General features: G+C 41.2%; 3 protein-coding genes across 5 annotated transcripts in view; 1 reads left to right on the forward strand and 2 right to left on the reverse strand.

The window, feature by feature from the left end:
* Window positions 1-7,455, reverse strand: part of hhat (hedgehog acyltransferase) — a 157,234-nt gene extending 149,779 nt beyond the window's left edge. Inside the window, exons 1-3 of the mRNA XM_084321510.1 lie at window positions 7,322-7,455; window positions 3,675-3,822; window positions 1,761-1,828 (exon numbers count right to left, since the gene is read on the reverse strand). Coding sequence (XP_084177636.1) covers window positions 1,761-1,828; window positions 3,675-3,795 — 189 coding nt within the window. The 5' untranslated portion in view covers window positions 3,796-3,822; window positions 7,322-7,455. The remainder of the gene's footprint in view (window positions 1-1,760; window positions 1,829-3,674; window positions 3,823-7,321) is intronic.
* A 4,041-nt stretch (window positions 7,456-11,496) lies between these two features.
* Window positions 11,497-53,573, forward strand: psap (prosaposin). Of its 3 annotated transcripts, none has more exons than XM_084321131.1 (15): window positions 11,497-11,689; window positions 24,018-24,151; window positions 25,366-25,440; window positions 26,265-26,390; window positions 28,340-28,537; window positions 33,702-33,797; window positions 33,883-34,029; window positions 37,615-37,671; window positions 41,936-42,103; window positions 43,374-43,469; window positions 45,747-45,930; window positions 47,613-47,776; window positions 49,479-49,559; window positions 52,071-52,178; window positions 52,754-53,573. In XM_084321131.1, exons 1-15 carry the CDS (start codon window positions 11,653-11,655, stop codon window positions 52,787-52,789), a joined length of 1,707 nt encoding a protein of 568 aa, XP_084177257.1. In that variant the 5' UTR covers window positions 11,497-11,652; the 3' UTR covers window positions 52,790-53,573. The 3 variants fall into 3 exon arrangements, with proteins under 3 accessions (XP_084177257.1, XP_084177259.1, XP_084177258.1); XM_084321132.1 differs by having other exon boundaries at window positions 11,498-11,689; window positions 41,936-42,094; XM_084321133.1 differs by lacking the exon at window positions 33,702-33,797.
* Window positions 53,574-59,952: 6,379 nt separating this feature from the next.
* Window positions 59,953-66,729, reverse strand: LOC311234248 (SLC35A4 upstream microprotein-like). The gene is made up of 3 exons (XM_084321384.1): window positions 66,697-66,729; window positions 63,317-63,415; window positions 59,953-62,175 (listed from the first exon to the last, which is right to left on the reverse strand). The coding sequence occupies exons 1-3, from the start codon at window positions 66,709-66,711 to the stop codon at window positions 61,984-61,986; spliced, it is 306 nt and encodes a 101-aa protein (XP_084177510.1). The 5' UTR covers window positions 66,712-66,729; the 3' UTR covers window positions 59,953-61,983.
* Window positions 66,730-72,089: the final 5,360 nt, after the last annotated feature.

A 72,089-nucleotide genomic window follows, 5' to 3' on the forward strand; every position in this document is an offset into this window, starting at 1 on the left:
ATCATCATATATATAGTCATCAAATTCCAAATCATCTAAGATGACTGAAAGAAACATTTTACAGTCATTTTCCAAGTCCATATATATATCAACATATATCAACAACAACTAAATAATCTGAACTTTTATGGAAAAGCACAGTCCATGAAACTTGCTTTCAACCATCTCAAGCAATATAATGAACTGATAACAGATATCACTGCATCTTACTCAATGTGCTTAATGACATTTGACCTTTTCTGCCTCATCAACAAGGCTCTCCCACTGACACTGTCTCATCTCCTCTCCCCATATACACTATTATGTTACATAAGAGTCTGTCACTATGTTTTACATTAACACACTGGACTATTATATTTGCAGATATATTCAAAACTGTGAGCAACTGAAAAATGTTTTTATATGTTTTGCAAAATACTGCACAATTGCACAGCTCTGTTATATATTATATTCTATTGTATTTGTATTCTAATTTAGTTTATATGTTCAATTTTATTTTATTCTACTTACATTTTTTATTAATTTACTCCTACTTGCTTTGTAAGTGTTGATATTGTCTGTTAATGTTGACCAAGCCAAATTCCTTGTATGTGCAAGCTTACTTGGCAATAAAGACGTTTCTGATTCCAATTCTGATTCTTATGAAATCCCTGAGAGTTTCTACATACTGTCAAAATTATTGACATATAACCCATTGTCTACATTAGAGACAATGCAGCAAATCAAATGGCTCTTGGTATCCGATTTAGTATTGGGGAAATTCTCCCAATAGCGATCCACCATCTTAGCCTGGTATCGGCCCCAGGGTTTCCCATCAATGACCTAGACAGTGGCGGGCCGCCACAGTCTAATTAGTCCCGCGGCCCGCCACAGTTGTATACTGAACACACACAACAAAAAAACAAAAAAACAAAACTTATTTTTTTTTACTATTTTTTTTTAATATAAAGTTTGCCAATAGGGATGTATCAGTAGTATTGGCAGTGGTAGTAGTCGTAATAGTAATCCACTATATTTTTTTGTTTTCGAAAAAATAAAACCAGTTCAACACAGGTATGCTCTAGTCCAGTGGTTCCCAATCCTCTCCTCGAAGCACCCCAGCCGTTCCATGTATTTGTTAAATTCCACCACCAGCACACCTTGATTAAACTAATAAAGGGCTTGTTAAGTTGAATCAGGTGTGCTGGTGGTGGAATTTAACAAATACATTGAACGGCTGGCGTGCTTCGAGGAGAGGATTGGGAAGCACTAGTCTAAACCAATAAACTATTCAATCAATCAATCAATCAATCAATCAATCGATTTTGTGTTTTGAGCACAAAGTTCATCATAGAATCTAGCCTCTTTATTTTGCTCTCAAAGTGCACCAGATTGATGCATTTAACTTTAAAATGTACACAAAAAAATATATCCGGGGGGGCACGCCCCCGGACCCCCCTAGAGGGTCGGAGGTTCACCCCCCATAGTCTCTGAAAATCCTGTGGGAAACACTGGGCCTGATACCCCAATTCCAGTATCGATATCTGTGCTTCCCTAGTCGGTTACACAGAACCATCTGTCGTTCTTTGGAACGGACCGGCACTGGGCCAGCACTTTAAAAAAAAATGTATTAAATAAAAGCTGGCGAGTAGCTCCTCACAGGACCAAACCACTGTGATTTGGGCACAAGCTTATACTGTAGCTTGAAGCCTGACAAGATGGATTCTAAGCCAGCTGTCGTGCAAAGGTTATAATGATTTACCAAGGTGAAAAAATCTCACCTTTTTAAGCTCCTCCGTAAGAAACCCCTTTTCCAGTTGGAATTCTCTCTCCAGACCCGCTTCATGTTCTATGGAAAATAGAGTAAGAGTCCAATTCAACTGTAATATGATGTAATAATAATTGTGTTCCAATAACATGACATTCAGCTAGGTTACCCGACAGGCTGCGGAAAACAGATTAGGGAGGGTGTAACCTAAACATGTTCTGCCCTAATCATGGCCAGAGAATCACAGGGAACATGGGGGAGAGCAAGAGGGGACGACACACAAACACAGGACCCCAACCCAGGATGCTGTGGCCACATGGCCCCCTGCCTAAACAAACTTTCCTTCCAAGTATGGTATGCTGTATATATATATATATATATATATATATATATATTAGAGCTGGGCCGTTAACGTGCTGCGTTAACGCAATACTAGTATCGCGCGATAATATAATTGACGCAGTTAATCTTAAAAAAAAAAAAAAAATGCTCTTTTTCAGGAACGCCCTGCTTCACATTCACACAGTTCCATTCACACCTGGGAGCTGCCCAGTACAACCACAGTTGACACCATTGGCCACTGAGCAACTCCACTGGAGCAGTTGATTTGCATTGGCAGGGTTTGGCCCTGTCTGGCACCCAACGGGAAAAATATTATAGGCACTATAAGTAGACACCGCTACATAAAACAAGCTGGTCTGCCTGAGTGACTGGTGGAAGAAGGAGAAATAGAGATTGGACTGATTGAGTCAAGCCATGTCACATAGTTCAAGTTTGAAATGCTTCTTTCTGTTTTGCTCCTGAGAATGTGCTAGATACTGTACTGTACTGGTAATATTATTTATTTGTGTTAACTTCTGAATAAAACAACTTATTAAACACAAGTACATCTTATTGAACATTATTTTGATATTTCATTACCAATTATCATAGCAAAACAGCTTTTTCAAACAGTCTGTAATGCATTTTGGAAACGGGAGATGGGCTCATGGTGTAATGGGCCACCTGGCCTGAGAAACATAAGGAGGAAAGAAAAAGTAAGGACTTACTTCTGGTCATTATTTGGGTAGAACACACATATTTTGAATGCCTTCGGCAGATTTTTTTTTGAGCCATTTTAATAATCTAGATTAAATCCAGGATTGCAGATAGATTAATCTAGATTAAAAAATTGTATCTATGCCCACCTCTAATATATATATATATATATATATATAAAGATGTATTCTCACTGCATACATACCTATCCATTCCACACCTGTCTGTACTTACCTGCACATATATTTACTATATCTATATCTGTACCTATCCTACTCTTACTAGTTATGCTGCTGGCCAATGTGACTACTATCATACTGTCCTTATACCTGTATCACTGTACATATTATACTACAACTCTTGTACATACATCTGATTAGCACTACACTCCGTGGTACTCATTTGTATATTTTATACCCAGTTTAATCTCCTGTACATTGTATATTACTGTTGCACTTTACTGCTATACATGTACACTCTGGTTGGATGCCAAACTTATTTTCATTGTACTGTACCTGTGATGTTATGTATATAATGACAACAATACATTTTAATCTAATCTAATCAAAAGTTAAAAGGGATTGAAAAGATTCTTATATGAAGGGACACTTCCATACTACATGAAATATCCTACTACACACAAAGTAACATGTTAGATTTCTCTACTGAAGAAGAAAACATGTTAAATGACACCAAACTAATGAAGTCTATAATTCAGTCAAAGTAATATATCGGATCTATACTCTACTCTGTACCAGCAGATTTAATACTAAGTACCAGCAGCAGGCCTATATTAAAGAAATGATATTGGCAGTGGCACATCCCTGTTTGAACGAATTCACATTCAAGCACTATTTAATGAATCACTATTTCATTAGTAGTGTATTACCTTTGGAGAACCTGTGCAGTTGGTAGAAGGAGTACAGATGAGAGCCAACAGAGAGCAGCCAGTAGGTGAGGATCTCTGTCTGAGGTAGTGCTGCCAGCTGGACCTTTACCTTAGAGGCCATCAGGCCAGCGCCAAAGCTATCGCCCACCTACAATGGAAGGAAATGCACACGCGAGCATTAGGGATGGGTACCGAATTCTGTACTTTTGAGGTACCAAACCGAAACACGTCTGTACTACCGAGTATCGATTCAAGTGAGATACAGAAAAAAAAAATTTACTTTTTTTATTTTTTATTTCTTTTTTACCTTTTTTATTTTCATGTCAACATTCACACGCACAATATATGCTTACCTAGGATTTGACTTGATTCAACAACAAAGCAGTCGGAGCAATGGCAAGCCGAAAACGGTAGAAATTGTAGTTATTTGAAGTTTGGATTATTTTTTTCACGACTGAGGTAGGTAAATTAAATTTCTTGAGACTAAAGTACCGAAAAAAGGTACCGTTGGGTACCGGTATCGATTCACCGGTACCGGTACCGTATCGGTTCAAATGTGAAAGGTACCCATCCCTAGCGAGCATGCACACGCACACGCCCGCCCGCCCACACAGAGACAATTTTCACTGCCACTGAGATGACTTTGAGACTGACTTTCATCAACCTCCAATGCATGTTATTGACTGAAGCTCTAGTTGGATGTAATGACCTTCACATTTCTTTCTTGGACTAAATCAGTTTTTCCAATTAAGAGATGATTAGGCTACATAAACAAGATATATATACTTACAGGATTCTACTGTTTCATATATAAGAGAAGACAACATAGCCTAATTACATTACATAATTACATTAGGAACCAGCTCCCCTTCATAACTGAATGTTACCTACCTACTTATTTGTTGGCAGTGAAAACTTAAGGCCAGCTTAGAAACAGACGCATCATTGTCTAATACGTGATTACTCTGTCCTCTGTTCCACTGTGTGTGTGTGTGTGTGTGTGTGTGTGTGTGTGTGTGTGCGTGCGTGCGTGCGTGTGTGTGTGTTTTCATGTTCAACCTTAAACTATTGCGCAACCTTATATACACTGTACTTAAATAAATAACTTATTTGGATCTTGTCCCTGTGTTTGCTATTTTATTGAAATTATGGTTTTTAAGATGCAGGAAATTACAGCAAATTCATTATATATTTTTTTTTCATTCATTCATTTTATTGTTTCGTACATGGGGGTACAGTTCATCTTTGCACAATATCACCAACATCTTTATTTTTATTTTTTTAACATGATACACCCATGGCCGAAAAAGAGCAGGATGAAGAAAACTTATGTTTCCTGCCCCCCTCCAAACTTCATATTATTTTAACATAATGGCACCTTACAGCTTCATACCACATAATAATAATAATAATAATAATAATAATAATAATAATAATAAATAATAATAATAATAATAATAATAATAATAATAATAATAATAATAATAATAATAATAATAATAATAATAATAACTGAGGGGTACAATTCCCTGACTGTATTGATAAGTATGGTATCATTAAACCACTACCGCTTTATGTACTTTAATTACTGGCCATACAGTACACGATATATGAATATGATGAACACTTCCCACAATGAAATCGGTTCCAGTCAAAGGTATTAATCAAGTATTTAATGGAGCAAAAGGTACATAGGATACTTTACATTATTCTTTGAATGCACTTGTAAGGCAAAGGAGTATGCGTAGGCAAATCAATAACGAATGTCCATTCTCTGGTTACGCAGGAGGTAATTATACAACCTGAATCTTAGGGAATTATATCTATGGTACACTAGTAATAGCGGGAGATACTGGAAAGGGTTCCCACTGGTTGTAAGCCAGCAGGGGGGTAGAAGATCTGTCGGTAGTAGGACGTCTGGTCAACGATGACTAGGGAGACTTCAGGTACAGAAGCCGGTGCAGTAGTCTCTTGATCCACAGACGAATACAGCTTGGTTCTCTGGTAGACTGTAGCTCTACAGTGAAGAAAGCTAGGCGGCCTCAGGCTCTCTGAGCGCCGACTCGACTTGACTCCTCTCGGGGTAAATCCAACACGTGCAGGCGTCGGCGATTATCCGCTCCATAAATCATAGGACCAAAGCAAATATATTCCAGCCGCAAAGGCTATGTAGTCGTCGGGTAGATTAATCCAGCGTACATGTCCATACGGTTCTCGCCTAGGTCTCCTCGGGTGAAGGCGCCATGCGGTCGGCCCAGCCTGGATAAGAACTCTAGCTAATACGAGAAAGCGTTGGAGATGCTGGTCACTATAGAATTCTAACCGCACGATACACTATACACAAATAGACTATTAAAGACTCAATATGTCGCACTCGACGGTATAGTGCCAAACTCTGACAATTCAGTTATTAATTCGCACGCGGTCTCGATACTCTATTCTGAGGCCAAACAGGCCATACTTCACCGCACGTTGTATCGTGGGTGAGGCTTCAACTTATCGGTAACATGCTAAGTGCACGAAGGGTACGGAGGTAAGGGGCTAAGGGTCTTCTACATTCACCTGCGCCGTATTTATACGCACGGTGCACAAATAGTGCCACTCTCATTTCTGTCGCCGTATCCCTGGGCAGGGCCGGGGCAAGTACAGACATGTCGTGTCGGTGACTTTGAACTTGGCTCCGGGGGCCGGTCCCTGGCGCCGGTGGACCACTGTCCAATAGGAGAATGAAATATTATGGGCTGGACTAAAGGGATATTCCGTGTATATGTACAAGGAATATACAAGGGATATCAAACGATATACAAATACTATTCAATATATATCAATAAATAAATATATATATTCGGTTTAATCTGATCCTTCGTAACAATAATAATAATAATAATAATAAGAATAATAATAAGAATAATAATTACCATTTATAATAATAATAATATGACCATTAATAATAACAATAATAACGGTAGTAATAATAATAATATTACTAGATACCCAAATAAAAAATTGCTCTTTATTGCACATCTTTCGGACCACCCCGTACTTGAGACCCAGCTGACTTGAGACTTGAGAGAAAAAACTAAATTATGACGTTCCTCAAGTCCAACGCAGTGAAAACTACAAACGACAATCATCAAACAATATAAAAAAGGTTGGGTCATATGAAATCAATCAAATCAAATAGAATAGAGGACCCACTCACAAAGCAGCATGTTGTAAGGAAAATATATAAATAATAAATATATTTTAAAAATGTAATCCTCTGGTTTGCAAGGCAACACACGACTAAAAAGGGTGGAGTGCACTAACATGGGCAGCACCATTTCTGGGAGTGTGTAACATGTGCAACGCTGCCAGTGCTTAAATATTAGTCAGTGACAGTTTGTCAGACTTTGCTTACATTAAGTTTCCAGTCTGGTTTCAGGGTTAGGGGCAACACTGTAGACAAGTAGAGATCAGACTACTAGAAGGAGCGATGGAGGGACACACACACACACAGTCAGACAGTCAGACACACAGACAGACAGACAGACAGAACCACACACACACACACACACACACACACACACACACACACACACACACACACACACACACACACACACCAAGCTTAGCTAACCTTAGCCAATAAGTTACTTTGTTTTTACCTGAACTACTGATGTTCATGTCGGTCATGATGACGTGGTGGATGCTGTGCCTGTGCGAATCATGCACACTTTGTTGCACCACCACTGTCCCATTCGGCTGCTGGTGATGGATTCCCAGTTAAACTGAGGACGGCGGTAACAACAACACAATCAGAGAGACGCGTCTGCAGGCAGTGAACACCATCGGTGTGTCAAGCCAGCAGCAACCAGCTGTGTTCCCCTGGCAACACAAACAAGTCTTCCGGTCTGACTCTTTCCAAAATAAAAGCACGATTCTGCACAAGACTTCTTCTTCTTCTTCTTCTTCTTCTTCTTCTTCTTCTTCTTCTTCTTCTTCTTCTTCTTCTTCTTCTTCTTCTTCTTCTTCTTCTTCTTCTTCTTCTTCTTCTTCTTCTTCTTCTTCTTCTTCTTCTTCTTCTTCTTCTTCTTCTTCTTCTTCTTCTTCTTCTTCTTCTTCTTCTTCTTCTTCTTCTTCTTCTTCTTCTTCTTCTTCTTCTTCTTCTTCTTCTTCTTGCTTTCCTGCAGTCTAGACGCCCGTTGGCGTATTGCTGCCTCACACAGATTGTTTTAGGTACTACTGCATCTTCTATGGGTGAATGAATGAATGAAAACTTTATTTAACAGATTGCAGAATGGGTACAATACAGTACGGCTCAATACACACAATTGTTAAGGGGATGCAGACCAGAGAAAGACGTTTGTCTTGTTTACATCAGGGTCCCCCATTTTCAATTCATAGTGACATTTATGACATACACAACATACATGGCATTTATGGCACACTTCCGTCTGTGCTTGACTGGGCATGTGGGCACCTTGTCACACATTTCACATCCTTGAAATAAGAGTTAGAACTCTGGACTTATTGGTTTATCACAAGTAACCCCTTGTTCAGTTCGCTTTCTACTTCCTCCCATTTCAGACCCTTCATATCCAGATGTTGTACTGCTACTTTGACAATTATCTTGATCCTTTCAGTTTGACTCTTGACCATAGCTGTTGCATTTATCACTCCTGCTACAAAGGCCACCAAGTGCTTCTTCTCCTCCCACCCCTTCTCCTTCTCCTCCTGTACTATATTATTTACTGATGATTGCCCTTTATTTAGCCCCTGTTCCTTATCCTGTTTTTCCTGTCCTGTCATTTTAGCTGCCTCTGCATAGGAGATTCTGCCTTTAACTCTAATCTGTTGAACCGCCACCTCTCTTTTCATCACTTCACATCCACAATATGCAACACTATGCTCCTTTCCACAGCTACAGCACTTTGGTTCCACTCCCTCTCCACACTTTCCATACTCATGTTCCCCGCTATAGCACATCGCTTCCTCTTTTTACACATCTTGGCTAATATGCCCAAATTCTTGGCAGTTGAAACATCTCAATGGATTAGGTACAAACTCCCTAACTCCAAATATCCCAAGAACACCTCATTTGGAATACCCAGCTCAGTTCCAAACTGAATCAAAATGGTCTCTCTCTCTTTCTTCTCTGCTCCCCTTTTCATTCTTTCAGCGTTTTTAACACCCCTATTACGTTTGTCTCCCTTTAAATTTTCCACCAGCTTCTCCATAGTAACTATTATATTAGTAACTATATTTTTATGTCGCGTATGTCATAAATGTTATGATGAATAAAAATGGGGGACCCTGATGTAAACAAGACTAAAGTCTTTCTCTGGTCTGCATCCCCTTAACAATTGTGTGTATTGAGCCGTACTGTATTGTACCCATTCTGCAATCTGTTAATACAAATTTCAATCAATCAATCAGCTATTTTATGTCTCACTCCATTTGTCAGTAGACTCCCTTGTCGGCTTATTCTCCCAGAGCTGGTGACCGAAAGTAACTAGAGTTCCATGTGTAGGTTAATTTCCGTCTCTCTGGGCTCGGTTCCACATTCCACATATCCGAGGACTTGACATGGACCACACACACATAGACAGTGTTTGATTGATTGAATTGATTGATTGAAAACTTTATTAACAGATTGCAGAATGGGTACAATACAGTACGGCTCAATACAAACAATTGTTAAGGGGATGCAGACCAGAGAAAGACTTTCGTCTTCTTTACATGATCAGGGTCCCCCATTTTCAATTCATCATAATATCTATGACATATACGACATACAGTACTGTTACATCCGGACATTTATAACATACAAATATACAGTGTGTAACGTCTGGGCTTTCTCTCCCTATTCAGGATTGGAAGCTCTGCTGTCATCCTGGAATTCTCACTCTGTCTCTGTAATTATCTTGATTGTCGTCACCTGCTGTCTCTGTAATTACCCTGATTGTTGTCACCTGCCTGTGTTTGTATCACTGGTTCTGATTGGGTCTGCTGGCTGTATTGAGGCCTTTATATTAATACCTTGCCTCTCTCTGTCGGTTCTTCAGCAGTGTTACTGGGAACAGCCGTCCACGGGCAGAAGTCGGATATCTCGCCCGTTATCATGATTTAAAGTTATCTTTGCTCAAGGTCGAAAAGTCGGATCTCTCACCGCCCTTTTCTCTCTTTGCTTCTTTAAGTTGTTTATCTAAGTATATTTCCTTGTATTACTATTACCTGCTTTACCTTGTAAAGTAATGTTATCGCTCAAAGAGATTCTGATAATAAAAGAACACGTATTCGAGAAGAGCAGCACCCTCTCCGTCTCCATTATTTCGTGCCACACTTGGACTCAACATTCTTACCGGGATTCCTAACAATACAGTACTGTTTAAGAGACAAGAGATCATAAAACAACATATATATACATTCGAGGGGGAAGAAACTGTACATTGGAGGGGGTTTGGACATTTATCGGGGCCAGTTTCGTGTAGTGAAGAAGGCACGGCAGCGCCTCTACTTCCTTGGGCGTGTAAGGAAGTTCAAAGTGGGTCAGAAGGAGCTTCTATTCTCAGGCCATCAGGATCATAGATATCTATAGAACACTAGATAGCTTAAGGCGGAGTCACCAGCGTCACTGAACCGCCACCATCTTGCTCCAGTTAGCCTTGAATGAGAGTGAGTGAGCTGCACAGACAAAAATACTCATAACTCGCTGAAATATTGACGGATTTACAAACGGGTTGGTTTGCTATAAACATCAAATATGTAGTTATGATACTGCATACTTATAAAAAAAAAATTAACTATGTTTTTTTTTTTTTTTTTACAAACCGCTTGAATCATAGCCACGTTAATAATGCTTGTAATAAACCAAACCGTTTGTAAATCTGTCAATATTTCAGCGAGTTATGAGTATTTTTGTCTGTGCAGCTCACTCACTCTCACTCAAGGCTAACTGGAGCAAGATGGCGGCGGTTCAGTGACGTCGCTCTCCATTGGCCGGCAGCGCGGGCAAGCTATCTAGTGTTCTATATATATCTATGATCAGGATGCTCAATGACTATGCAACACTAACCTAACCCATCCACGTACATTCATTGCACACACATAAGTTAAACACTCACCTTAACATTCACTTTAAACACTTTCTAACATTACACCATATTTTATATATTATTACTATTCCCTACCTCATTTTGCATTCTTGCATTTTGGTTGCATTTTGTACAGTAGGCCTACTTCGTTTTGTACTTTAGTTTGTATATTTTGTACAGTGTTTGGTCTTTATTCGTTTAACTTTGTTTTACTGTATGAAGCACAATCTCAGGGGCAGGGCTCATACAGAACCACGCATTTCACTGTAATGTACATGTACCTTATGTGACAAATAAAACAAAACTTGAACTTCCTTTAGACACTTTATATTTATAATTTATTGGTAAAGAAATTTGCACTACAACTCAGTCATACCTCATTACACCTTACCCTAAATTGTACCTCATCCCATTTCTGCATTGTACTGTATATTGTATTGTAACTCAGTTACTTTTTCTACTCTGCATTGTATATTGTATAATATTGTATGTATATTGAACACTTTTTGTTTACGTACTTTTGACTTCTATTTTATACTTATTTTATACTTGTCTATTGTTATCTAGCACACTCTCAGGAGCAAAACAGAAAGAAGCATTTCATATAAAAGTATTCTGTAGTTTTGTATGACAACTATAATAAAGAAACTGGAACTTCCTCTCTTTCTCCGCGAACACAACAGCGCACGCGCAGACGGAGCCCGTCACGTGTCCAGCTCAGCAGCAGTCAGCTGACCTGGTGAGCCGACGACATATAACCGTCAACAAGGCCCTCGCTCTGCAGTGCGCTGCTCAAAGGAACACAGAGACCACAGGACGCCAACCAGAGACCGAGAGAGAGACAAGTGTAACGTTTTTATTAATACAGTCAGAGAGAGGAGCCAAAACAAAACAGCGGAGTCATGATGCTGCTTCTCGCCCTGCTTTTCGTAGCGTCAGGTAATAATAATACACGAAGGTTATGTTGTTGTTCACTCTTTTTATGTTGCTGCTGTGTATGTGGTTAACTTGGTAAACATAAACAACGCAGTCATCTCTGCTATAATGTTAACGTTGGCGTTACTCTGCTCTGGTGTGATAATAATAATAACAACAACCTCATAGCGTTTTATATTTCCTTGTGTTTCGCAAATGAGCAAACCACCGCCATTAACCATAATGTGTCACGGAAGTGTTGTTGACGTACTTTTGTTTTACTGCCACTGTTTGGTGTTATTGGCTATTATAGGCTAGCTAGCTTCTGCTTTCCTGTCAGCGTCAACATTTTAGGCAACCAACTTGCGTTCAGCGTTTCTCTGATTGGCCACGACGCCCATGTGACCGCGGCAGCGTCCTGTCAGCGGGTCGTGTTTGCTAACGCAAGCCTCGCTTGAATACGCAGTCACTGGCTCCCACGTTACTAGCCATGTTAATGTGCGCCTCAAGCACTGGTTAAAAGCGAGCTGTGGGTCTAAAATATATCGGATATAAGTGTCAAAGGTACCCACCGTTGCATTAGGGTTTCATACACGCACGCGGCGGGGTTTGAAAGCTCGGCGTTGCTAATAAACATTTTAAATAATTTTTATAAACTGGTCAACACTGCTAAAAAAAAAACGTCTGTTCTGTATTTCGCTGCCTGGTGCGCCTGCGCTGTGATTACAGCGCATGCGCATCATGCACCCAACGCCGGAAATAATGCAGTGTTGACCAGTTTATACAAATTATTTTAAATGTTTATTAGCAACGCCAAGCTTTCAAACCCCGCCGCGTGTGTGTGAACCCCTAATGCAACGGTGGGTAGCTTTGAATTTTATATCTGATATATTTTGGACCCACCGCTCGCTTTTAACCAGTGCTTGAGGCGCATTAACATGGGAACCAGTGACTGCATATTCAAGCGAGGCTTGCATCACAGTCACGAAAGGGGCTAGGCTAGTAGTTGACAAACGAAACGACAGCTTGAAATACATGTATATCCACAACGGCAGAGTTACTACTAATGTTATGTTAGTTAATGATATCGTAGCTGTCGTTAACCCGACCTTCCCCTCTCTCATGCTAGAACTAACGTTAGCCGGTAGCTATTTGACCTAATGTACATACTGTACCATATTAAGTACCTACCTACCTTAAGTCCTAATGTACATACCTACCGTATGGATATTTCTCTCCCACCCACCCACCCTAATGTACAGTCTCCTCCCCATCATATGTATATACTCTGTCAGGATCTAGGGGTAACAGTACTGTATATTTGAATACCGTTTATGTCACAAATGTATCAGTACTAAATACCTATATGTCCCTATGCCATAAATGTCATGTATGTTGTCTATGTCATAAATGTCTATATGAATTGAAAATGGGGGACCCTGATGGAAACAAGACAAACTTCTTTCTCAGGTCTGCATCCCCTTAACAATTGTATGTATTGAGCCGTACTGTATTGTACCCATTCTGCAATCTGTTGAATAAAGTTTTCATTCATTCATACCTTATTAAGTTCTTTGTACAGTACCTACCTTATTAAGTCCTAATGTACTTTATTTAATTAAAATGTTCACAACAACATGGATGCATGTACTCTGCCAGCATGTTTAATATCCATAATACTAAAGGTTTGACTAAGATTTCTATGAAACTTTATTCAAAAAAAAATATATATATATATACATATTGGGTCGCACCTAAATCGGCAGGGTCGGTCGGCAACCGGAAACAAACCATTATATCTATCGGTTAAATGTCCGGATCCAGAGAGGATGGCGTCTGGGTCCGGACATGGGTAGAGCCATATGAAATCCGTTTTATTATTTTCCAAATTCCATTTTATTTTTTCCCAAATTCCATTTTTTCCGTTTTAATATTTCAGAATTCTGTATTTTGCCTTTTATGCTCATTTTACCATCAGAAATAGTGTCTAATAAGTGGGAATGAATAAATGTCCACAATTGAATACGATATAACAGTCCATTTAATGTTTTTAAGTGCTGCAACTCAGAAATACAGTTCAATTTTACACAATATTTTTCAATTAATATTGTGACAAAATAAAAATACATATTTCAAGTGTAAACAATAGATACAGCTAGCTATTACTGACATTATCACAATGACAATGTCAGTAACCTAGCTATATCTATTATATTGTGATGAAATTTAGTAATGCATAATTTAGGCACCTTTAGTTTATTTCGTTTATAAAGGACAGTGTATAATGGCAATCGTTTGCATTAAACAACTGGAAGAAGCTATCATTTCCATCTATAGTCCTATGTACTGTAACGTTTCATAGCTATTTAAGTTTATTTAGATTATAAAGGGCAGTGTATAATGACAATCGTTTGCATTAAACAAATATGGGTGCACCAGATTTAGCTAGAACTTCTAGAAGCTATCATTTCCATAGATAGTCCTATAACGTTACATAGCTATTTTAGTGTATTTAGTTTATAAAGGGCAGTGTATAATGAAATGGATGGGTGCACTAGATTTAGCTAGACGCTAAACGTCCTAACGTTATCTATTTAATCACAATAGTGTCGCAAGTGTTTTTGCGGGTCCAGTCCACGGAATGTTGACAGAATTAGCAAAACACCTTATCACCGGAGGCATAAAAGTCATTAGGATACTGTTCTGCTCTGAATTGAGGGCTTATTGTGGAATTGTTTAGCTTCTTGACGATGTACTGAAGCAGCCAGACGCTTGAGCACCGCGGCTGTGTTGTGTGTAACACGTTGTAGAGTCCCCGCCTCCCCGGTCGCGTGTGCACCAAACGTTCCACCCAAAAACGAAATTTCAGTCCAGATTAGGCCAAATTCTGCAATATTCCACGTTTTGCAGTTTATTCCATTTTTATTGGTTAATTCCGCGATTCCGTCCGCGATTCCGTGAACGCGGATTTCATATGGCTCTAGACATGGGACAGCAGTCCACCTATTGTGTCGCCTACTTGTTGCTGTCGGCTCCACTTCAGCTCTGGTTTCATAAGGAACTTGCTCTGTAGACTCTTCACCACAGCAGGTTTCATTATTCAGCCGCTGTGTGATCAGCGAGATTCACATCCCTCACAACAATGCCACCCGTGAGCCGTGACCCACGTTTCACTTCCAGTAAAAGGGACTTTCGTTCTTGCTGTAAAACTGACTTAACAGTAGCAGGGTATTTATAACATTCTTAGGGTTAGGGTATGTGGTATCTGGAACACAGTTTCACTTCTCTTACCAAAGTGCAAGCAGAGATTTCATGCAGTACAACATGACTGTATCAGTTCCTGCATTTTGCAACATTTCAGATTTTTTAAATATAGGATTGCAAATTGTAAGCACGTTCCTTACTCTATCATTGATAATGATAACTTAATCGATTAATTGTAACTAAAAAGACTCAATTTACCAAACAATATAAAATTTCTCAATCAAAAGGTTTATTTCCACAGCAGCGACATATTGCATTCTTGCAACATTGCATGGCATTATGAAACATAGAAATGTAGAGGCCTTGACATAATAAAACTCATACCTTTTTCTGTACATTCTTTTTTAAAGCAGCCATTCATTTGTGTCGACTTTAAGCAGGCGAACTGCATATGTGGCAAAAGTCACTTGCCACTTAAAAAAACCAACGGCATGTATTTAACAATGTTCTAAACACTGTTTTATATTAACTTAATAAATATCTACTTATGTCCACATAATCCACGCTGCTTCCAGTCCCCTCAATTAATGCAATAGTATCAGGTTGCATGCCCCAGAAGTAAAATGTGGACCGGAGTTCTTTTTTCTGATGCAAGTCCCATCGACTCCAATGATGTGCAATACCATCCGGGAGACGATAGCGGTATTTGCCCTTTTCGAGCTCAGAGCCATTCCCAATGATGATGTCGGGCTGGATGGATGAAAAATGAATGGATATCGCTAATAAAATAAATGACTATTAAAAAACGAGAACTCGTTATTGGCACACAACGCATGGCGAGTTAGGACGAGACATCTCGTTGGTGGCAACCAATGAGGCTATTATTATTATTTTGCAACAAGATGGCCTACATGGAACATAAATAGCCCGTCTCAGACTGACTCGCATGCATGGTTATGATGGTTCCGATTCCAGCATATCGACTGGTCAGATGGGAGCGCATGCATCACAATCAGTCCAAAAACACTGGTATATAGAGGTACTGGCGTGCCAGCTTTGCCAGTCTAGGGAATCTCCCCGCATTGACTTTCTGTCGGTCTGATTTGTATCCAGGGATGGGGAATGGCTTCTTTTAACTGTTATGCGAGGTGGTCTGCCATATGCCGACCCAGCAAACTTCTAGTTAGCAACACAGCAGTGGTGACTCGCCAGTCCTCCTCAGTGATCATGATGTAGTAGAAAGTGACGGTAACATAGCTTTCGGTCGCCAAGGCAGTCCAACCGTCTGTCGTCATTGCAACCTTGCGAGTAATGGTAGCTGCGCGAGCAATGCCGAATTTTGTGCCTCAGGATGGGATTATGGTACGCGTGCTCAAGCAGGTGTATAATTTGCCAAAATCCTTCACCGTCAAGCATATCGATCATGTCGTTTGCAATAAATGCGCAGACTGGCTTGGGTTATTTTTTCAAAATCAACGCTTCTCCACTGCATACCTACTCAACTCTACTCTACTCTGCCTTTTCCATTGCCAAACATTTGCGGATGGTACCTGGTACCGGGTGCTTTTTTTAGTACCTGCTTTGACGAGGTTCCAACCGGGCGGAACGGCTACCAAAAAGTTACCTGAAACACTAGTCAGAAGAGCGAATCATAACTACGGCGTCCTGCACAAAAACACAAACCCGCCATCTTTAAATAGCCTCGCGAATACTAAACTTTAGTAGGGGTGGGAATCGCCAGTTTCATCACGATACCATATTGATTCTTTGGACAACGATGCAATATTTGCCGATATCACAGTCCGCCACTTCGATTCGGGTACCTGCGATCGATATGGGATGATATCGTATGCCCATTTAACATAATCGGTAACATTTAGATCAACTAAAAAAAGGCAATGAAAATATCATTTGACGTTTTAATTTGAGCTCTTCCAGACATTTAAATGAAATCAACCTAAACCACAACCTCAGTAAATACTATCAAACTCTTGACCTCATCTGGTATTTCCAAAGACTTTAGAATATTTCAGCTAAAAGTAAAATGTTTATCAACAACTATCCAGTTAATGTTTATAGTGCGACGTTTAACACTGATCTTGTTATTCCCAATACTTACTTTAGCCTACATAATATGCTCTCTGAACCCCAACCACCACCTGAAGCCTCGTCTTTGCAAACGATACACAAGACCTTAATCCATATTCACCAAACTTGGGCCACGGCGCAGCCTGCTTACATTGAGGCTCTTGTTGTTGAGCAATCAAAGGATGTCTGAATCATGGTTGTAGTCATGTGTGCTGCACTGTGGCATGTGATATTGATATTGAGTCATGACTTTCCGATGAGTTAGCAGATCTTCTCTTTAGAAGACGTGATGATATGAAGACGTGGTCCATATAACGAACCATATAGGTTTTGTCGTGACTTTTATTTTTAGCGGGTCATACTAGGTTAGAGACTCTGCCAACTTGATGATTTGATGAACTTTATCGACTTCTATATATAACGAGCCATATAGGTTTATATTCTTTTGTGCTGACTGTTCTGTTTAGCAGGTCATAGAAACTCTGCCAACTTGATGACTTTAAATTAGGGATGTCCGATATTATCGGCCTACCGATATTGGCATTAAAATGTGATATCGGAAAATATCGGTATCAGTTAAAATTATATATATATATATATATATTTTTTTTTTACATTTCTATGACCTTATTTACCCAGGCAAGTAAGAACAAATTTATTTATTGTCAAAAGTATGCATAATGTTGTGTTAATTCCACAACAAGAGATATGTAATGTTAATTATCTGAAATTATTCCATTTTTTGGGGGGGGGGTAACCCTGCATATATCGGTATCGGTTGATATCGGTATCGGAAATTAAGAGTTGGACAATATCGGTATATCTGTATCGGTAAAAAAGCCAATATCGAGCATCCCTACTTTAAATGTTTGGCTGTTTTGTGGTACTGTGGTGGAACCGGAGATGTTTATCATGCGCAGCGCATGGTTGATACAATAACATGGCTAATCAAATACAATTTAGGTTAGGAGTTCAGTAGAGGACTTGACTTTCTCTGGCCAAGAGAATGGGTCAAGCACCCCCCCCCCCCCCCCTTCATTCTGGGAGGAAAGTGGGCAGGGGAGGGATGACCAGGTGAGGCGTGAGGAAAGGAGGATACATGGTGGAGGTCTGAACAAAAGGCCTTAAAAGGAACTTCCACAGTACAAAGGCAACATAGATTCACACTGTTCTCTAATTTGGTCTGGCCAAAGTACAAGTCAGCAGTAAAATGAGGCTTGTGACTGACTTGTCCTTGTCATGGCAGGCACGTTATGTCATCTTGGAACGGTTTGTTATTGTGCTAGACTTATCATGTGATCCGCACAAAGACTGGCGGTTGCCTACTGTGTCTGTGTGGGAGGGAATGTTTGACTCATGGGAGGGGATTGTCAGTCAAGAACTGAGTGCCTGAGTCTGACTGGTAAACTGTCTGATCTCTCTGATTTCAGCCTGCTGACCCACTTGCTGGGGTCCTCTGTAGCAACGTTTTGCGTTTGGCATACTGATTCTACTGTTTGTGTACCAGAGAGCTTAAGCAATTTTATTTTATAAAGCCAAGCTACTGCCTTACATCAGTGTTGCTGGATTGTAACTTTGGACCCTATCTGACTCATTCAAGTGACTGGCTTGCTTGTGCTTAAAGGAACACGCCAACATGTTGGGTAATTAGCTTACCGCCTTCTCCAGAGAGAGACAAGAAGATGGATCTCTTGGCTTGGTTTTGTTCATAGTAGTAACGCTCATGTCATGATTAATCTGGTTGGGTCAAAACTACAGAAATATACATACAAAAATATATTATAATACAATAAATATGTATATCTGTAGCAGAAAGTTATCGATATCGTGGTCAAAAAAATCAATATCGTGCGGTGCACTACACAGGTAACTACTTTTGCTTCATTTCTTTGATGGCTCAAATGTATGCTTTAGTCCAGTCACCAGTGGTTATTTTTTTTGTTTTTGATCTACTTTTTCTCTTTCTGTATTTTTCTCCCATCCCAATTTAGTAGTCCGCTGCGCTACCCAGCCGCACTAGTCCAGTGGTTCTCAATCCTCTCCTCGAGGCACCCCAGCCATTCCATGTATTTGTTAAATTCCACCACCAGCACACCTTGATTCAACTAATAAAGGGCTAGTTAAGTGGTGGAATTTAACAAATACATTGAACGGCTGGGGTGCTTCGAGGAGAGGATTGGGAAGCACTGCTCTAGTCGATTTTGTGTTTTGAGCACAAAGTTCATCATAGATCTGGCCTCTTTATTTTGCTCTCAAAGTGCACCAGATTGATGCATTTAACTTTAAAATGTGCAAAAAAATATATATATTACGTGGGAGCATGCCCCCGGACGGACCCCCCCCTAGAGGGTCAGAGACTCAGAGGTGCACCCACCAGTCTCACAAAATCCTGTGGGAAACACTGGATCTACAAGCTCTAAACGGTTTGATGACAAGGATTATCTCGGGACAGTGTCTGAAGTAGACCAAGCCTTTATATCATAACCAGGTGGTTCTATAAGTCCTATTTTATATGATATGATGATCATACATACGTTTCATAACCCTCTTGTAACTTCCCTATACCAGGCAACCGCATGAGGTGTGGTCTTAAGCCTGGTTACGAGGTTCGAAACCAGGAAGTTGCACAGCCCTGTTTAGGCTTGGGCGGTATGACGGTATTAAGGTATACCAGGGTATTTAGAAATACCTACGGTATTGATTTTCAATACCGTCCGTCACCGTCAAAATCACAGATGCGCTTCAGTTTCTATAACAGTGAAACGGAGTTTTGAGTGTAGTGCACACACTGAGTGTAGTGCACACACGCGCCAGCAGAGGGCGAGACCGCTCTAGTGGAGCGAGTGGGTCACAGCGGTGTTCACGTTTTACGGTAATGTTACGACAGTGCTGTGAAAATACCGTAAAGCGTTGTGACGAGAGCAGTGTTGTTGTGGGGCAATCCGTCTCTTATTATAATTATGTGAACTAAAGAGTACAAGGTTTACACAACAGCCCCCACCCGCCTTTTTATTGTATTTGTACCGTCCTGTACTATCCGCTGTCAGCTGTTTATCTCTCTCTGTGAGCTACTGAGCTTGAATAACTAGCGTTGGCTCACGTTTAAGTAGCGTTAGCTCTGCGGCTAATCTTAGATTACCCTGAACTAAATCAATGACTAGGTTATAAAGCATTCGAGTAGTTTTCACTGCACATAGAAGTAGCCAAACAACGGGAGCATTTCGGGAGCATATCACCAAAACCCAGGCAATTTCTAGCCCTTAAGGAATCAAATAGTCTGCCATGGCTATAGGCTAGATGCTAACGCTAAAACGGTGCAGGCTTCTACCGGTGCGGGACGGGACTACCATTCTGAGAGCTGACGATGATTTGTTTACTTGGTAACACGTAAACCCCCCCCGCTGATGAAAATGAAAGTCATACCGTCAAATACCGTGCACCGGGGTATTATAACATAAAGGTTTGCCGGTTTGAAAATAAGGATACCGCCCAAGCCTAGCCCTGTTCATTATACAGAGTGACCTGAAATTCTAGGCCAACTGCTGCTGTTTATGTTGTTTAGTTGACGACTTGATGGACATTGAACCAGTTGGCTTATTGAACATTCTTCTCTCACAAATGTCTCTTGTGGTGGGAACTGGGAAGGCCTCTGAATTGACTCTTTTTAGCACTCCGTCCTTATCCCTTTTCTGAAGTCGATAGAAAACAAAATCCATTGAGGCAAGGTTGGAGCCTTTTGCCAGGGAGCACACAGCCAATTTGGCTATTGCTGTGGTCTACTGAATTCCATTTAGTCTACTTTTGACATATGCTTACTGCTTTACACTCCGCTGTCACACAGTGTAGCCTACTTCTGTTAGAGACTGCTTTACAGTACACTCACTCGGCTGTCGCACATAGGGATGGGTACCGAATTCGGTACTTTTGAAGTACCGAACCGAAACACGTCGGTACTACAGAGTATCAAATCAAGTGAGAAACCGAAAAAAATAATTCATTTTTTTTTTTTTTTTTTACTTTTTTCTTTTCATGTCAACGTTCACACGCACAATATATGCTTACCTAGGATTTGACTTGATTCAACAACAAAGCAGTCGGAGCAATGACAAGCCGAAAACTGTCGAAATTGTAGTTATTTGAAGTTTGGATTTTTTTTTTACGACTGAGGTAGGTAAATTAAATTTCTTGAGACTAAAGTACCGAAAAAAGGTACCGTTGGGTACCGGTATCGATTCACAGGTACCGGTTCAAATGTGAAAGGTACCCATCCCTAGTTGCACAGTGTATTTCTGTTGTACTACTTTTTACAGTGCACTCACTCGGCTGTGTCACATTGTATCTTTGTTAGATACTGCTTTACACAGAGCTGTCACACGGTGTCCTCCTGTTACAGACTGCTTTACACTCTGCAGTCGCAGTATATTTCTGTGTGGTACCTGATGGACAAGCTATGTGTTTTCACTTAGGGCTGGGCGATATGGCCAAAAACGTTATCGCGATAAAATTATAAAATTATTTTCATATAACTCTATATCGATAATTATCGTCGATATAATGTCTGTCAAGTTTAATTAACTTTTTATGCCCGGCGCCGATGGACGGGCTATTAATAGACTTGTTTTTCTGCTGTGAATGTCGTCATCAGTCCGCGCACGTTAGCAGTATATCCCTAAAATACTCTGTTCCGCCACAATACATTGCAACGACGTCCACCGTATACCACACACTACCGTGGCATCAGAATTCACGCCACATACATACTCGGCACGTAAATATATTAAATAGCGCCGTGCAAGCTAAGTATCCTAGCAGCCTTGAGTCCTGAGCTGTGGTGCGTAAGCACGTCATCACGTAACGTTGGTTGTTGTTAGTGAGTGTGCTGAGCCGAGGCTGAACGGAGCCAAACTTGGAAAATCGATATATCGAAACTTTGCGACCACGTTTCATGTTTATTTCGAGGAAGTAATTTATCGCGATATTTATCGTTTTATCGCCCAGTATTGTTAAAGTAGATTGTGAATGTGAGCGAATAGGATTTAGTTCGTTTTTCTTGAAGGTAGTTTTAAGTTGTTAAAAAAACGTCTACTTTTCCTGACACCTATTGCATCCATCTTGAAAGAATATGCTAAACGTTAAATTAACTTCTTGATCAGATCGTGTCTTTGTGGGGTAGATTAGATCTGATCTATCTCTGGTACAGGAAGTAGTGATGGCTTTAAAAATCTATTTCCCCTTGTTTTTACTGGCACCTACAGTGTATTGAGAGGGAAACTTATTAACTGTTACACCGCTGAATGGAATGCTGGCTGGGTACAGATAGCTAGCCAGGTAGCACATGGATGAAGAAAGAGACTGGAGATGTTACATTGTAGCAACGTTTTGTGCCTTTTCCATAAGTTCACACACTTGGTTAACACTGAGTACAGTGAAAAATAATGTTTTGTCTCTGTACTCCACAGCATATGGGATTTGAAAAGGAACAATGACTGAGGTTAAAGTCCAGATTTTCAGCTTTAATGCAGGGTGTTAACATCCATGTTTGCTCAACTGTGTAGGAATTGCAGCCGTTTCTATACCATAGCCCCTCCATTTTGGGGACCAGAAGTAATAGTAGGAATTAACATAAACTTCCATGATTTTGCATTTCATAGTTGGTTGCAAATAATCAGTTTCACAGGTAGCCTGATGTCTGTAACCCTTTCGCTACCACACTACAGAAGGTTAACCCTTTCACTACCACACCACATGCGGTTAATCCTGTGAAAGTGTTAACCCTTTGTAGTGTGGAAGTGAAAGGGTTAAGGTTAACTTTATGTAGTGTGGTAGTTAAAGGTCCCATTCTTTATTGAATTTTTTTTTATCCACCTTCTCCTTATTTTCTATTTTTCTCATCCCAATTTCGCCTCACCAATTCTCCCTTCAATTCTCCCCTCCCCTGTCTCGAACGTTGCTAGACTATGCCTCCCACTGGTCGGCTGCAGTGGGGACCAAACCTTGCATCACGTGTCCCCTCCGGTACACGAGGAGGCAGCTGTCTCATCTTTTCACCTGAACAGCGCAATCTCTCAGTGGCGAGGAGTAGCACGTGGGAGGCTCACGCTGCCCCCGATAATTCTTGATTCTGCTGTACAGGCGCACCAACCGACCTGTAGGAGTCGCTGTCCACAACGTCCAATCCCCACCCACCGGCTTTCCCACCCTCTAACACTGCCAATTGTGGTAGTATGAACGACCGGCCAAGCCGGTAGCAACGCCGAGAGCTGGGCTCGATACCAGCATCTCCTACGTTAGTGGCGAGTGCCTTGCCCACTGTGCCACTCGGCCGCCCCTGTTTATTTTTATTGTTTCATAATATCAATGTACATATGCTTTTCAAATAGCCAGAATTATATATATTCCATATTTGCATTATTCTAATCAGCCAGCCTATGATGAGACTTAAAAGCGGTGGATATTTTTACTCTTGTCTGCTTGGCCAATGTGATGGTAGATCTCTCCAGCCTTGGACATTGGGATGGATGGTAGATCTCTCCAGCCTTGCACACTGTGGTGGTAGATCTCTCCAGCCCTTGGACACTGTGGTGGTAGATCTCTCCAGCCTTGGACACTGATGTCCAGCCTGGGACAATAGTACTGTAGTTCTCATGCCCAAAAAGGTCACCCACCCCTGTGCGAGTATAGAGCCAGAATGACAAATGTTTCACTGTTCTCAAGACTTTGGTGGGTGACTCACTGCACTGTATGTGAAAAATGATGGGCATAATAAAGCTGCTTTCTTTTTTGGAGTGAAGTGTTCCTTTTTAAGAGACAGAAAAAAGCTTGTGCACTCCTTTATGAAGACTACAATGAGCCCTGTTAAAAATATATTTGGTCTTGCACAACCGGAAGAGGCAGTGACAAAACGATCAACATCTGTAATGTGTTTTTATTAATATGTTCAAAAATGTGAATGCTTTACTGTAAAATAATCCAAAATGCTTACTCTGCATTTACTTTTCGAAGTCTTACTAAGTAAGTATGAGGCTGTATCTCATCAGGTCTCTTGTGTTCTGTCTCCCAGCTGTTGCCACTCCTCTGCTGGGCACTGAGCAGTGTGCGCGTGGCCCCACCTACTGGTGTCAGAATGTCAAGACGGCGTCCCTGTGCGGAGCAGTGTCTCACTGCCGGCAGAACGTGTGGAATAAGCCCCAGATGGTGAGGCCCTGCTTTCATTACCCACATGTTACTGATGGATTAGAAATCTCACACAAGACTTCTATTGGATAGTTGGTTGTGTGAGTTTTTAGCTTCCACTCACTTGTATGGAAATGGATGGTGAAATATGTTAAAGTCTCATTTTGTCCAGATTTCAAATTTTTTTTAATTTCAAATGGTTATTTTCACTCTCTCACATTTCAATTGGGCCATCTGTGTAGTGGAGAATTCTAAGCACCTTGCCTACCACCGCAGAGACCCGGGTACAATTCGCGGCTGCGGTGCCTCCGGCGTGGTCACGAACAATTGTCAGGTGTTTGTGGGGGGGGGGAGCCAATGGGTGTATGAGTCCTGGTCTTTTCATTAGTGACTCCTACTGGTCGGTCAGGGAGGGGATCTGGGAGAGATGGCGTCAAACCTCTGCATTTAGAGCTGTGAATCTTCACTTGCCTCACGATCGATTTTGATTCAGCTGTCCACGATTAGATTCTACGATGCATCTCAATAATATATTACATCCTCAATTTTATATTCTTTTACTGCATATGGCTACTTTTTCATCAATTAATACAAGCAGTCAGATACATTTTTTTATCTCTTATTTAGAAAGTTCTTAAATCGGTGTCAAAATAAATGTCTTTACTAGTGTTGCACGATACACGGATACTAGAAAGGTATCTCGATACCCAGCTGTTAAAAACGATTCAATACTATAATACTTTATTAGTATCGATACTTTTAGAACAATAGCCTGATGTGTCACCTGAACACGCATTACATAGGGAAAGTCAGACTTTCCCGAATGTCTTATTTCATAATGCAAACTTTCTGAATGGACGTTTGGCTTGAACTTGTTGTATCCAGTGATTTCAGCATCTTCACGGTTGGTTGTGTAGCTAGCGTTGCATAATCAGCCAGGAACTAGCAAGGAGCTACTTTGACATTTAGTTAGCTGGCAGCTAGTGGTGCCCCTTGGTTTCAGTGTGTAAGGCTAACGATGTTAATAATCCATGACATTGATGCAAACATAAGGACTTGTGTCCACGGTGCGATTAGAAAAATAACAAAAGATTACCCAAATATCAAGGTCTGCCCTCCTGGAGTTTGCTCCTGCCCCATTTCTCTCCAGCACCTCTTGTATACTCTGATCAGAAATTAGGTGATTATGTAGCCCTGCCTGGGTTCAGGTCCTTGATTCTTCTGTCCCTTTTCAGAAATCTGTGCCATGTGACCTGTGTAAGGAGGTGTTGATTGTGGTGGAGCAGCTGCTGAAGGACAACTCCACAGAGGTGAGCCATGAACGCCACTGTCATCTTGTAAAGACTCAAGGATTACATTTATTTTAAGATTTGAAAATTTGCAGCTTTTTTTTTTCTTTCATTAAATATTGAATGCTAACGCCTCCATTTCTTGGCACACATGCGGTCGCTCGGTACTCATGTGTGAAATGTTCGGAGGTAGAACAAAGCCAATGCTATGTCTTCGGTGCCGGTGTGTTTACTGTCTGCCGGTCCTATCCTCAATCGCTGGCACATTTTGACCAAATACCCGGCTCGGTGACCGAGGTGGTCTTTACGGACCTGACTAGATGACGGAACGTAATCCTTCTCGTTGTCAATCCCCGGAAAATAAAAATATTGAATGCTAGGAAATCCAGTATTTTATTCTTTTCCAATTACATTTCTTTTCTCTAAATGAAACCTTACAAAAAGCTAGTATTTTTATTTTAAAACGTGACACTTTTTCTGAAGTGGGGATTTGTCTTGTTGTGGTCACTGCATGTAGACGTATCTCTCCGATGTTGGGGATTCCAGGCTAGAATAGGGAGTCTGTATTGGCCGCGTTTCCCCAATACACAATTCTGATTCCCAAGAGCCATGTAGAACATGTCAAATTTCTTATGCATTTTTTTCCAACAACAAAATAATCTTGGATCTATCATTAGATGGAGAAAAGTTCATTATATCACTATTTGTCCACTGACTCCAAAAAAGGGTAAAAATCCTATATTGTACAGTATGAGTAAAATGTTAATTACTAGAGTGGTTCTCCTCTTATCAATAGTGAAAATGGTATTGGTCTAATGTAGGATGTGCATGTTCTGTGCTTGCAGGCAGATATCCTTGGCTACCTGGAGAAGGCTTGCCAGCTGATCCCCGATGAGGGCCTGACCGCGGAGTGCAAGGAGATGGTGGACAGCTACTACCCCATCCTCATTGGAATCATCACCGGAGAACTGGTGGGTGGACATTTCAGCTACATGGACCTAGTATATTTAGCCCCTTTCACACACGCACTGGACTCCTGAACCTGACTGCATTAATGTGCATAATGCATACCCTCCCAGTCCTAAGTCTGCGTAATGATGACCAACTGAGCCCATGTGAGAATACAAGCGGATCATTGTCTGCGGAACACACGGCGAACGATTTGGCGTGTTGATTAACATGGACTAACTATGTTCCGTAGCACAGCGATGTTGCGTACAGTTGGCTCATCCGTTGGCTGGTGATTAAATGAATGCATGTATGCATATCTGTTATCTTTATTCTCTCTTAATTTCACTCCTGACCAAGGACAACAATACACATGAGGCATTTGTTTCATCAAGATTTGAGAGACTGCAGCAAAGTCTTTATATTAAATGTGCGCTTTTCACTGTTTTTGCCCTGTATGAAACTGATTAGGTGGTAATAATTTGTTGCCCGGCCCCTAATCCCTAAGACTCTAAAGCTCAGTCTGTCTGTGGTCAGATGGGGGTGTCGGACAGAAGTAACTGAAGAAGTGATGTGGGGGGGGGGGGGGGGGGGGCTGAATAGGAGCCATTGACTGGGAAGCCAATAAAAGACTAAAGGGGAACAGAGCAATGTTTGTGTGACCAGCTACACCCCCTGACTGATGATAACATGACGTATTCTCTCTTTGTTTGTTTGATTATCACCCGTTTAATCTATTTTCTTTTCTTAACCCGAAACCTCCCTGGCTTAATGAAGTAGTTTTTTTTAGCACTGCTTTATTTTAAGACGCTCCTGATTCGTAGGAAACATGTGAAAAATGCTGTGGTGGCCCCAGAGAGGCAGGCACACGTTTTTCGTTTTCTCCAATCCATCACAATCATCCCAAAGATATTTTCTATCATTATTATAAAATGGTTTTAGAGTTTTAAAGATCCCCTCCGGATGTTTTTTTTTAAATGCTTAAAATGTTCTATATTGAATTACAATTTGTATAAATGTTTTTTTTCCACCAAATTGTTCAATAAGCTACTGAAAATGTCTGCAGCATCTTAGCCCCTTTCGGGTCTGATGCACGCCAACGAGTGAATACAGTCCCTTATACCTTCATAGAAAAATCCCACAATTAACTCTGTCTCGCTTTCTCTATCAAAACGCTTGTCGTAAAAGTATCGCAGTGAAATTTCAAAGGTACTCACAGTTGCACAAGGGTTTCGGACAGACGAACGCTAGGGTTTGAAAGCTCGGCGTTGCCAATAAACTTTTAAAATAATTGTATAAACTGGTCAACCCGGCTCAAAGCGGCTTTATTTTCGGCTTTGGGTGCCTGATGCGCCTGTGCTGTGCTCTGGCGTGTTGACCAGTTTATAAAAAATATTTTAAATGTTTATTAGCAACGGCGAGCTTTCAAAACATAGCGTTTGTCTGTCCGTGCAACTGTGAGTACCTTTTGAAATGTCTCATCACAAACCCGAAAGGGGCTAGCAGCATCTTTACCCTCCATTGAGATACAAGGAGCCATGAATATGCAAATTAGCAACAAGCGCCAATATTAACCAGCTTATATTCATTCTTTCAAGACATTTCATACAAATAACAATCTGTATAGTCAAAGTCATGCCTCCAAGAGGTGTTAACCATAGAAAAACCGAGTGGAGCAGATCTTTAATGTCCACATACCAGGAGTGGAGCAGATCTTTAATGTCCACATACCAGGAGTGGAGCAGATCTTTAATGTCCACATACCAGGAGTGGAGCAGATCTTTAATGTCCACATACCAGGAGTGGAGCAGATCTTTAATGTCCACATACCAGGAGTGGAGCAGATCTTTAATGTCCACTTTGTCATGGAGACAATGACCAGCTACCGAGCACTGACTATTCTTTCCGTTTTTGAGATCAAAAGCCTCAACTCTTACAAATCATTGATGTGACTTGATGCCGTGTCTTCCAGGATGACCCCAGTGTGGTGTGTGGAGCCATGGGATTGTGTCGCTCCCAGCAGGTGGTCCTGGCCCAGTACCGGGAGGCGATCCAGTCCAACCTGATCCCTGAGGTGGACCTGTCCCAGTATGTCTCTCCCTTCCTGATCAATGTGCCACAGCTCCTCTACCCCCAGGAGGAGACCCCCAAACAGGACGCCCCAAAGCAGGTACACCCTGCACTTTAATTCCCCTTTCCGCAGGTGTGGCATCGTCCCTGGCACTTCTTAATTGTTAGGATACTTACATTTACATTTAGTCATTTAGCTGACGCTTTTATCCAAAGCGACTTACAAGTTCTGTGCGACAAGACAGCAAGAAGGGTATAACTCTATCAGCTGAGTAACAATGTTCATCAACGTGTTGCGTGTTACAGTGTAACAATTTCCACAACACAATTTAGTCACACACTTCAAAATGATGTACACAGTATTCAGTTAAAAGAGCCTACCCTCTCTGCTGTTGTCCTCCTGTACTTTGAAGGTTGATTTTGTACTTATTACTGTACTGTACGGTGGAGCCGCGACCATCAATTATGCACGTGGACAAATTTTCATGCTCAATATTTCAAACCTTTATTTAAACTGTGTATACAGAAATGAGCAACAAAAAAAGAGACTTATAACAAATCAATTAAAACACGTACAACTTTATTGACGAAGGTTGAAGATCAAGGTTTTAAACTCGAGATGGGAGAATGTTGAGCTTCACAGACGGTTGGAATTCATTCCATGAGCTAGGGGCGTCATAGCTGCTTCACCCTGTTCTGAGAAAACTCTGGGACCTTAACACTTTCAGCGCCAATCACGTAATATTACGTGTTTGCTCGCCAACCGTTGAGCGCCAAACACGTAATATTACGCTTTTAGATTGTGTTTTTCCGATTTTAATATCCTATACACTCTCACGGACCTTGGTGTTACCATTGGAACTCATTCTGAGACCTCGAGAGTGCAATGTCGGCCGAATCCTGCTAGGTGGCAGTATCGCCTACCATTTGAAACCTTTGAAACCTTATTTCACACTGTTACATTTTATATGATCCGGGCGGAGAATTTGGACACGGGCAAGTGAAACGGTTCATTCGAGCAACTTCAGGGCTCTACAGTGCGACCATATTGCTCGCATATGCCCCTAGAAATATGTGTGTGCGAGCCGGAAACATTACTCGCACAGTGTGAGAGTGAAGATTACAGCCTCAATCGTGCTTTTTTCTCTGCTGATAATCGTTCAAAAACTACAAGTCCCACATTGCACTCAAGCCAACGGTCCAATCACAGTAGAGTGACGTGACTGGTTAAAAAAAAAAGGAAATTACCATCGGAAGCTCATTTTATCTTTTACTTCCTGAAAGTCCACCATTGTGATATGCGAGCGTTTTCCGAGACACAAGTAACAAGTTAATGTAACTTATTCTAGTCTTACCAATACCAATAGCAATAGATTTTAGAACACCTAGATTTATCGATAGCAATAGTAATATAACGTTAATGCAACAAAACGAATGCCTTGCTTTATCATAACGTTGATGCAGTAGCGTATGTCGTTGTGTTGGCTGTAACTGACATGAGAATAGCAACACTGTACACATTAAAATTGCGATAATCGATTCTAACATTTTCAAATCGATGCAGTTGAATTTTCCCCTTAGGATCGATGCATTGCGTTTCATTGTTACACCCCTACACCAAAGTCACTGGCCCACTGTGTATGTGTGTACAGCTAACTTGGCTAGCGTTATCAACAGCAGAGGTGGGCTATAGGGTCCAGCTGCAGCGCCGGACGGCCGGAGTGCAAGCGGTGTGACGTAATTGGCAGATTCGACTGTCAATCAATAGTCTACCTGACACGCAAACTCATAAATGTTTCTGTACTGGAGGTGTACAGTATTTCAATAGGCAACCCTGAAAGGATTATTTTTCTAGAAGAGCAACACTAGCCAAAACATAGGCATTGTATGCATAAAAGGGGCAAAAGCTAAAGTTAAGTGACTGTTACTTTTGTAGCAGTAGTTTGATTTGATAGTTTATTTGATAGGGACAGCACATGTTGCTGGGTTGTAGCAAGAGCTAATTTACACCAGGAGACAGCAAAACTCCATCAATAAATAAATAGCCTCCTTAGGGTAAAAGCATGGTGACAATCAATGATAAAAACAAGAAATAAGTTGCATAAACTAAATCGGATTAAAAATGATCACAGTTCTGGTTTGCCTTAAGATGGGTTTTGAACATGGAGTATGTGGGGCACTCTCTAATCACAACTGGTAGGCTATTCCAGTAGTTACCACCTTTAACCCTTTCACTGCCACACGACAGAAGGTTACCCCTTTACTATCACACAACCATTAGCGGAGCTAATGATGGAGCATCGCCGTCGGTTGTGTGATAGTAAAGGGCTAACCTTCTGTATTGTCACAGTGAAAGGGTTAACCGGCTGTCGTGTGGCAGTGAAAAGGTTGACAGAGAACACAGTTTTAGCAAAGGTAGTATACCGAAAGGGCACCTTACAGTCCCCTCTACTGATGGCCCTGGTGGTAATGCCAGTGTCTCCTTTTTGTTCAATGTCACTGCCTTTCTTATTAGGCCTAGTTCAACTTTGCCATAGTAGGCATTAATCACTTAATAGGTCAAATGTCTGTGTCCCATTCCCGTTTGCACACGCAGATACACACGCACACAGTGGGCCAGTGACTTTGGTGGTATGTGCTATTGCACAGATGTGTGTCCCGTTCTCGTTTGCACATGCACGCACAGTTTTATTTTTGAAAAAGAAAATAAGCTCTGTTACTTGAAATATTTTCACTGTGCTCCTAAATATTTTTGGGTGCGCCTAAATTTCTTTGTGTGCTCCTAAATTTTTTCATTTAGGAGCACATGTGCTCCTTGGGAAAAAGGTTAGCGTAGAGCCCTGAACTTGGAACGCGTTTAGCACACTTGATGCATATTGGTGATCTGTTAATATAATGTTCAATCAATCTGATTTCAGCCTGTTGGTTTTGGTCAGTCATTATGACTTCAGTGGATAACCCCGATCACCTGCATTTAAGTGATATTTTAATTACAGATACCCCAGTAATAACATTACAATTTAATTAAATAAAATTAGTCCTGGGTCCGTGCGTTCCTCTCGGCCACCGGCAATCACTTATCAGCCAAATGCAACGATAAACCATGGTGCAGAAAGACCTATTCCAAATGCTATTTATAGGATTTGACAATAATTACACTAATGTCGCTATTTTACAATTAACTATAATGAATTACGGGTCATACAGAACACGTCAATGTTGAAACGAATGCATGAAACTGATCAAAGCTTATGTCCGTCTGCAGTCTTCATATTCTACCACTTGGTGACATGTACGCACGGTTTGAGCTGTGCGTAGATATACTCTCAAAAAGAGGTGATCGCTCTTTTAAGGCCGTGGGCCCCAAGCTATGGAACCAGCTACCCCTGGAGATCAGAACTGCCCCCTCGCTGGAGACATTGAAGTCCCGACTACAAACTCACTTTTACTCCCTAGCCTTCAATAAACCCTGATTTTCCCCACACCCTAACCTAACCCACACCCTAACCTAACCCACACACTCCCATGCAATTTTATCTTGCGCCTCCCCCGTTTATCTGTTCTTGTGTTCTTCTGTCCCCCTGTGTGCTATATTGTGCTATCTATACTTTGTGCTACTCTATCCGTGTGTTGTCCTACTGTTGTCCTATTCTCTGACTGTACCGTCTTGTCCTGCTGTGCCTTTTTGCATTATGAATTTTATGCTTTGACTGTACAGCACTTTGGTTGGCTCTTGAGTTTTTAAACATGCTTTATAAATAATTGACTTGACTTGACTTGCTTCAACAGATTTGAATTGCTGTTTTGGGCAGTAGATGGGATCTTTGAGCCAAGACACGATTAACATTTAACTAAAACGTTCTTTTCTTTGTGCTCGACAAAAGAGAAATGGTGAGAATATCCATGTGTAAAGACTCAGACTACTGGGCACCGCCATGACAGTCTAGACTAGAGTAAACGAAACGCGCCCACAACATCTCTCCGCATGTGAGTGACACAGGAGTCGGGACGCGTGAATATTTTAGGCAACCAACTTGTGTTTAGCGTTTCTCTGATTGGCCACTACGCCCATGTGACCGCGGCAGCGCGAGAGAGCTGCAGCGCGGAAATAGGCTGTCTATTGCCATTCTCTAAGACAAACTCTAACCTTAACCAGCTCCTTAACAGCGCCTAAACTTAACCCTTCTAACCTTAACCAACTCCGAAACAATGCCTAACCTTAACCTTAACCAACTCCGAAACAATGCCTAACCTTAACCAACTCCGAAACAATGCCTAACCTTAACCTTAACCAACTCCGAAAGAATATTGCCATTCTCTAAGACAAACTCTAACCATAACCAGCTCCTTAACAGCGCCTAAACTTAACCCTTCTAACCTTAACCAACTCCGAAACAATGCCTAACCTTAACCAACTCCGAAACAATGCTTAAAGTTAACATGCCTAAACTTAACCGGCGAAAGAATTCATGTTTAAAAAATTGAAGGGAATCGAACTTGTCACCAACGGACCGCAGGATCCACAGCAAGGCGGCGCTACCAGTTGAGCTAGTTGTCGATGTTAAAAGAGGGGGGATTACTGCTACATAATGCTGCCGCGACAGAGCTCCGCGGCGGAGCGGCGTCGCCGCAGGGGCGTGGCTAGACACAAGTTCGTTGCCTTTAATATTTAGGCAGTCGGGACTGCGCTCAAGCTCGCTACCAATCTACATAAAAATAACGGAGTTACTGAATTTAAAATGTTATGCGTTGGGGTACTAGTTACTGCCAAAAGTAACGGTGTTACTGTAACGCGTTAGTCCCAACACTGCTTACCAGTAAGGGCCTTAAAAATTAACAAATGCCAGTGTTTGTTGCACCTCCATCAGCGAGGACCAACTCTTATTTACCAATTATTAGGATGCACGCATGGATCAAAATGCATGTAAGAGGTCAAATGCGCTTTGCTAGGAGGAGTGTGCGGTCAGTGTGGCCTCCAGAAATCCACTGCAGGAGAGCTGCTTGTCTGGTCCTTTTGTGTGGGGTCGGGGCTCTAGGGCTCTTGGCCCTCCCAAAGGTGTGCGATTTAGGCTATTGTCTTGAACAGACAAATAGGATATTTTTTTTCTCCATTTCTTATTTGGCTGCTTGCTATGATGATGATGTGAATCTAAACGTTTGTCTCTTGCACTTTATTGTGAGTCTCTAAATAAAAACTTGCCAAATGCATAACATGTAAATTGTCGTTGTCGTTGACTAACATCTGTGTGTCTTTTTAATATAAGGCGGACCTGTCCCAGCACGTCTCTCCCTTCCTGCTCAATGTGCCACAGCTCCTCTACCCCCAGGAGGAGACCCCCAAACAGGATGCCCCAAAGCAGGTACACCCTGCACTTTAATTCCCTTTTCCACATACAACCTTCTCTATTTCTCACCTAATTGTATCATTCCTTTCCCTGTTTTTAGGGGAGTGGTGGTGATGTGTGCCAAGACTGCATCACGTTCCTGGCTGACGCTCAGGAGCAGGCCAAGGGCAACGAAACATTTGTGACTGAACTGATTGAGAAGATTGAGAGCCAGTGTGACCTCCTGGGGCCTGGCATGTCTGACCTGGTGAGAGCTTCTGGCTGGCTGGATGATGGATTGAATTATAATGGATCATCGTTTTTTCCTTTTGCTGCAATAATTATTTCACGTCATAAATAGATCAATACAGTCCGTATTAATTAATGTTGCGTTCCTTTTTCAAATGTAGCCAAGAGTATAAAGACCCTAACCCTATCGAAACTGAAGTCAATGTGTATATTTTCAGCACTACGGTTGTTTACCAATAATTTCAAGTGTTATTAGCTAAATATGAGTGTATAAAAGTCTCGGCACATTGCATCGGAAACCGGATTATTTAGACACAAAGGGATGACGTCATGAAATCATTGTAGTCCTAAGAAAGAGGAGACCCAGGGCTTTCGATGGACGTCGAAATTTCATAAAACTACACAACCCAGCTCACACCAGCCGCTGTCAAACTGGAGCCTTGATTATAGCTCACGGGTCGAACAAACCTGAATTGCCATAAAATACAACATATATTCTCTATTCTATCGACGTCTACAAAAAACGTGTCGCAATCTGGTGATGGACATTATACAAAAGTATCTGTACTTACAGTATATTTCATTCACATTTTTTGCTGCCTTGTAACTGGTGCCTGGTGGTACTAAATCCAGATTTAACTCTGCCCATTGGAAATAGTAGATTTGGCCCGATCCATAGATGTATGACTTGGCCATAATAAGGTAATTTATAGGCCTGATATTCTATATTCATATTTCAAATGGCAGGTGTCCGGATGGCAAAATGCTGTACTGTATCTACAAACCCCCTGTAAATCATCTGCCCTTTATTCATTTGCTTAGATTTTCTGTACACTTGATCTCAGGAAGGTGCTGAATGAGCTACATTTTTCACATCTGGTCAATGTTAGCATGGTGTTATTCAAAGATGAATAATAATTTGAGATTCTCCTTTTTGGTTCATTACAATTTACTCGGGCATATTAACTATTTCTGACACTGGGAATACATTCCCTGAGGTCCATAGATGTCCATAGATCATGCAAATTGACCTTGTAGAAGTGGAGAAATCTTCCATTTACTTGGGTATGTACTTTTAGGTGAATTGAAAATATGGCTAGGGCTTAACTCAATGGACGGCAACCACGTTTATATGTGTTTGGCGGATGACCGTTGATCGCCAACCACGCATATATGTTATTAGAGCGGTTTTTTGTTTAACAGTTTGAGTGCACTATTTATTGCTTGAGTGCCAGCGCTTAAGTCAATGAGAGAGCGAGCACATTTGCGAACGCATAAACTATATCTTAAATTATGGCTATGTGTCTAATACGCCTGTCGCTTATCAATGACTTGTTTGCAGTCAACATTGTCGAAATGGATTGTTTTTTAATCTGTTCATTTCTGTTTTATACCATTTTGAAAAACGCTTGTTTTTGGAAACGTCCAGATTTTTTTTTTTATTCCACATGAATCGTGCTTTACTGGAATACACAAAACACGTTGTCATTTTTCGGCCTATTTATGAATCGTTTTCAAATAAACGCTAGATTATCCATAGTATATGTGTACTTATGCACGCTATAGAAGCGGGCTGAAAAATCTATTATCTTATTTCCTGATCAGCACACACACACTCACAGCCACACACACACATATGGGACACGCTGATATATACCGTAATTCCTCTAATAGTAACCGGTATTCAATTAAAAACCGGGTCTCTATTAATGACCGGGTGCGCTGTTGAGCTAAGCAATTATAAGCCGGCCTCCTAATACAAGCCGGGTTTCATTTATATGCTGGCCTGGCTGTGCAGTAAATACCATATAATGGTATGGTGTTAATGTTTACCAAGAGAGTAAGCCTACCTCAGAATTGTATAAAACGAAGTTATTATTATTATACCAGTATTGTGATTGCACTATTTTACTTTATTAAACTTTTTTTGACCACCTGTAATTGCACCGTTTACTGTATTTCATACAGTACTTTGTTTCAATAAATGAACCGAGTACATTTTACTGGGTTCAAACTGACACAAAATAATGTTTTATTCATTATGATCCGTTTGAAAATTAGAAATATAGGCCTCTCTCTTATACATGCCTCCTCCTAATACAAGCCTGGTATCAGCTACAGTTGAAACAAATACAAGCCGGGGTTACTATTAGAGGAATTACGGTAGGTGAAAAGAGCTCTGATTATCCCAAGACTGGTAAAATAGATTCCTTACCTCAGATCAGATGTTCTCCAAAAAGATTATTCCAATTCCTGATCGCCATTCCAAATATCAATCGCGTTTATTGATCCAACGCTCGGGTGGTCGAAAGACATATTCACGCTGTTCTGATGGTGGGCAATGAATGGGATCGGCTCGGATTACATGCCTGATGAGTAAAATGTGGAATCCGGACTTTCTTTTCCCCATGCGTTTTCATTCAATCCAATCCAAAGGTTGCATTACCATCCGGGAGACGATAGGGGGCGCTATTTTCCCAATTCGAGCTCAGAGTCCCAGTGGTATCGTGAGGCTAGATTGATGAAATATGAATGGAAATCGCTAATAAAAAAAATAACTATTAAAAACGAGACTTCTCGTTGCTTGCCACTCAAAAGTGTTAATATCCTATTCAATGTCAGGGACCCGTATGTTGCCGGTAGAAGGCATACTGCGACGCAGAGGGTGCAGTACTGGCCAGATCCTCCCAGGTGGTGGTATCGAGCACCCTTTCAAACATTGTATCTTGGCTTGTGGGTCGATCTAATTGGTCCGGGTCGTTTAATTTTTTTGCTCAAGCTCAGCGTTTATAACTGTCGGATTGAGAAGAATCAAATACTCCCGATGCATGATGTGTAGTGGATTATGTTGGCGACACGATGGACATCAATACTTGGAATGGCGATCAGATAATTGGAATATTCTTTATTCTTTTTGGGGTACATCCTAGTAAGGGCTATGCAATATCAATCTTGCGTTGATCCAAGCAGGTCTTCAATGCGATCCCACCGTGTGTGTAATGTTAGTCCACAACGTATGCCGTTGGTGGCGATCAAAGCATCAAAACGACCCCCCCCCCCCCTTCATGCATTCATGATGAAACATAATACCGATAATATAGATGCGATTTCAAAATAGTAGCGTGTACAGGTGAGAAATGGCAACGGTTTTAGTGTAATACACGCATAAGGCTATTGTTAAGCATTTCGGGAATTACCCCAGACCAATCTAAAAATTATTTCTTTTTCACATATTGAACGATAGATACTTGATGTAAATGGGCCATAGTATTGTATCCATAGCTATAATAGTTATAGCTCTACAAACAAGGTGACTCAGTCCTATCTTTTAAAGCATGGCAATGCTAACACGGGGCCATGGCTAATCCCCAGCAGTCAATGAGTTAAGAGGTTAAATAACTAACTATTAAAAATAAATTTATTTTAAACGAGTATTACATTTAAAGGATATATAAAAATATGTATTGGTAATACTCTGTTCTTGTATAATAAATAAAAGTCCTTCTTTAGGCCCATATGGTTTTATATAGGTGTAAATAATAGCTGTGCTTAATGAGGATGCTGTAATTCCTGGATATTTACTTTGCTTTCCTCCCTGTTGCAGTGCAAGCAGTACGTCAGCCAGTACGCTCCTATTATTGTTGAGCAGCTCATGTCAATGGTAAGTCTCATCCTATTTATTTGATTTATTTTATATCTGCTAGCTAGTCCACAAGTAATGACACTAGTTTGCTGCTGGTTTAAAAACATCCACAATTGTGACTGTTTTTATCACCTGCTCTAGCTCAGGTTAAACCGATCGTAATGTCTCATAGCAACCCGTCACACTGGTCCCATGAATTTGTTTACATTTGAAAGTATTGTGATACTAACTTGAAATCTCCTTCAATGAACAGAGGGCCACGCCCCCCTGAACATACTGATAGTTGGCTGTGCTCCGAGAGTGTGCACAAACAGTTATGATAAATCAATTGCTACATCTGAATCTGAAAGAAATGCCACTTTTGACATTTAACATTGCACAATAAGCTGTTTGTGACTCGAGTTGGAAGCGTCACTCTTCTTCTTCAACTCATCACTCTGTTTTCTCATTCTGTAACTACCGTACTTTTCGGACTATAAGCCGCGGCTTTCCCCCCCATTTTTCGACCCTGCGGCTTATATAACGGTGCGGCTTATATGTGGACAAAATCGAAATATTTCTTTTTTTACTGCATTGAAATGTTATTTATCTGTTCCCTTATTTGCTAAACTTAATACAAATGAGTTAATTCTTGTTATTTGTCCGACAGTATTGTGTCCCAATGGGAGTCATTCTCTGTAGAGGTGGGAACTTAAAGCTCAATATAAGAACGGCCATGCACCACCACCCACAGAATCGAGAGAGCAATCGATCTGTCAATCCTTTCCGTGTTCGGGCCGGGTGAGGTTTCCCGTGTTGAGTCAAATTAAGCCGCAGGCTCCACTCCTTACATATGGTAATTAAACATTAAAACACATGCGGCTTATAGTCCAGTGCGGCTTATATATGTACACATCATTCAATTTAGCTGCTGCGTCTTATAGTCGGGTGCGGCTTATAGTGCGAAAAGTACGGTAGACTAAACTGAATTGACTTGGTTTATATGATTTCATACTCTGAAATTAACCTTGACTGAGCTGGGCTGAGTCGAACGAATGGCTCTGTTATATAATCTTACCTGCATATGTTGCGACATTGTTTAGCCCTGTACCCAGTTTTATAGCCCCACCTTGGCTGCTAATTTCAATAGACCTCTCTCTCATGGGTGAAATTTTTCTGGCCCGAGTGTCCGGTCTATGCTGCAGTTATAGGAAAATGAATGGACTAGTATTAATAGACCGCTCCTAGCTTCCTCTCATTCATGCAGCTGTGGTCCCGTAAACAAAGCCTTCTAATACCCTTCTCTCTCTTGATAAGGCAGGTGACTTAGATTTTTAAAGGTCCCCTATTGTTCACTATTTGGGCATTTGTACACAATTCCTGTCGGTATGGAACACATCTGTAAGTTTATTTTTTTCAATAAAATTCATTATTTTTAGGGATGCTCGATATTGGCTTTTTTACCGATACCGATTTTCCGATATTGTCCAACTCTTAATTTCGATACCGATACCGATATCAACCGATACCGATATATGCAGGGTTTCCCCCCAAAAAAACTGAATAATTTCAGGTAATTAATAATTTCACTGGATGCATTCAAAAGGCTTTCTAAATGTAAGCATTATCTGTGCAAAATATGATAATTAAAAAAGTAAAAATTACATTACATATCTCTTGTTGTTGAATTAAACCAACATGCATACTTTTGACAATAAATAAAATAAGAATTGGTTCTTACTTGCTTGCCTGGGTAAATAAAGGTTAAATAAATGTAAAAAAAAAAAACCCTGATACCGATATTTTCCGATATCACATTTTACTGCCGATATCGGCCGATAATATCGGTCGGCCGATAATATCGGACATCCCTAATTATTTTGTATTTTTAATAAAGTACTTTGGTGCACCACTTCTCCCCTTCCAAAGTCTGTGTGTACGTGATGTAAGTTGGGCGAGTGTGTGTCTGTGAGAGGAGAGAAGTGCTGCCGTTCGGCGAGTGTGTGTGTTAGGGCTGACCCCTATTAATCGATTAGTCGACTAACCGGTCGAAAGGAGCCGTAGTCGACTGCCAACCTCTTAGTCGAATATAATAAAAAAAATATTATAATCATTCTTTCCAAAAGAAAAGAGGCCTAGAAGCGTGGCTAACGCTAATGGCACGCATACCAGAGGCTAACTCTCTGCTGCTGCCCCCAGACTCTGGAACAGCCTCCCCCTCCACATAAGATCTGCCCAGAGCCTGGAGGTTTTTAAATCCTTGCTCAAAACACATCTCTTCTCCCTGGCCTTTGACCAGAGCTAGCCCAGCATCTATACATGACGTCAGCTGTCACACTGCATTTTTATCAAATTTTCTTGTCTCTTTTATTGCACTTTGCACTTTGCACTGTACTGTACTCTACCTCTTTTCTAGTGTATTTTATTGCATTGTATGTGTTTTTTATCATGTTGTGAAGCACTTTGGTTTGGCTGTTAGTCATTTGTAAACGTGCTATACAAATAAAACTGACTTGACTTGACTTGACTTGACTGACTGCCTAAGAAAACAGGCACAGAGGCACTGAAAGAGGATTTCACCCATCTGATGAACACACTAGACGAATATCAAGATGTATCCATCAGTGGACCAATTGCATGCTTTTGCAGAGGACAAGAAGCCTTCAGTCGACTCCTTCAGACATTAAGCACCCCCCACAGCCCAAATGAAATGATAAAAAAAAAGTTTTTAAAAATATATTTTTTGTCGACCAATAGTCGACTAACGGCAAATTTGGCCAATCCTAGTCGACCATCCAATTCCTTAGTCGGGGACATAATAGCCCTAGTGTGTCTGTGAGAGGGAGAGACGAGGGGACAGAGTCTCATTGCCCGGGCTGAGTCTCCTGAACAACAGCCTGTAGCCCAAAAACGGCCACTGCCCTCTGGCTCATTGCTTGTGGAGCACGATGTCATTAGGAAACGATTAGGAACACTGTCGAACACTTTTCAGGAAGTGCTGACAGTGGAACAGCTGAAGGTCGAAACCGGTTCCGCATTATTTCCACTTGCTGCTTGGTTTTGCTCATACTTTCAACGTTACGCTAACTCCTCCGATCACAGTTGATTGTGGGCAGGGGGTGGCAGATCAGAATTATTACACGTCATAGATCCGAGTAAATTCAGAATGGCTTGTTTCAGTGGGGGTGGGGGGGGGGGGCGTTCTTGTCTCGGCTGAACTGCAGAAACAACCCCACATTGCTTGAAAACAATGCAAAACACTGGAAAAGGCCATTTTTACAATAGGGGACCTTTTTAAGTGACCGTTTGAAAAAGGATATATTAAAAAAATTAAGAATCGCTTGCCAAAACTAGCTCTGCAACCGGCCAATCAGTGCAAACCTCCTATTAACCCATTAACCCCACATGCAGTAGCACAGACAAAATTACTGGTAAACGGGAAAGGAAGCGACTGCTCATTTCCACCATAGGTGGGGAAAAATGCACCAGGGTTCGTCATAACGATGTGAGAGGTCACTTTATTATTTTATTTTTCTCTTTCTTTTTATTCCTTATCCTTCTATTTCCCCCCCCTGTCATTAATTTGTCTTCCTGCTCTTTCTCTCCTGTTCTGGGGTTTCTCTGGTTGTGTGTGCTGGTCTCCAGGAAGAGGTAGGTTCTCTCCCTGTGTGTTCACCCTCTAGTCTCCTCACCCTCTAGCCGCTGTGTGCTGTACTGTCGACTATTAGTCTATGTCTGTCCGGTCTTTCTAATGCCAATACCGAAACTAACCACGACCGCCACCATGCTTGTTGAGTACCCGAAAGAGTCCAGTCTACACTACAATGTTTTTCATCTTGCTTTCTACTTCAACATTGACCCACACAGTACTTGCTACGTATTTAGTTTTCTTTGTTTGGACAAAGATTCATGGGGATCTCTTGGTGGCGGTTGTAAGAGTGCATCTATTGAAATGGTATGTAATAATCCCAACAGCAGCCAGGGACTGGGATTCCTCCAGGGTGGCGATGTGTAGTTGTGGGAAGGTTGTGTGTCGTTATTTTGGGTGCATGTTGCTTTGCTGCTGGTCGGAGACTGGTGTGTTCTGGATTTCTTTTAATTTGATTAATAGATACATATTAGTTACCCATATATCTGCATGAATGGCCCTTGTTACCTGGTGATATAATGGTGGCGTGTTCTGTAAGTTAGACATGCACAGTATAAGTATATCCTAACGGCACACAATGTGGCATGTTTGGTTCGCTGTGTGACCCTCTTAACATGGGGTTCGTTTTTTTTAACTGTACTGTATTGTCCTCAGCAACCCAAGGACCTCTGTGCCCACGCTGGCTTCTGTGCCGCTGCAAAGAAATCCTCTCCCATGATGACGCTGATCGCTGCCAAGACGGTGTCCGCAGCCAAGACCGCCCCCGCTCTCAAGATGGTCCCTGCCACCAAGGTGGAGTCTGTCCCTGCCAAGGTGAGCAAGGTGAGTGCTGGGGGTGCTGGGGGGTGACGACGGGGTGCTGGGGGACGGCAGGCAGCCATGCTTGGGGTCTAGATTTATCGGTGACCATATCTGTATCGATCCGATGAGCAAAACTGGGCTGATGTGTATATATGCAGACGTTATTGGCTGGTGAGTGATGGTGATTTTATTATTATTTTATTGATTGCATTGGTCTGATGAGCAAAACTGGGCTGATGTGAATAACTGATGCTTATTTCTGTGTAGCTGCTGTTGTGGGTCTTAAAAAAATATATATATATATATTTGATTGAGTAGTTTGTTTGGGGGTAACATTACTTGCATGAACATTACTTGCATGCGACAATGACCATGTTTGCATCAAACATTGTTTCGGTATGTACAAAAATAGAATCCATGTGCAAAATTGTATTATCATAGAAATTTGTTTTATTTCTTATACAGATCATATGGAACTGATATAGATTATTGAAAATGTTAATATATGTGCATCCCTTATTGGTTTCCGATAGAAACGGCGAGAGGAGGAAGCTCATAGGGCTGGGCGATATAACGATAACGATATCGATATCGATAACGATAAAAAAATATCGCAATATATTTTAATAATCGATATCGAATAAAAAAAAATTGAAAAATCGTTTTTTTGTTTTTTTTTTACCTGCAAGAGGGCAGTTTTAAAACCAGAGACAGTGCACATACTTGTCTTTCTTGCCTGCAACTTAAAGTAATGGCTTTGCTTGTCCAAATGACAATACTGACCAAATTGAGATTTATTTTTCTCTTGTCTATTTATTTTGTTTGCTTTCTAATTTAAAATACAGTTTGAAACGTCTGTACACAGTAGGCTATGTGTGCTAGCAGAGCTAGACTCCAGTCACGAGTCACGGTGCACATGTCCGGTGGTTTGTCCACCAAAAAAGCGCCAAAAGATCGAAAATAAACTAGCGGAGCCAGAACTGTTCAACTCCCCTGGAGCCACAGCCAGCAGAGAAGCCGGGTTACTTTAGCTTTTAAACCAGCTGCAGCCTGAGAACTGGAGTGTGATGGGATGTAACACTAAAGATGGCGGCAATGACAAAGAATTGCTGCAAAATAAACACCTGTTAAAAAAAGAAAAAAAAATATATACTTATAACAATTCGATAATTATCGAGAAATATGATAACATTATCATATCGTTATCGCGATGTGATTTTTTTTTTCCATATCGCCCAGCCCTAGAAGCTCATAATGCATTCTGTGCCGTTCCTCCTCTGTCTTGTCTCAGCCCACGCAGCAGCGAGCCCGCGACTCTCCCCAGTGTGCCATCTGTGAGTTTGTGATGAAGGAGGTGGAGGATACGCTCCAGGACCAGGCCACGGAGGTGGGTCGGAGCTAGCGCCGCAAATATCCACCCATCACGTATAGGGATGGGTACCGAATTCGGTACTTTTGAGGTACCGAACCGAAACACGTCGGTACTACCGAGTATCGAATCAAGTGAGAAACCGAAAAAAAAAAAAGTTTGTCTTTTTTTTACTCTTCATGTCAACGTTCACACGCACAATATATGCTTACCTAGGATTTGACTTGATTCAACAACAAAGCAGTCGGAGCAATGACAAGCCGAAAACTGTCGAAATTGTAGTTATTTGAAGTTTGGATTTTTTTTTTACGACTGAGGTAGGCAAATAAAATTTCTTGAGACTAAAGTACCGAAAAAAGGTACCGTTGGGTACCGGTATCGATTCACAGGTACCGGTATCGGTTCAAATGTGAAAGGTACCCATCCCTAATCACGTATCCATCAAGCCATGTCTCTGTGATGTGCTAAAGGGACTGCATTTTATATAGCGCTTTTATACAAAGTGCTTTACAACTTATGCTTCACATTCTCACACCGACTGCGGCTGAGGTATGAAACGGGTTCTCAATCGGGTCGAAACGGGGGGCGATGGTTGCATAAAGTTCAGGAACTTCATTCAGTTTGTAAATGAGCAAACGATTGTTAGGTGTGTGCAGTTCTCTGTGGAGTCCCAGGCACAGTTCTCTGTGGAGTCCCAGGCACAGTTCTCTGTGGAGTCCCAGGCACAGTTCTCTGTGGAGTCCCAGGCACAGTTCTCTGTGGAGTCCCAGGCACCACGGGGAATGGTTGAAATGAACCATTTCATTCACTAGAAGTTGACGACACGAGATGATGTACCGTACTTTTCGCACTATAAGCCGCACCTGAATATAAGCCGCACCTGAATATAAGCCGCAGCAGCTAAATTGAATGATGTGTACATATATAAGCCGCACTGGACTATAAGCCGCAGGTGTTTTAATGTTTAATTACCATATGTAATTAGCATTGGGACACAATACTGTCGGACAAATAACAAGAATTAACTCATTTACAAGTTGTATTAAGTTTAGCAAATAAGGGAACAGATGAATAACATTTCAATGCAGTCAAAAAAGCAATATTTAGATTTTTACATTTTCGGTTTTGGTCACGTCGAGTCACATATAAGCCGCACCGTTATATAAGCCGCAGGGTCGAAAAATGGGGGGAAAAGCCGCGGCTTATAGTCCGAAAAGTACGGTACATATAAGAATGATCAGTCTGATCACAAGGTTTGACCTCTCCCCACATCGGAGTACTTTTTAGTACAGTTAATGCTGCGCTAAATCACGTCTCGACAACAAAAACCTTCCTCAAATTGGACAGAACCTGCTCGGCGAGGAGACCTCAGCCTAATGTGTATCCATCTGGGGGGGGGGGTCATGGGATAGACCAAATAAAAGACATTAGCAACTTCAGAGGCCAGAGGGTGGGACAACACATTTACTATCCAATATAGCATTGTGAGGCTGAACAACGGGACCCATTGACTTTATAAATGAAAAATAAACATTTACAGACTTTTAAATGGCTAAAAAGCTATAAGTGATGTTGTAAATTTAGCAACCGAGGGCTGCACAGGGTCAAACCAACATGGCGATGTACCTCCGTTAAATTTGTCTCCTGGTTGTGAAAAATGCAGCCTCCTTGTCAAAGAACTCTATGCCACGCATTGGATTAGAACGATGCTCTGGTGAGTTCATGAACATAAGTGAGGACTTGCATGCGTTGAGAGAGCGAACGAGCGACCAATTTGGAGATTTTAAGTAGGTTTTTCTTCTATGTAATTCTATGGTTTATCATCATAACATCTGCAAAAAAAGGGAAACTAAGCAAAATAAATGAAAAGGAAGCTCTGCTCAGGAAGACTGTCAGGGGCCATGGATAATATGTGCTGATTTTAGTAAATGGGCTAAAACTCTTATTTTAGTCTGGTACAGGCCTTTTATATAACCGCTTTTATCCAAGCGCTTTACAAAATGTTTCCCCCTCAAACACATTCACATAGCGACGTGCGACCATGCAAGGTGCCAACCTGCTCGTCGGGAGCACTTGGGGGGTTTAAGTGTCTTGCTCAGCTCAAGGCACACTGCCGACGCATTGCCCGGCAGGAGTGTGGGAATCGAACCGGGAACCAGACGACTGCTAATACCTCCTGAGCCACTGTTGCCACTTTTTAAAAGAACAATCTCTGTCCTGCTCACCATCTGTTTGTTAATACTTGAGAATTCCTGTTACATCCTTTTTCATATGACCCGTGTGTGTGTGTGTCAGGAGGAGGTGCTCCATGCGGTGGAGAAGGTGTGCACCGTGCTGCCCGCCTCTCTGTCTGCCCAGTGTAAGGACCTGATCGAGGCCTACGGCCAGGCCATCATCGAGCTGCTCGTGCAGCAGGCCGACCCCAAGACCGTCTGCACCGTGCTGGGACTCTGCAAGGACCCCAGCCGCCTGTACCTCCGTAAGGCCTCCAGCCGCTTGGCAATACGTCTGAAAGTTCACCACCACACTGACTCGCTTGTACCCCTAGGGGGCGTTTTCACACCTATAGAGAGGTGGTGCGATTCTATTCTCTGGAAAATATGTAGGAATCCTGTGAAGGGGAAAAGTGTTATGATTCTATAATCGAGGTGTCATGTATTTTTTTTTCATCCCAATGTTAGTCGTTATGCCAATTCCCAATCCCCTTCCTGGTCGCTGCGCACTTACCCCCCACAGTCGGTCTGGGAGAGTGGAGGCTATCACGTGCTTCCTCCGACACACGTGTAGCCAATCAACCGCTTCTTTTCACCTGGCAGCGCGGACTCTCACTGAGAGCGTGTAGCGTGTGGAAGGATCACACTACCCCGCCTTAGATCCTTTCCTCGCTGAGCAGGCGCCCCGACCGAACTGTAGGAGTCGCTGTTTACAACGACCAGGACCCACCCACCGGCTTTCCCACCCCTAACACTGCCAATTGTGTTAGTATGAACGACCAGCCAAGCTGGTAGCAATGCCGAGAGCTGGGCTCGAACCCAGCGTCTCCTGCGTTGGTGGCGAGCGCCTTGCCCACTACACCACCTAGCCGCAGCGGTGTCATGTATTTTAATTCCGATCCTACAAATATAAAGCGGCAATATTCACTGTAAATGAGACTAAAGATATAAAAAGAAAAAAAAACATTTATTTGAATGTTCTTCCTCGTCCAGTAGGGCTGTCCCCGAAGCCTGTTTTTTGGGATTCGAACTTTGGCAGGGTTTTTCTAACAGACATTCGAACCATCGTTTTTTAATCATGCAAAGAAATGGGCTCCTAAATAATTTTTTCTGTACTGTCGAGTCTCGACTTTAGGCACATGGCGCATATTTACCGGTATGCATATAACGTAGAACATATGCACATATTGTTGCGGTTATTAAAAGTAGTAGTACTTACTTTACTGGTCACGGGTGGCTTCAATAACGTTTGGATGGTAATCCATTTAGAATTTTGTTGGCCGACGGCTCCTGCTATCTTTATTTTTTTTTCATATTTAAAGTTTACATTTTTCACAAGCAAGGCAATACAAACATGACGAGACAAACTAAGACACAAATAATAATAATGAAAAGGGGGTGAGGGGCGGGGGTTGCAGAGTGTTACAAAGGTTCAGTAGTACACAAACTTATTCAAGATGGTGATCTAATAAAGTTCCAGGGATCTTGAAGCAGCAGAGGTTCGAACCCATTCATTAAGATTCGAGTGCCAACGTAACAAACAAAGGTCCGAACTAGGGATGTCCGATATTATCGGCCGATATTGGCATTAAAATGTGATATCGGAAAATATCTATCTGTTTTCAAATTATTTTTATTTGGTTTTCAAATTATTTTATTCTTATTTTTTTTACATTTGTATAACCTTTATTTACCCAGGCAAGCAAGTAAGAACGAATTCTGATTTTATTTATTGTCAAATGTATGTTTATCGGTTGAAATCGGTATCGGAAATTAAGAGTTGGACTATATCGGTATCGGTAAAAAAGCCAATATCGAGCATCCCTAGTCCGAACGTTTGGGCTCAGCCCTATTGTCCAGCTGTAAAAAGGTATTTATTTCTTTAATGTTTCCTCCTCGTCCAGCTGTAAAAAGGTATTTATTTCTTTAATGTTTCCTCCTCGTCCAGCTGTAATGGACAAGGCTCGCTTCGAGGCCGGCGGCTTCTGTGACGTGTGCAAGATGGCCGTCCGCTACATCGACGGCATCCTGGAGCAGAACGCTACCGAGGCGCAGATCGAGGAGGCCGTGAGGAAAGTGTGCAGCTTCCTGCCCGACTCCTTAAAGAGCGAGGTGAGATGCTTTTAACCGTGCGCTGCTTCCGGCTTCCTCTACAGGGTTCCCATGGGTCATAGAATGTCTGCCATGTAAAATTATTCGGTATTGGGAGTTTTATTCCAGACAGGCGGAAGTCGGGGACTCGAATGCAACTAAAATGTTAAATTTTTAAGATGCGATATTCCTTTTCTAGATCCCCTTGGGGGAAATTCAGGAAAAGTAATAATACAAATATTTTGTAATAATTAGGGCTGTCAAAATTAATGCTTTGACTTTGGAGATTAATTTGAATTATTTAAAACATTAAAATAAATTAATCTATGGAGTGAAAAATCTTCAACGTTCTGAACTTTCAGCAGTAATATTTGCTTCTTTTTTTGCATCGACTCGTGCACCTTTTTGAAAATCATCTGACATGAAGATGGAACACATTTTTGTTGTTAATATGATTTATATGACTGGTAGTTCATACAAGACATTATCGTCCTCTAAGCCAATCTGCACTTTAACATATAATAGGCCTGGGTTGTTTTTATTTCTGTTTAGTGCCGCGGATATAAGAAAGGGGTCTAGCTGAGTCAATGTTGATGGTTTTGTTGAACATTTGTATTTCACATGAGAGAAACCATTCAAAGAAAGCTATTAAAATAGTAATTGAATCTAAATATACTTTCTTTGTGTTGATTTTACATTAATTCCGTGATTTTACTCTGTTACAAGTTTCGGTCTTAAGTAGAAAAATGCAATTTATCTAGATTAATTACAGAAAATTGTGAGATTAATTAGTTAATAATTTATCTATTGACGGCACTAATAATGCAACATGCTTTTGTAATAATGCAAATAAATGCCTATTTTACCACTTTTATCACCACTTAATATAATTAATGGTGATCTATACCCAGTTCATGCATGTTCTAAACACTGGTGTCTGGTAGGTCATTCCTGGGTACATTCATGTGTTTTACGTCACCAGCAGCACAGCAGTTTATTTGGAATTAACCGAAGACCAGCACAGTAGTTGGCATGAATTGTCGAGATGGAAAGCAAGTCAATACAGTGCAGAAATGCAACAGCATTCATCGCTTATCATCAATAAATGTTACCAAAACAAAGTAAATTACCACTGGAATATCAGGAACATGTATGTCTGGTCTGGACATCCTCCGCTCCAAGTCATGGAAACTAGGGATGTCCGATATTATCGGCCTACCGATATTATCGGCCGATATTGGCATTAAAATGTGATATCGGAAAGTATCGGTTAAAAGAGAAATTAGTTTTAAACTTTTTTTTTTTTTAAACATTTATACAAGATACAAGAGTTTTATTTGTCACGGCATACAGGTATACAGTGAAATGCGGGGGGTCTCGCCCGCAACGATGTGCATAATACAAGTAATAATATATTATTTACCCAGGCAAGCAAGCAAGAACAAATTATGATTTTATTTATTGTAAAGTATGCATAATGTAATGTTAATTACCTGAAATTATTCCCTTTTTTGGGGGGGGGAACCCTGCATGTATCAGAAATTAAGAGTTTGACAATATCGGTATATTGGTATCGGTAAAAAAGCCAATATCGAGCATCTCTAATGGAAACTCTTAGGATAGTCAGGGAAGTTGACCATGTGGTCCAACTCTGCCTGGAGGACCTGGTGTGTCCCCCATTCAGCACCAGTCTAACCAGTCTGTCCTCTCCGTCTGTCCCCAGTGTGACCAGCTGGTTGAGCAGTACGAGCCCATGCTGGTGCAGCTGCTTCTCCAGATGATGGACCCAGACTTTGTCTGCATGGTGAGTGAGACTGAAATGAGATTAATTCATAAACAGCCGTCATGATGAGGAAGACGTGGTTTGTCTTCAAAAGCAGGACGCTTTTCTTTTTTTAAGTGGGGTGTATTACGAAGTGGGATTTCTCTGTCTGCAAGATAAAAAACAGTTGTATGTATTTCCTGGTGGTTTATTTTTGCCTTTTTAAACTCTAAACACTTGACATTTTCAGCAGTCTGGTTGATGATGAAGATGAGACTGGCAAACGATCACCAAATTGGAAAAAAAATAAAAACTTTACTATTTTTATGACAAAATTTTAATGGAACTATAATTACATTTGTTTTAATTACTCTACTATATATCTAATATCTTTGATTATAAGCTCTCAAAGTAAGGACAATTAATCTCTATCACTAATAACTGGGTCAATTGTGTCAAGGAGTTTTCAGGAATTAGTTACAATCTTTAGTCATTTAGCTTTTAGCTGACTCGTTTATCCAAAGTGACTTAGAAAGAACAAGTCACCAGGATAGGTACATCTCAATCAAGGGTCGGTAGCATTGTTTGTCAAATAATGAGTGTTACACTGAGTGCATAGTAGTATAGACCTATTAGCAAGATGGGTAGTAGTATAAGAATAGTAGCATAGTATTGTGGTACATAATGGTAAAAAGGTTAGCATTTTGAACTTGTTTTTGTATAGAAAACTTAAATAACCCTCTAACACTTATGTAGAGTAATCTTTAGTTTAAAAAAAAATATATACAGTGTTTCCCACAGGATTTTCAGAGACTATGGGGGGTGAACCTCCGACCCTCTAGGGTGGTCCGGGGGCATGCCCCCCCGGAACTTCTTGTACATTTTAAAGTTAAATGCATCAATCTGGTGCACTTTGAGAGGAAAATAAAGACGCCAGATCTATGATGAACTTTGTGCTCAAAACACAAAATCGACTAGACTAGTGCTTCCCAATCCTAGAGCATACATTTGAGCCATCAAAGAAATGAAGCAAAAGTGGTTACCTGTGTTGAACTGGTTTATTTTTTAGAAAATAAAAGAATATAGTGTATTACTATTACTACTGATACATCCCTATTGGTAAACTTTATATATAAAAAAAATTGTAAAGAAATTAAAATTAAATAACTTTTTTTTATAATTCGTTTTGGTTCATTATACAACTGTGGCGGGACTAATTAGACTGGCGGGCCACCACAGTCTAGGTAATTAATGGGAAACCCTGAATATATATATATACCGGTGTATATATATAATGATACATCCACAGAGCTTTTAGAAAGGTGCAGAATAAAGGTATTGCTTTTCCCTCTCGATCCCCCTTATTGATTCATGAATTTATCATTTGAAAAATGTTTGCCGCCCCCAAAATGAATGTTGTTGTTTCCATGTTGCGTGCTGCACTGGCCCCTGTAAATATCCTAACCCAACCCCCTCCAATGTACAGTCATTTACCTAGTATGGTTTTGTCAATAGTTCAATGTACAATTGTGTTGTTTGTACAGTGTCTCCTCCCCCCCCCCCCTCAATGTACAGTGTTACTTGTTTATACAGTGTGCCCCCCGCCCCCGCCCCCCCCCCCCAACCACCTCCAATGTAAATTACCCAGTATGGTTGTCAATATCCCAATGTACCCAACCCCCCCCCACCCAACCTCCTCCAATGTACAGTTTCTACGTCAAATGTATATACTCCCTTTTCTTGACTCCTTCTGTATCACAAACAGTACTGTATTTGCAAATCTGGTATGTCATAAATGTATAGATGTAGCAGTACTGACTATCTGTATGTCATGTATGTCATATATGTCTATATGAATTGAAAATGGGGGACCCTGATGGAAACAAGACAAACGTCTTTCTCAGGTCTGCATCCCCTTAACAATTGTATGTATTGAGCCGTACTGTATTGTACCCATTCTGCAATCTGTTAAATAAAGTTTTCATTCATTCATTCATTCATTCATTCATTCATTCATGCATGTATCCCCTCCTCCCTACTCCCCTGTGGAATGCACCTGGATAAATGCCACGTCTGGTGACTGAATGTTATCTATAGCACCTTTTTTTTTAATCCTGCTTATTGAAGGTCTGTGGTTGGACATGTAACCCGCGGCTGCATGCTCGTGGTGGTGTGTTAACACAGGGTTTGCACAAGGTCCTTGAAGTGCTTGATTAAAAAAAAAAAAAAAAAAAGGTCCCATTGAATGTTTTGTTCATCCATGATCAAATTGTTCTGAATCAAGAATTTTTTTTTCTCTTCTGTTTTAATCAAATCTGATGAGTCGCAGTCTCTCGTGCTCCCAACTGCTTTTCCTCATTTCTTCGCGTGTGATTCTCTAGCTTGCTCAAGCTCTGGCGAGCAGGCCAAGAAGATGCTTAACAAAAAAAACAGCATTTTTAAAAGTGAATTTCATCGAGTGACATCCTTGAAAATAAAAAATGGTGCTTGGAAAAGTACTTAAAAAAGACCTTGAATTTAATTTTGCAATGTCTGTGGGAACCCTGTTAACAGAAACTAGGCGCGTGCCCTGAGGGTCTGCACCGCCTCCTGGGGATGGAGCAGTGTAGCTGGGGACCTGCGTTCTGGTGCAAGAACATGGAGACGGCGAACCGCTGCAATGTGAGTACGGTACTGCCACCACCGCAGAGACGCCCATGTTCAACGATCTTAAAGGAACACGCCGACATTATGGGAAATGCACTTACCGTCTCCTCCAGAGTCGGACAAGATGATGGATACCAATTTCCTCCGCGTGTGTGTTCAGTAGAAGGATATCTGAAACAAATTGTGGTAGATATGGACCACTAGTCTAGCTGTGAGCTGGGTTTTATTAAAAAAATATATTTGTTTAAAATATTTTTTTATCATTACAATTTGGCTGGGTGGTTAATAAACGCATTCCTCTGTGGTGTGACAAACTCGTAACACATTTATTTTCACTTTACCCTACCTTTTAAGTGATGGGAAAATGATGGGTAACATTTTAAAATATTTTTTTCCACCTGCATCATGTGATTTGACGTCATCGCTGCAGGACTGCATCTTTCTTTTTATTCCATCATCTCGTGCTTAAAACCGGTGTTGGGGGGGGGGGGGGGGCATGGCTGTGCAGAACAACGTCTCCATAGTCCACTAGAAGGGAGAAGCTGTTGTGCCTGGAGGCTCGTCTAACCGGTTGGTGTTGTGTTTTTCAGGCGGTGGCCCACTGCAAACGTCACGTGTGGGCGTAGAGGAGGCACTGGAGGACCGGAGGACCGGCACAATCCAGCCTGTAGGGAATTCAACGAGGAAATACTGTAGTGCTGCTTTCCACTTTTAATAAATGTGTCCTGTGTTTTTTTTTTCCTCCTTTTTAAGAATGAACAAGACTATGAATATTTTGGAGTGGCGTTAAGGGGGGGTGGGAAGGGCACTGGACTGTACAGTGGCCTAAAGCTCAGCCTTGGCTAGTTACCGCTCCACTCTCGAGTGCATGGTCGAAGCATGGCCTTGGCGTAGGTCTGCAGCAGGTGGGCTGTACTGGTTTATATATTATGTGTTATGGGTGTGTGGTGTATGTAAGATGACTATTTCACGTGTTGCACATAGCAGGCAGGATGTCGAGATGGCTGCTGTCGTCGGCGATCTCCCACATCTTCTCCCTGGTGGAACTGATTTTTAAAATGGAAAAGAAACAGTCTCAATCGGTGTATTAACTACATCTGGTCTTTAGTTTTAGCAGCCCGTCTCCTTCCTAAAGCAAATTAAATCTCTTGTGTAGAAGGTTTTTGAAATGTAAATGTGTTTTTTTTTAATGGAGGTGGTGTGTAGGGTGACGGTATGTTGACGCCTGCACCCTCTCGCACTCCTTCTTTGGTTTGCACTTTCCCACTCAGTTTGTTGATCATGTTTCTAAAGTACTGAAAGTGTATTGTGTTCAATCACTTTCTGATTCGTTATCCTCCTGATTCAATTGTCAGGTGAGTTGTAAAATCTTTAACAACTGAAATTAAAGTGATCCAAATCCACTCTGAATGGAGCATTTTATTCATTTATTTATATTCTCTTGGTGACTGACTTCATAAAATGTTTGGTAAACGTCATTATTCATGTTAATACTGTACTTGGAAGACTACACAGCATATAAATTAGGTTGAACCTTTTATTATTCCCCTCTGCTTTCGACCCATCCTAACTATTTGGGAGCAGTGGGCAGCCACACAGTGCAGCACCCAGGGACCAACTCCAGTTGTAATGCCAGTACCTCGGTCAAGGGACCAACTCCGGTTGTAATGTCAGTACCTCGGTCAAGGGACCAACTCCAGTTGTAATGCCAGTACCTCGGTCAAGGGACCAACTCCAGTTGTAATGCCAGTACCTCGGTCAAGGGACCAACTCCAGTTGTAATACCAGTACCTCGGTCAAGGGACCAACTCCAGTTGTAATGACCAGTACCTCGGTCAAGGGACCAACTCCAGTTGTAATACCAGTACCTCGGTCAAGGGACCAACTCCAGTTGTAATGACCAGTACCTCGGTCAAGGGACCAACTCCAGTTGTAATGCCAGTACCTCGGTCAAGGGACCAACTCCAGTTGTAATGCCAGTACCTCGGTCAAGGGACCACCTCCTCTTGTAATACCAGTACCTTGGTCAATATAATATCTCTGCAATAGTTGCTAAGATAGTTGAGCTAATGGGGATCCTAATCAATGACTACAATGACTAATTTTGGGTTCAGTGCCTTGCTCAAAAGCACTTAAACGTATACATGTAATACCAGCCATGAATATATTATTAGTCTGTAAACATTCATTGGCTCCTTACACATCTGTATTCTGACACTACTGGTATGAGGCTTAGGATAAGCTATACTACTGCTATGATGGTATACGCTATATTACTATGATATGGTATAAGCTTTACTACTACGATAGTATAAGCTATATTACTTCTATGCTTTAGTATAGGCTATACTACTATGATAGTCCCCTATGAACTATAATGCGGTTAACAAAGAAAGGAAATGTCGTGCAGCTGAGCGAAAATGGAGAAAAACAAAAACCACTATCTGCTGTGATATATACAAAGATGCTTTAACTGCCTATAATAAAACCGTCCGCTTAGTAATAATAATACACTTTATTTGTATAGCACCTTTCATACAGAAACTGCAGCTCAAAGTGCTTCACAACAGAAAAAATATGCATAAAATGAGCACATAAAGTGCAGACATATAAAATCACAGTTTTTCACATTAGGATCTAACATCCCAACAGGCCACCTAGTTTATGGTTTGATTCAGTTTTAAATAGACTATAATAAAAGGAGCAAGATAATAATGGACTGAGTACAATAAAATTGTAGAATAGATAAAAAATATATACCGTATATATTTTCGACCCTGCGGCTTATATAACGGTGCGTCTAATCCAGTGGTTCTCAAACTTTTTACACAAAGTACCACCTGAGAACGTAGCTGGCTCTCCAAGTACCACCATATGACCGGCGTTAAAATACAGTCTATTCAGCTATGCACAGTTCACGCAGGAGGCAAATGTATTCCTAATACCATTATTTATTGTTAACTTTTGTCAGACACAGCCACAATGTACAAAGGGATAGCACTAGAACTAGCAAACGCTTCCACACAACTCATACAATGCAAGGGGCATTGAGAACATAATAACTAACATTCTCACATAGCAAGTGAGAAAATTAAGAACAACTGTATTTCAGCAAATGTACTTAATTCTCTCTATCTCTCTCTCACACAGCAAGCAATTGTCCGTCATTCTCTCTCACACTCACACACACACACACACACACACTTTTGTTACAAAAACTTAATTTCCTGCATTCTGGTGCAGGATTTTTTTAATTTTTACCCTTTAAATGCCAGTGTTTGTGATGGGCATCACAAATTATTGTAAAAAATAAAAGAAAACACATATTCAATACATTTTTGAATGTTTACCCTTTAAATGCCAGTTTGTGTGATGGCATCACAAATTATTGTTAAAAAAAACACACAAAGTAAAATATTTACAATATCAAATGCAAAGTACCTTTTTCTGGGGGGGATTATTACATACTAGGCATGGTCAATGATTAGCAGCAACACATATTTTGATGGATTTTTTGTAATGTCAGATTTAACACCAACTCTTTTCAGAAAAGTGGGAGTATTTCATTTTTTATCTGACATTACAAAAAATAAATGGTTATGATCAGGGCTGAAGTTGAATTAAAGATTTATGACTGTTTAGACTGCATTACTCTCTATCACAGTGATCTCCTGGTTGTTCCCCACTTAGGTTATCTAACTATCGCGCCGCCGCAACCAGAAACACTGGCCTGGCCTGCTTCTAAGTTCAGTGGCCTGACTGCAAAACATTTTTTTTTTTTTTTTTTAGCTTTTTTGGAAATGTTTTCAAGTACCACCAGCAGTACCACTAGTGGTACGCGTACCACAGTTTGAGAACCACTGGTCTAATCTATGGATTTTTACAGCTAACGGCCACTAGGGGACCTCCTAAATCTATGGATTTTATAGGTTACAGTCCACCACCTTAACTCTCACTCGCTCTTCTCTCACAGGCACACAGCTGCTGCAAGTTAATAAATGGGAGCTTCCTCAAACAGCCATCTCTTTCCCGACAATCCCCTCTGTGCACACGAACCCTTACATATGGTAATTAAACATTAAAACGCCTGCGGTTTATAGTCCAGTGTGGCTTATATATGTACACATTCAATTTAGCTGCTGCGGCTTATATTCAGGTGCGGCTTATAGTGCGAAAATTACGGTATTTTATAGTGCAATCAAATAGTTCTGGATTACTGTTCAAGAAGATAGCAATGAAAGACTACTTCTCTAAAATCATTACAGAAAACGCTTTTTTTTTTTTTTTTGCCACTATTAATCTACTACTCAACACTGCCCCTACACCTCCTCAGTCATCAACGGTTAAGTGTGAAGAACTTGCACTATTCTTTAACAACAAAATAACCTTGATCAGGGCCAGCATTACTCATGATGGAAATAAAGCTGATTACAGCAAACCGCGCAATGTAACCATGAGAACATTCACATGCATCACATTAGATGAACTCTGCAAAACTGTTTCAGAATGTAACTCCTCCACCTCAGACATTTATCCTATACCTACAGCTTTCTTCAAACTGGTGTATAATAGTGTTTCAAGCCCTGTGCTAGATATCAACACTTCCCTTAGAACTGGTATTTTCCCAGATGCCTTTAAAACAGCAGTTGTAAAGCCATTACTAAAAAAACCTAACTTGGATAGTAATGTACTGGCAAACTATCGACCAATATCTAACCTACCATTCATTAGTAAAGTAATTGAAAAGATAGTTTCAGTTCAAATTAATTCCTTTCTTGAAGAAAACAACATCTTAGAAGAATTTCAATCGGGATTCAGAAAATATAGCACTGAAACTGCCCTCACCAAAATAATCAGTGACCTCAGACTAAACTGATGAGAATAAGGTCTCCATCCTTATCCTGCTAGATCTCAGTGCAGCATTCGATACAATCGATCACAATATTCTAATCAATCGTCTTGAAAACCTTGTCGGTTTCTCAGACTGCTAAGCTGGTTTAAAACATACATCAGAGGGAGGAAATTCTATGTTAAACTAGGAGGCCACATGTCTGAGATATATGACAACAACTATGGAGTTGTACAAGGGAGTTGCTTAGGTCCTTTACTCTTCTCCCTTTACATGTTACCGCTGGGTCATATCATCAGAGAACATAATGTAGGTTTCCATAGCTATGCAGATGATACACAACTGTACATATCTGCTGAACCAAATTATACAGCTATTAACTCCATCACAGATTGACAATAAATAAATTGATGAGTAAGAACTTCCTGAAACTAAATGAGAACAAAACTGAAATTCTAATTATCGGCCCCAAAACAAAAAAAGAAACGTTAATAAAGAACCTGGGAGGACTAACCCCTTGGATCAAATCTGAGGTCACAAGTCTTGGGGTTATCATAGATTCAGAACTGAACTTCAATTCTCATATTAACAAAGTGACAAAAACATTGTTCTTCCATCTCAGAAATATAGCAAAAGTACGACCATTTATTAATCAAAACGATGCTGAGAAGCTAATTCATGCATTAATATCTAGCCGGTTAGAGAATGCACTTTTCACAGGTCTCTCTAAGAAAGCCAGAGAGGCTTCAGCTAATCCAAAACTCTGCAGCCCGACTGCTAACTAGAACCAAAAGGAGAGAGCACATTAGTCCAGTCTTAGCTGCTCTACGCTGGCTTCCTGTAACATTTAGAATTTACTTCAAGGTCCTTCTCCTTACATACAAAGCTTTAAATTGACAGGGACCTAGCTACATCACCAACACTCTAATAAATTACAGGCCAGCAAGAACACTGCGATCATCAGCTGCTGGACTACTAGAGGCTCCCAGAAACAGTCAAAAGAGGATCGGTGATGCAGCCTTCATCAACTACGCCAAAACTATGGAACAAACTGCCCAAAAACATCAGGGAAGCCAACTCGCTAGACATCTTCAAAAGACAGCTTAAAACCTATTTCTTTGCTCAGGCATTTAAATGAAACAGGGATATCCTGACACAAATTGTACTTTACCTGCACTATTCTTACCCTACCTACTTGCTATCAAATTCGTGTGTCGGTTCTATGCACTGTAATTTTAAGAGCACTGCTCTGTTGTAATTCAAAATTGAACTATTTTATCTTACTTCTCTTACTGATGTTCTGCTCTGTTGTATGTTAAATACCCTGTCCGTTCTATTTAATAATTTTTGCCTACTTTTAAACTGAATCCAACCGCACTTTGTTTTTACTCTGTCTATTCTATTTGTATTACTGAATGAAACTGTAAACAAAAGGCCAATTGGGATGCTAGATCCTAATGTGAAACACTGATTTACCTTACCGTGCTACCTCTATCTTTTTTATGCTCGCTTATGTCTGTATTTTTTACTGTTGTGAAGCACTTTGAACTGCAACTTCTGTATGAAAAGTGCTATACAAATAAAGTGTATTATTATTCTGAATACGTTATTCGCTGGAGAATTATAAGCGCATCTCTGATAAGCACTATATTTAAAATAAGCACATCTCTGATAAGGACTATATTTAAAATGATCAGCACATCTCTGGTGAGCTCGATTTAAATAAGCACATCTCTGATAAACTACTAGATTTAAAATGATAAGCACACCTGATAAACTAGATTTTAAATGATAAGCACACCTCTGATACACTAGATTTAAAATGATAAGCCCACCTCTGATACACTAGATTTAAAATGATAAGTACACCTCTGATAAACTAGATTTAAAATTATAAGTACACCTCTGATAAACTAGATTTAAAATGATAAGTACACCTGATACACTAGATTTAAAATGATAAGCACACCTCTGATACACTAGATTTAAAATAAGCACACCTCTGATAAACTAGATTTAAAATGATAAGCACACCTGATAAACTAGATTTTAAATGATAAGCACACCTGATAAACTAGATTTAAAATGATAAGCACACCTCTGATAAACTAGATTTAAAATGATAAGCACACCTCTGATAAACTAGATTTAAAATGATAAGCACACCTCTGATAAACTAGATTTAAAATGATAAGCACACCTCTGATAAACACTAGATTTAAAATGATAAGCAGACCTCTGATACACTCGATTTAAAATGATAAGCACACCTCTGATAAACACTAGATTTAAAATGATAAGCACACCTCTGATAAAAACTAGATTTAAAATGATAAGCACACCTCTGATAAACACTAGATTTAAAATGATAAGCACACCTCTGATAAACACTAGATTTAAAATGATAAGCACACCTCTGATAAGGACTCTATTTAAAGAGGTCCATCGGCATGATTGCATGTGGGAAACACGATTTTACAGACTTATCGATTATTAAATCCACTAATGGCTCAGCCGACAAATTCTATGACTATTAGTCGACTAAGAACTCATTTTATCAAGGACAGTCGCAAGATATTATCAAGTCACTCATTCACAATAGGGAGACAGTGTATTTGCAATGTCGTCTTACTTAAATTTAGAATTAAAAAAAAGAAAAGTGGTTTGTCACATGGATTTCTGTATTATGTATTTTAATGTGTATTATGTAACTCATCCTATGCCGTTTTGCGATTTCAATTTGGTCTCCTTATAACTACCGGTATTTGTTTGACAGGGAAAGTTGTTATTTTTCACTGTGGCCAGCAGCTAGTCTAGGTTGGTCCATCTGTAAATAGTACTCCCAATCAGCTGGATGGTGGAGTTCCAAAGGTCATAGGTCAAAATGTACAACTCTGAAAAGCCAGAATGAGAAGGAAGAAGAATGCATTAAGAACAGGCTCTGTTGCTATTTTGCCCCAAATGCGTTGCATTTATTGACATCATAAATAAAACTCTGTTCAATATTTTACTACTGGTATCATTTGTTTGGGTTTTGAGTACAGGTGAGATGAATTGTTAAGGTGGTATCCCTCTACAGTACAAGGTTGGCTACAACGTACAATATACCCAGTGTGGAACACAACAGATGGATTGTCACATACAGTACCATAATTCAAGTGTCAACGAATTCTCCCATAACACAAAAAGTAACCAGATTCAAAGACGGAAGACGACGTTGTAACGTAATATAAAACATAAGAACATGCAAATATATGATAGTCAAGACGTAGATGAAACACAACATACATTAAAAAGAAATACATACACAAGTCAATTGGCACAAGTAGTCACTCAATGTAGCCACACATTCTTTGATGATGAGAACAAGACGCATTCGAGCTGAGCTGAATGACCTTCTCGTCTAGATATTGTGCAACATCATCGTTTCACTTGCAGCATCTCAGTACAGGGAGCTACGGCTAGGAAACAGCATGGAAGCCTCCATTCCCTGTCAGAGGTGCCACATATATCTGTAACATCATCTTGTAACATCAGGTTTTTTTTTTTCCCTTGAAGGGAGTGTGTACATGGTCCATTATGTCTCGCATGACTTGGGCCGATAAGAACAATTGGGACCCCCCCCCCCCCCCCCCAAAGAAAAATAATAATAATAATGAATGGTCACCAATCAGAAATAACTTTGTTTACTCTACTGTTTGTAGATACCCATGGTTTATACATTACTAGTTTCCACTCTCCCCCACCAGATGTCACTGTTGTAAAGAGCCTAGATGAGTGCTGTGTACATCGATCTTCTTTGGTGCTGATGCTAAACTTCCATAATACCACCAGCCAGCTAGTAGGATAGAAACACTATTTTTAAATGTATTCATAGACAGCAACTTGTTAAAAATAATCATTTAAACTACAAAATGCCTTGAAAACTATTTTATATATTGTATTTGTTTGTCTTCTAAATTGAGTCCCAGTAGTGCATATTTCCCCAACGTCAGGTCTTCAGAAAGTGCCAAGTTACCATCGTCTTCGATGCCCAATACCCACAAAACCCGTTCCACTGGGATCTTTAAATGCAAACACATTATATAGTTAATACTACAAACAAATGATAGACAGTGTATTTACACTGCATAATGTAAGATACTGTTATTGAGAAAATATATAAAGGCTATGGTTTTCTTTCATAACGATCACCAAGTTGAACTTTGTGAAAATGAGATGAAACAGCGAAACAAAAAACTAAATAAAAAAAAACAGGATTGCTTTACCAAGACAAGACAAAAGACTAAATAATCCAAGTGTAGGACACCAAATAAATCTTTTCCAGCATATAAAATATAAAGCCAATTCTCGTCAGGACAGGCTATTGCACACATGGCAAGAGATGATTACATCAAGTATAGGCAAGTGCAAACACACTGTGCAGCCTATATATATTTTTTTTTTGCATGAAAGCTTCTGTCCAACACAGATCCCTGTTCAGTTAAATACACCAACAAGTGCTCTTAAACCTATAGACCTGGAGAGTGAGATTCCAGCTGCCGGTGAAGACCAAACCATCAGTAACCACATCCATATTGTAGTGTATGATGGGAATTGTAGTACTTGTGAATTTGGAGCCATTGGGTACATTTACATTTAGCTGACGCTTTTATCCAAAGCGACTTACAAGTTCTGTACAACAGGTCAGCAGGAAGGGTACAACTCCTTCAGCTTAAGTAACAATGTTCTCAGGTACTGAGTGTAACTTAGTTGCAACTGTGACGATTTAAACTTTTAATTATGTTCAACTCTGCTCCTGTCAAATTTCAGTCCAATTGAATAAATGGTACTGTATAAACCAGCTACCCTGAGAAACTCCTTATAGAGACCGTGGGGAAAAACTCTTCCAGCCAGGTCTTTGAATCACGTGACTCCCCAGGTCTATAACATTAAACCCCTCCCCTTTCTCTCGGTCCCGTCCCCCTCCTCTCATTTGCCTCTCAGGTTCCTGATATAGTCTTTGACGGTCTTTTCGATGTCGGGGACGGCGTAGTTCTGCGCCGCAAAGATTCCCGTGCAGGTCCCCACGGCAACACCCATCAGCGCCGAGGAGCGGAGCCGTGCCACGACGTACCCGGCGAGGAAACCCTTCAGGAAGGGAGAGGCCAGCAGGCTGCCACCCTGGACGAAAGAGAGAGAGACACAGAAAACAGAGCGAGAGCGAGAGAGAGAGAGAGAGAGAGGTCAGAAACAGAGGGCAAAGAAAGTGGGGAGACAGAGACAGGCAGACATAGAGGCAAGTTAGTGTGTGTTTTCTCATTACTAGAGTTGGGCCATGTGCTCCATATTCAGATCGTCCTATCGTCACCCGGAGAGATGACCAATGGCCCTCGGGCTGGAGGAGGTGAGAGAGATAGTCTGGCAGAGACACATCCACTGCGACGACATTAGAGCCACCGGTGGAATGAAACTCAGCGCAATGTCAATGTCCAAAGTTCAAAACTGTCAAACCTAATCAAAATACATTAGGTCTAAAATTATGATAAGATGAGATCAAATAAAAAAATAAATAAAAATAAACTGTGTAAATTATATAATTAACTCTGAATATAAAAATATGAGAAAAATAAACTGTAAACAAAGGTGCAAATAATAGGCAATAAGTAAAGGTCCCATAAGTATTTTTTTTTATTATTATTTGATCATATGCTAAATATGTTTCTCCCCAGATAGTCAGAATGTATTTACATTTTATTATTCATATACAATTATTGATTCATTATATGTTTGCATTATTCTGATTAGCAGCCTATAATAACACCTAAATGGTCATTCTCACTGTCTGCTTGGCTGGTAGATCTCTCCAGCCTCGGTAAAGATTGTGTAAGTCTATCAGTGTGTAAGTCTATCAGTGTGTATGTCTATCAGTGTGTAAGTCTATCAGAGTGTGTATGTCTATCAGAGTGTGTATGTCTATCAGTGTGTAAGTCTATCAGAGTGTGTATGTCTATCAGTGTGTAAGTCTATCAGAGTGTGTATGTCAGAGTGTGTATGTCTCTCAGAATGTGTATGTATCAGAGGTTTGTATTGTGTGTTGCATGTCTTACTGGAGGTATGTCTAAGGTTTGTATTGTGTGTTGCATGTCTTACTGGAGGTATGTCTAAGGTTTGTATTGTGTGTTGCATGTCTTACTGGAGGTATGTCTAAGGTTTGTATTGTGTGTTGCATGTCTTACTGGAGGTATGTCTAAGGTTTGTATTGTGTGTTGCATGTCTTACTGGAGGTATGTCTAAGGTTTGTATTGTGTGTTGCATGTCTTACTGGAGGTATCCCAGCTTGCATCTCATCCTCCACTCGTCTCTGGATGTCCTCCAACTGTTCCTTCAGCTCCACCAGGTCCCTCAGCTGATCTACTGCACCCTTTTCACACACACACACACACACACACACACACACGCACACGCACACGCACACCGGAAGTAGGGTTGTAATAGTTAGTTTCAACCACTAGTGTCACTCACAACTAGGCTTGAGTAGGTAGCTGATACTGGGGATTAGGCCTATAATAATAATAATAATAATAATAATAATAATAATAATAATAATAATTGTTACAAAGGATCAGATTAAACCGAATATATATATTTATTTACTGATATATATTGCATAGTATTTGTATATCGTTTGATATCCCTTGTATATTCCTTGTACATATACACGGAATATCCCTTTAGCCCAGACCATAATATTTCATTCTCCTATTGGACAGCGGTCCACCGGCGCCAGAGCCGCGCCTCCGGAGTCAGGTTCAAAGTCACCGTCAAGACATGTCTGTGCATGCCCGGCCTTGCCCAGGGATACGAGACAGAAATGTCGTTGGCACTAGTTTGTTCACCGTGCGTATAAATACGGCGCAGGTGAATACAGAAGCACTTAGTCTTACTTAGTCAGAAGTCAAGAGTTACCCAATAAGTTGAAGCCTCACCCACGATACAACGTGCGGTGAAGTATGGCCTGTTTGGCCCCAGAATAGAGCATTGAGACCGCGTGCGAATTAATAACTGAATTGTCAGAGTTTGGCGCTATACCGTCGAGTGCGACATATTTCTATTAAGTCATTAATAGTCTATTTGTGTATAGTGTATCGTGCGGCTAAAGTTCTACAGTGACCAGCATCCCCAACGCTTCCTCGTATTAGCTAGAGTTCTTATCCAGGCTGGGCTGCTTCATGGCGCTTTCACCCGAGGAGACCTAGACGAGAACCGTGTGGACATGTACACTGGATTAATCTACCCGACGACTACATAGCCCTTTGCGGCTGGAATATATTTGCTTTGGTCCTGTGATTTATGGAGCGGAGAATCGCCGACGCCTGCACGTGTTGGATTTACCCCGCGAGGAGCCAAGTCGAGTCGGCGCCTCAGAGAGCCTGAGGCCGGCTAGCTTTCTTCACTGTGGAGCTACAGTCTACGGAGAACAGCTGTATTCGTCTGTGGATCAAGAGGCTATTGCACCGTCTCCTGTACCTGGAGTCTCCTTAGTCATCGTTGACCAGACTCTCTACTACCGACAGATCTTCTACCCCTGCTGGCTTACAACCAGGGGGACCCTTCCAGTATCTCCCGCTATATTACTAGTGTACCATAGATATAATTCCCTAAGATTCAGGTTGTATAATTACCTCCTGCGTAACCAGAGAATGGACATTCATTGTTGATTTGCCTACGCACATTCCTTTGCCTTACAAGTGCATTCAAAGTATAATCGAGAAGTATTATGTACCTTTTGCTGCAATAAATACTTAAAGACAACTTTGTGTAGAACCGGTTCATTGTGGGAAGTGTTCATTATATTTAGATATCATGTACTGTATGGCCAGTAATTAAAGTACATAAAGCGGTAGTGGTTTAATGATACCATACTTATCAATACAGTCAGGGAATTGTACCCCTCAGTTACAATAATATTAGCTAATATGAATGATTTTTGCTATCAATAGACCATAAACTATAGTGTATCTCAATATAGTTGATCTCAATCTCAACTATAGTTTATCTCAATCTCAAATATAGTCAGGGGTGCAGTGGTCATGCCACGCGGTACCACGCCGTCCCAGCACTTTTCTGAGCAGAAGTACGCGCACGGATGTGCACGCGTGTGCCGTGCACACAAAGATGCGTTCACAACTTTCACTCGACTCGTCGTCCGTGCGCCAAGTAGCCTACCGGTACTCAGCTATCACCTAGTCGTTGCATAACAATAGCATAAGCAATATCATAACAAAGAACGAGAAGTGCAAAACCAAAATACAAGCCCTGTACCAATTGGTGGGGGTTTGCTTGAGCTGTGGAACCTCTCAGTGTGACAAATGGTCCCGACTGGAAGGATGAGGCATTTGTTAAGTTGTGCTTCAGAAGGAAACTGTCCTTCTGTAAACTGTAAGTTACATTGTTAATTTAGTTTGTATTTACTTTTCTAGTTTAAGTTAATTCAATTAAAGAAATTGTATCTACAACTACATTTAAAACATTGTTTGTTTTTCAACCATATCTGTTGACAATATAATTTCTTTACATCCTGCTACCTTTTTCAGCTTCTCTATTTCAAGGCAATATTTACAAAAACTAAACTAAAACTAGTCATTTCCTATAGAAACATGTTTCCTACTATTTATGCATAATAATCATCTGTTCTGTGCACACGCGAGGGAACATGTATGCGCACATGCATGTGCACGTGGCGTCATTTAAACAGAGTACAGGCAATTCTGATATTACGACTGCACCCCTGAATATAGTGTATCTCAACCTCAACTACAGTTTATCTCAATTGTTTTGGTACAATATGTGATTTCTTAACTGTTAGCTCATCTAAATGTAAAGCTTCTTTTAGATTTCCCCTGGGGCTGTAAACCTTTGCGTTTAGTTTTAACGTTATGCAACGAAACCATGTGTCACATTTCCATTTCATTTGTACATGTGTTGTCACCAGGTTAGTGTCAAAGACTGTCTGTGAGATTTAATCACAGGGGAAATATCTGACATATGACAATATAATCATGACATTGATTTGAGACAATCTGCATTTCTGGTTTGACTGTTGGTGTGTCAAGAGATTCTGGTTTGACTTCTGTTGTGCCTTGGGGCCCAAACAAGACAAAAGTTGAGTAAATGGAGACTGTTACATAATTATGAATGAATGAATGAAAACTTTATTTAACAGATTGCAGAATGGGTACAATACAGTACGGCTCAATACAAGGGGATGCAGACCAGAGAAAGACTTTCGTCTTGTTTACATCAGGGTCCCCCATTTTCAATTCAGTGACATTTATGACATACACAACATACATGACATTTATGGCATAGGGACATACACTCCTAAACTCCTAGTAGCTACTTTAATGCCAAATAAACGTATTTAACTAGCTAGCTACTATGTTAAGTTAGCTAACAAATACCTCACACATCCTAAAATGTAATTGACGTTATTACACCCTCAACCTACAGTAGCTACACGTTAGCTGGCTACATGTTCTGACAACAAGTCACGTTAGCTAGTTTAACGTGGAGGTGCACGTAATTTAATTATTAAGGTCCCCGCTGAATGTCAGTGGATAATATGCACGACATTGTGAGTGTGCTACACAACCACACAGAGGAGAAACTATATCCAAACTTAAACTTAAAAAAGACAGGAACCTTATCGTCCGACATGTTGTTTTCTTCTTCTGGTTTTTCTTCTTCTTCTTCTTCGTATTCCAGGCTTCACGCTGCCCTCTACAGGGAAGGAGTAACCAGACAGACTTAGAGGCAAACATATATATATATTTTTTAATAATAATTCTGTTTACCTTTAAATCAGATCACTATGTAGATAATGTAGATCACTATGAATTGAAAATGGGGGACCCTGATGTAAACAAGACGAAAGTCTTTCTCTGGTCTGCATCCCCTTAACAATTGTGTGTATTGAGCCGTACTGTATTGTTGTACCCATTCTGCAATCTGTAAAAGTTTTCATTAATTAATTAATTAATTCATTAATTAATTAATTCATTCATTCATTCATTCATTCATTCATTCATTCATTCATTCATTCATTCAGATCTCTCCAGCAATAATAATAATAATAATAATAATAATAATAATAATAATAATAATAATAATAATAATAATAATAATAATAACTTTATTTGTATAGCACCTTTCATACAGGGGATTGCAGTTCAAAGTGCTTTACATCAGTAAGAAATAAAACATAAAATCAGTGATTGATAGAGGGGCCCTCTGATTGGCTGACTGACCTCCCTACGACCAATGAAATAACTAAGAGAGGGCGGTTAGGTGGCGTAGCGGAGATTGCGTTCGTCACCAACCCCGGAGCTGTGTTCGAATCCAGCTCACAGCTCCGGGGTTGTCACCAGCTTGGCTGGCCATTCACACTAATACAATTGGCTGTATTAGAGGGTGGGAGAAGCTGGCGGGGTGAGTCCGGGTCGTTGTAAACAGCGACTCCTACAGTTCGGTCGGGGCGCCTGCTAAGCGCGGATAGGACCTGAGTGGGATAGTGTGATCCTTCCACACGCTACGCCCTCTCAGGGAGGATCCGCGCTGCCAGGTGAAAAGAAGCGGTTGATTGGCTGGACGTGTGTCGGAGGAAGCACGTGATAGCCTCCACTCTCCCAGATGATCTGACTGTGGGGGGTAAGTGCGCAGCGACCAGGAAGGGGATTGGGAATTGGCATAACGACTAACATTGGGATGGGAGAAAATCGGAGGAAAAATGGAGGGGGAAAAAGATAAAAAAAAAAAATATATATATAACTAAGACGCCTTAGGCTTCGGCTTCTGAGATTTTGTATCTATTTACTTATTTATTTACTTATTTTAATCTAACTTTCAAAATCTGAGTGGGCCCCTATTAAAGAAGGCAGGGCCCTACGCGCACGTACAGCACGTACAGACAGGCGTCTTGCCTAAAACAGTCTGTCAGCTACATTGAAGTACAGCACGTACAGACAGACCTCATGATTAATACAGTCTGTCTGACAGCCACACGCCACATACGGGTGCCATAGCTAACGTTTCATCTTCAAATGAACCTTCACCCATATGACCAACCTACAGTATCTTATCGCCGGGCAACTGATGAGATCAGATATCAGTCACGTGTTATGTTGCAATGCAGAATAAATAGGATAGGGATAGTGAAGTGAGAGAGGAGGAAGAGTGGAAGAAGTTCTTCTTTGTTTTGATAGAGAGGGAGAGACAGAGGAAAGGATGCAGAGTGTGAATGTGTACCCACCCGTATGTATGTATGTATGTATGTATGTATGTATGTATGTATGTATGTATGTATGTATGTATGTATGTATGTATGTATGTATGTATGTATGTATGTATGTATGTATGTATGTATGTATGTATGTATGTATGTATGTAGTATGTGTGTGTGTGTGTGTGTGTGTGTGTGTGTGTGTGTGTGTGTGTGTGTGTGTGTGTATGTATGTATGTATGTATGTATGTATGTATGTATGTATGTATGTATGTATGTATGTATGTATGTATGTATGTATGTATGTATGTATGTATGTATGTATGTATGTATGTATGTATGTATGTATGTATGTATGTATGTATGTATGTATGTATGTATGTATGTATGTATGTATGTATGTATGTATGTATGTATGTATGTATGTATGTATGTATGTATGTATGTATGTATGAATGGCTGTATGTGTAACTGAGGGGTACAATTCCCTGACTGTATTACTAGATATGATACTTACTACCACTACCTTTGTACTTAATATTCGGCCACCCAGTACACGGCATACATATATTATGATGAACACTGTCACGTAGATGAAACGGATCCAACACAAATGTACGAATTAGAAATAGGTCTTTATTTCTACACAGCGATGGTGTGTAGAGCAAGCACTTAATCAAATCAATCACATTTATGAATGGAAATTAGTATGCACTTTTATGGCAAGAGTATTCGTCGGTATATCAATAGAGAATGTCCAATCTCTGAAGGCGCAGGTGGTACATATACGACCTGGAATAGTTTAAGGAATAACAGCAATGATACTTTAATGATTATATACTGGACACACTAGGGGGGGGTTAATCCGGTCGCTTGTAAGCCGACAGGAGTAGGAGGGGGGGGGGGTAGAATCCGGCTGCCTCATCCGGCCAAGGGTATCCCAGGTGAACCCACTGTAGTGCCGTTCAATGCGCCGGCGATCCTTGGACCACAGATGAAAGCAGGTGGACTCTTTGTGGGCCGGCGTCCTCCGGTCCACGGAGGAGAGACGTGAAGCGACCTCGTCTTGCAGAGCGTCTCCTCACCTTGCGTCCTCTCCAGGGGGGGGGTTTCCAACACACGGCAGTGTCGGGGGTCTTTATCCATGGAATAATCAAAGTATACAAAGCATAATCCGTGCCTGGGAAGGCGGGCTGTCGTCGGTAGAATAATCCGGTATACAGGTCCACTCGCTCGTCGGCTCTGGGGCTCCTCGGGTGCAGCTTCACGTGGGGTCAACCACCCTGGATAAGCAGCCAGTTCTCTGCCCGAAACGATGGGGTACTGACTACGGTAGTATTCTCACCGCACGAAGCACTATATATTAACAGACTATTATTAGCTTAATAGACTACGTCCAACTCGACGATATAGTGCCAAATATGACTATTCAAATATTAATATACACGATGTCTCAATACCGATGGTAGGCGAACTTGGCCTTACTCCCACACGTGGCGTCGCGGGGAGGCTTTACGTCTGTGACTCTATTGGAGGGTAAGAAACTGGACTGAAAAGGAAGTCCTACTTTAGTAGCGCAGTATATATACGCACTATGAACAAATAGTCCCATTAGTGGTGCGGTAGTCAGATTCCTACGCGGAACTAGGACTTGTTCGTACATGTGGAGCGGTACGTTTGAACTGGGTCTGAGGGGTATGGCAGCCTGGCACCAAGGTCTCGACCAATAGTAGAATGGAGACTATTATGGGATGTTCAGTAGGCTAGAATGGATATTCAATGCATATTGTACAAGGAATATACAAGGGATATCAGGGAATATTAGAGAATATACAAATACAATTAAATATATATATATAAATAAATATATATATTCGGTTTAATCTGGCCCTTCACAACAGCCACCCCCTGATTGGTCCCAGACCTAATCAGTTAAACAGAGACAGATTAATCGCGTTGTCTATTTACACATAAGGGTTTGCTGTAGGGGTCAGTCAACTTCACAAAGTCATAGGGTTATAGGGTCATGGTCATCATCGATTGTGTCTGGGAGTCGAGGCAGTTCTATGAGCCTCGCCACGGGACGGGTGTAAGTGCGACCCTGGACGAGCACTTCAGCTGCTCGGACCTTGCCGTCGGCACCGGTGATCACTTTGCTTACGCGGCCGGCCGGCCACATAGCTCTGGGCAGTGATTGATCAATAATCATGACGACTGTTCCTTCTGTCAAATTGTCCCTCTGGGCTCGCTGCAGTAGAAGCAATTCTGCTTCCTCGTAGTTAGCTGCTGACATATCAGCGGGGGACTTGCACTCCGGGTGGTACCGCAGGAATGTTCTTTGTTGTGCACTCTCTATGGACGTGCAATCGTCTATGTTAGGGTCGGTGGAGGCTACGGTGCTCAATCCACAGAACACAGACTTCTTATTTTCCACCTCCTCTGGACTTGCTTCCCTCGGGATAGGCATGGGCCACTGTCCTTCCGGGAGTCTTAGGAATGCAGGGCCGTCACTGTAGACATTGCGACGGGTGAGGTCATCCAGGGGCATCCCCCGGGTGATGACGTCAGCTGGGTTCTGTTTTGTATCAACGTAGCGCCACTCTGTTTCTCCGGTTAACTCTTCGGTTAAGTCTTGAATCTCGGTGACTCTGACTCCCACGAAGACTTTGTACTTGCATGAGTCCGATTTGATCCAGGCGAGTACCGTCGTGGAATCTGACCACAGGATTGTTCTAGACACCGGTATGGTGAGCTCACGTTGGATGAGCGTGGCTAGGTGCGCTCCGGCTAGGGCTGCGCAGAGCTCTAGACGTGGGATAGATTGTTGCTTGCGTGGGGCTATTCTCGAGCGGGCGAGGACAAATGCTGTGTAGATCTCTCCCCCCTTCTCTTGGGCCCGCAAGTAGGCTACTGATCCGTATGCGACCTCTGAGGCGTCACTGAAGACGTGTAAGTCCATTTTACATGTCTCTGGCCTCACCGTGGGTGGGAAGTAGCTTCGGCGCATATTAACGCCTGGGAGTGAGTGGAGCTCCATCTCCCACTCTCTCCAGGTGGATGCAAGGTGTGCGGGAATGGGGTCGTCCCAGCCCTGGTCCTTGTCCCACAATGCTCGTACAATCATTTTTGCCCTGGTGGTGTACGGTAGAATACATCCTAGCGGGTCATATTGTCGGGCGAGTGTTGTGTACACACTCCGTCTGGTGGTCGGCGCCGCCGCCGGCCTTCCCTGCTCCGTAGTCAGGGGCTTGTGTCTGTAGTGAAGCGAATCTGTTTTGAATCGCCACACCAATCCCAGGGTCATCTCCTGGGCTTCTCCCGGGATTGTAGCCATCCAGGTCTCGCTGCTGGCTGCCTTGTCCTCGGAGGAGAGGCTGCGCAGTACTTGCGGATCGCTGCTGGCCCACTGCCTGAGATCAAAGCCGCCTTTGATCAATGAGGCGCAGAGTTTAATCAGGAGAGCCTCGGCTTCTTCCTGGGTTGAAAGGCTTTGTAGACAGTTGTCTACGTAGAAGCTGTTCTTTACGCTGTGTCGGACCTCTTCGTCCGCTGCTGGGTCCTCTGCTACATGTTTCTGTAGTGCAAATGTAGCACAGCAGGGGCTGCACGTCGTTCCGAAGGGGAGGACTTCCCATTGGTAGATGGCTGGGTGCTCATCTCCTGGCTTCTCTCTCCATAGGAACCGTAACAGGGGCTTGTCCGCCTCTACTAATCTCACCTGCAGGAACATTCCTTTAATGTCCCCGCTGATGGCCACCTTTTCCTGGCGGAAGCGGAGTAGAACGCCGAGTAGGGAGGGGCCGAGTGTGGGACCGGG

This window comes from Notolepis coatsorum, assembly GCF_963971535.1.
Source record: "Notolepis coatsorum genome assembly, chromosome: 9".
Taxonomy (NCBI): domain Eukaryota; kingdom Metazoa; phylum Chordata; class Actinopteri; order Aulopiformes; family Paralepididae; genus Notolepis; species Notolepis coatsorum.

Bases quoted from the DNA above. Each gene is read 5' to 3' on its own strand.
- LOC311234248 (XM_084321384.1), bottom strand. The intron at 62,176-63,316 runs GTAAGACATGCA...TCTTTCGTCCAG, and splicing joins TGCAAGCTGGGATACCTCCA to GGTGGCAGCCTGCTGGCCTC.
- psap (XM_084321131.1), top strand. From the start codon at position 11,653: ATGATGCTGCTTCTCGCCCTGCTTTTCGTAGCGTCAG. The intron at 24,152-25,365 runs GTGAGGCCCTGC...GTCCCTTTTCAG, and splicing joins TGTGGAATAAGCCCCAGATG to AAATCTGTGCCATGTGACCT. The intron at 43,470-45,746 runs GTGGGTCGGAGC...TGTGTGTGTCAG, and splicing joins TCCAGGACCAGGCCACGGAG to GAGGAGGTGCTCCATGCGGT.